Source organism: Chionomys nivalis, chromosome 7 (genome assembly GCF_950005125.1).
Source record: "Chionomys nivalis chromosome 7, mChiNiv1.1, whole genome shotgun sequence".
In the NCBI taxonomy this organism is placed as follows: Eukaryota; Metazoa; Chordata; class Mammalia; order Rodentia; family Cricetidae; genus Chionomys; species Chionomys nivalis.
The window spans coordinates 77,116,025-77,176,972 of NC_080092.1; the positions used below are offsets into that span (position 1 = coordinate 77,116,025).

Consider the following 60,948-nt stretch of genomic DNA (forward strand, 5'->3'; position numbering starts at 1 on the left):
GCCCAAGGAACGCAGGAGGAGAAGAGAAAGGGTAGCAAAGTGAGGTGCCTAGGAGTAGGAGAAGAAGAAAGCTCGGGAAGGGGGTACCCCCAACTCCAAGGAAAAGCTGACCTCATGAGTTACTGCTGCCCAGCTTCAGCATCCCAGGGGCTCCCATCTCCCTGAGCCTTGCAATCTCTACTAAGGATTCTACTGTGGTGGCTGCAGCCGGCTCTCACACAGAGCAAGAAGGCGTATGTGTGACTCTTCCCACTGTCTGATCCACTGAGCAAACAGACGAGAGTTGATGCTAAATGTTTACCAGCACACCACTGGATGGTGGGGTCGGCCTCAAACCCAGGAGTGCCATGGATGTGTTGGTGTGCACTATTTCTGATGTCCCTGTGACACTGGAGACATACGCATGTGGCACTGTGATCCGACTGGGTGACACTGAGTGTATGCACATGCACCAGAGGAAATGTGTCTTACATGGTAGGTAGGAAGGAGTGTGTGTGCGTGTGTGTGTGACTGGGTCTGTTCAGAGTACTTCCAGGTGAAGTGTGACAGATGAGTCCAGCATCTAGCTGGCCATCAAGGGGAGGAGACCCCTTTGTTTTCACCATGAGGGACAAGGACTGAGCTGACGACGTAACAGACTTTTTAAGCTCAAAGAACTTCCGGGGTGCTGCGCGCACCAGGGTCTCTGCATCCAGGAGGCAGTGAGGTACTGAGGCAGGCAGGGGTGCTCTAAGACACACCTTGCCACAAAGACCAGGACAGGGGGCGCTGTTCTCCCCCTTGCCCCTCACCCATGCTGGGGAAAGCTATCTCCTTCACACCATCTCCTCCTCCTCCCCCTCACCTCCCATCCACAGTTGCTATCTGTGGGGGAAGGAGAGATGGCTTCTGTCACACCCACGGGTCAAGGGCTCCAGGAAGGGGGAGGAGAGTGGGGTTAGAGTAAGAGCCTTGGCAAATGACCCCTACGGCTCCTCTCCTGGGCCACTGGGCTCCATCATCAGTTCCTGCCTTGAGGCATCCTTCTTGCTGCTAAGCAGCCCTGCAGAAGGCGTCTGGTGCAAGAGGTGCTTCAAGCACTCCCAGGAGCCACTGTCTCTTCCACCACACACACACACACACACCCCGCCGCACCACCCCTCCCCATTGCTTTCTGCCCCACACCTCTTAGTATGTGAAGCCGGAAGAGAAAAGGCCTGAAGACAAGAACCCAGCAAGGGAAGACTCGAGATGGCGGGAGGTCTTCTGGTCCGATGGCCTTCTAACTCAAGTCTCTTACTTGTGCTATGACTTGAGGGACGTCCCTGTTCAGATACCTGGACCCACCATCATCCCTCCTGTCTAGAGCCTTCAGACAGCCTGCTATCATGGTTCACTGTGCCCAACTCAACTCTTTCTGTCCCTCACTGTACAAGAGCCAAGTCAATCTCCCCAGCCTCAGAGGGAGGAAGGGAGCCACTGTGGACCATGCAGGGTTAGCATCCTTCTGGTTGCCGCATGCCTTTGTCTTTCCTAAAGTTCCTTCCACTGCAACCCGTGCTGAGTTAGGAGGTGGCCTTTCTTCCCACCCCAGCCAACCTTCTTCAGATGAATACATACCTTTGGGGGAGACAGATGACCAAGCTCCAAAAATGAAAACAAAAGTCTCCACACTCATCTCCAGCCACACTCTATCTACTCGCCTTTTCCTCCTTTGGCCCCAAGCTGCCACAGAAGCCTACAGGGCATTGGAGCTTTCATCCCAAAATGAGTCAGGGCCCTTGAGAGCTGAGCTGGGGTGCAAGAATTTCCCCCTTGTGCCAAGCAGTGGCTCTACATGAAGGCACCCTCCATTTAGCCCCCTGGAGGCCAAGGAGCAAGCTTAGCTTCCTCAGGCAGGCTTGTGGCTTTCTAGACACAGGCCTCCCTCAACACCCACCCAAGGCCTCTCTTTGATGCTAAGAGGGAATAGGGGTCCAGAGGGCCTATGGAAGGCTTTAGGGAGACCCGAGTGCTCTGTCCCCATCCCACAGTACCCTCTACATTTTCAACCACGGATTCAATGATCACAGAAATGTTTCCCTCTCTCAGAGGCCACAGGAACCTTCCAGGAAGGTGCTCAGAGGCCAGCTCCAGACCTCCTGGCTTGTTCCTTCCCTTCTCATTTAGGAACCAACAGACTTCTCCAGGGGAGAAAGTGGTCCTAGAAGGTGCTGAGGCCAAGGAAGATGGTGGGGAGAAGAAAAGCGGCAAGCAGCTGGCTGACCCCTGGGGAAGCTGGCAGCCTCCCCCACTGCCCCTGCACTGCATATATTCTCTCCCCTCAAAATAGCATCTCTTGGCGGCGGTGGGGGGGGGTGGTGGTGAGGGGAGTTCTCAGTCATTGTTCACCCCTTCGCACGGTGCCTTCACAGCTCTCCTGCTGTCTCTCGCGACCTGGTTTCCCTGCCCAGCCCTTCTGCTGTGCCTGCACCCTCGCCTTTTCACCATCCCGGGTCCTAGAACCTCTTGACAGGAAGAGAGCCCACTGGCCTCAGCCCACCCTACCTACTGTCCCCTGCACCCCCACCCTCTGCTGCAGCTGCCCCTTGGGAGAAGAAGTGGATTTAATGTACACAATTTGAACATCAAAGGTCTCGGTGAGGGTTTAAGCCACAATCTTCATTCAGGTCGAGAAAAGAAAAATGGCTGGCTGGAATGGCAGCTCAGTGGTAGAGTTCTTCCTACCACGTACAAGGCCAACAGGAGTGGTCCCAGTTCTTCCCTCTGCCTCATGAAGGCAAGGCTCAACATGTGGAGACTTCACTCAGTAAAGATGCTCTCCATTGGAACTGGGAGGAAGGGTTTCTCTGGGCTCTGACTTCACACTGGGCTCTGATTTATTTCCTGCCATAGACTCTAGCCGTATGCGCTGCTGATATTGGCTGGACTGTGTCCTGTGTGGAGTGTCCTCTTGCGTTGCTCATGGACAAATGGGAGAGCCAGGCTCAGGACCTGGAAAGGGCTCCATCTGATGGGGAAGACAGACCACAGCCTGGGGAACATGGACAGGGGCCCCTTCTCAGCTGGGAGGACTTTGACAATATCAAGAGGGACTTTAGAGACGGGACTCACAGGGTAGGGATGTGGAGTGCTGGAGCCCTGTGGGGTTGAGAGCAGCGAGAGGCTGGGATGGGGTGTCTGCTAGTCTAAGGCTGGATGAGCAACAGTGGGTGCACTTCCTCTCCCCCAAACCAGCTGTGAAGCTGACCTCCTGTCCCTAGCACCGTGGGAGAGTTGGAGGCAGGGAAAGAGCCCCCTCAAAGTCACCCCCCAAGGGAACCACTTTCCCCCCTTGTTATTTCTGGCTCCATTTTTTTTTTTTTTTTTTTTTTTTGGTCAAGAAGGGTGTCAGTGGCAATGCAAATGAGGAGGTGCTGGAGGTGCTGGTGACACCCATCCTGTCCTCGGCTCCTCCCTGCCTTCCCCTATGCCCACACTAACACAGCGGCCTGGAACATCTATGAAAAGTGGCTAGTAGCTCTGCCCTTGGCTACAGTGGCAGGGGGAGCAGCCAAAGCTGCAGGCTGAGGCGTAATCCTCAGAGGGCTAGGCAAGCACAGAGTGGGTCTGCGAGGGGTCCTTCGGTGCACCTGCCCCTCCTGCTCAGTCCACCAGGTCTCAGGCTCTGAACATAGAGTTGTGTCTTAGCAACTGCAGATCCTGGTGAGTGCCACGGACCAGGACCTCAAGCCAGAGCTTCCCTCCCAAGACTGTTCTGGGCAGGGCCAGCAACTTTGTAATACTGGGCTCAGAAACCCCTGTGGATGGAACTAGATCCCATGGGAACCTGTGGAGGACAGAAGTTGGCGAGGGGAGTTCTCTGGACCACTGAGACTCTCTCAAGTCACAGGAGTGGGAGTAGAGGAAGGGCAGAAAGGAGAGAACAGTGCCAGCGGGTTTCACATCTCGCTGCTCTCTGTCCTTGGCTAGTCTCCCCGTGCCACTTCTCCCGTTGAAGACCCCCCGTCCCGCCTGCCCTTAATGCTTCATTTTCTCTCATGTCTCTGTTCTCCCTGAGGTTGCCAAGGCTGCTCTGTTTATACTCTCGCTGAAGGAGAGGTGACCTGCTCCCCCACCTTATAAAGTTGGCACCCGGTGAAAACTCCACCCCCGTCTTCATCAGCCCTAATCAGCTGGGTGAGGTGTTTCTCATTAACGTGACTCACTCATCCACGCACCCCCTTTTTATTATCGATGGGCTCCTTTCAAGAGAAGCCACAGGTTTTACATAGAGCTGTCACCCCCTCAGCAGATCACCTGACATAGCCTTCCCATGGACCTGGGACCTCCAGTTGGAGAAACCCTGGGGGGCAGGGCAGAACTGGAGAGAATGCTGGACGGAGGGAGATATGCCCTGGCTGACTTGGTTCCTGCTGAGTCCTCACCCCCACCCCTACAGACACATGGTCATGGTCTTCGGGTCTGTGCTGGGGAGAGCGAGTGGAGCCCCAGGAATCTCTTCTAGCCTCTCAGGGGTCTCCCCTCTACCTCGCTCAAGTGGCGGTAGTTTGTCTTCCACCTTGTTTTCAGGAGCCTGGAAATGTTAACCTCTTGGTCCCCGAACCCTGCAATTTTCAGTCCCCGTCCCGTTGCCCTCTGGACAGAGAACAATCCATAGCAAAAGTGCTGTGCTGTGTGACGGCAGTCCTGCTGGAGGGTGGGAGGGACGAGGGTGGCAAGGTCACCAGCCCTCTCCCCTCAGTGGCAATGGAAGTCTGTGGCTGTGGAGGGGACCTAGATGGGGACAGACTGCTTTTTTCCTCCCCTGCCTTCTCTTCCAGCCCCCAGCAACATTCTGCTCTGTGCCCAAGCCTTTCCTGAGTCCCTAGAAATCAGGGAGACAAGCTGCCAGAGTCTGCTCCCTATGTCCCCATGCTCTCTTCACCCTGATGACAGGGGAAGGTCCAACAGGATACCTGGGTGTCCTCCCACCTTCAGTCACAGACTCAAGGTCGGCCTGTGCCCGTGTGCCAGCTCATTCTCATGCCCTCCTTCACCACTTTTCTCAAGGCTCAGTGTTTCCCTTGCCTTCTGTGTTCCCAGAACATCTCCAGTCTCTGTGGCACACATGCCAGCACTTCCGGAGCCATAGGGCTCATTAGGCACTCATATACCAGATGTCCTAGAATCTTCTTTGTCAGGCACATCTGCAAGATGGTCTACCTTTCCTCACACTCAGCGAGGTCTTGGCTGCAGAGAGTAGTTGAAATGGGGAGGCTGGCCCTTGCTGCATGTGGTGGGAAGGCTGCCATGTTGTAGAGCTGAACTCAGCCACGGATCGGCAAAGGCCTTCATGTCCTCTCTCTCTTTCTTTTTTTTTTTTTTATCTTTTTTTTTTTTTCTTTTTGGTTTTTCGAGACAGGGTTTCTCTGTGGTTTTGGAGCCTGTCCTGTTGACCAGGCTGGTCTCGAACTCACAGAGATCCGCCTGCCTCTGCCTCCCAAGTGCTGGGATTAAAGGTGTGCGCCACCACCGCCCAGCTTTCTCTTTCTTTTTTGAGAAAGGGTTTCTCTAATAGTCCTCACTGTCCTGGAGCTCACTTTGTAGACCAGGCTGGCCTTGAACTCAGTGATCTCTGTCTCCTGGCTGTTGGGATTAAAGGTGTGCGCTACCACACCCTGCTTCCATATTTTCTTTCCAGTACCAGGGATTCAAACCAGGGCCGTTGTGCAAGCTGGACAAGAGTCCTACCACTAAGCCACACCCCCAGTCCTTCCCTGTGCTGCTTTTAAGTGACCACGCGGCTTAAAAAGAGGTCTCGTGGGAATGAAAGAGTCAATGAATGAACAACTCAGACTTGTTTCTTTCTTTTTTTCTCAGAGAACACAGCCAAGCCTGTGGCAAAAGTCATGAGTTCATGACCCAGCTCTGGCCTCCCAATCTGAGGTCTTTGAGGAAACAGTTGCGCCTGAAGCCTAGCTCCATCTAGTCTTAGACCCACGAGGACATGGAATATAGATTTCCTTCTTTACATTGTCCCAGCCTGGTTCCTGGCATTATGAACTATCTGAGAAAGCTATCAAAAAAATAAGGGCTACCGATCAATGAAAACACCCCCAGAACTTCTGCAGGCCAGGTGTGCTGATGGAAAAATTCAAGAGCCCCTGTACCGACAGGGGTAGGTGACTGCTTCAAACCTGTTCTAAATGAAGACATAAGCCACGTGTAACCAGCAGCCAGTATCATCAACAGAACCACAGAATGTGGGCCACCCACACTGGCTACTGCCAGCTCCGCAGTGCCTACGGTTCCCAAGACATTTCTAAGACCTCCCAAGTGAGGTTCAAGGCCCCTCCCGACCCATGGAAGCACGGGCTGAGAGCAGATGGAACAGGTAAGTTTTATTTGGACTTTCAACTTGTTCAGAGAGCACAGGGCCCTCTCTCCCCTCTACAGGCCCCCTTCCCCATGTCCCCTCCCTGGGGAACACTCAGGGTACAATGATGCATCTCTGGAGTCCTTGGCCCCTTCCCTGCTGACATACCCCTCGCCCCTGCACAGAGGAAGGAGGGGTGTGGGGAGAGGGCCCGGAAGATTTGGATCAGAATGGCACAAGCGATGGACAGTGGTTTTCACTTCCACCAGCTGGCCAAGGCCCCAGGGAGGCTCAAAGTGAGGGGTGGATTCATAGTGGGCAGCAGGCTCCCTGAGGAGGCTCCCACCTCAGCCTGGGGCCCCAGCCTCCTGCTCCCCTGTCTTTCTGAGGGGACGGCTCTGAGGTAGATTTCACAGAGGGAATTTAGGGGTGGGTGGGTGGGTGTGGAAAGGGGATTAGCTCTTTTGAAGTTGATCTCCACAGCACCCTGGGCCCATTCTCGGGTTCTGGCCTGGGAGGGAGGGGCTGATGACACCCACCCAGCAACACCTGGGCTCCAGGGCATCTATGGTGTCAGGAGCTGCAGTGGGGGAGCATGGAGGCATCTGCCTTGATGATCTTCTCCTTAGTGCCAGGGACTCTGGAAGGGCCCAGGCCTGTGAGGCTGGCAGACCGGCCGTCCCCTGGACTGAGCGGGCAATGGCCCAGGAGTCCCAGCCTCAAGGCAGCCCCTTTGGGCTAGATCATCCAAGGTCTGCAGGGTCCTCCCACACCTCTGCCGCGTTCCCTGTTCCCTAGGGTGGGCTGAGGGGGAGAACAGAGCTAGCCTGCAGAGAGTAACGAGAAACAAGATGCCTCCTTCCCCAATACCACGAGTCCAAGGCTGGTCGGGCATGAAACAGAGGGCTGGCATCGGTGTGCAGGGCAGGCTCTGAGACCCTCTCAAGAGGTCCTCCCCGGGAGAACACTGCCCAGGGAAGACGGACATTTGGGAAGGGGCTCCCAGAGCTCTTGACCCTTCCTCCGCGCTTCCCCCCCAATCCCACCCCTGCCAAGCACTAGACTTCCGCTTGGCTCCAACCTTGTTGAAAACCAGAAAAGCAGAGAGAGAGAAGTGGAAGGTATGTCCTCCCTATTCCAGACCAGACCCCCACTCCCCAGAGGAAACCAGGAAGGTGGAGAGAGCCTTGGTCAACCTCCTGGAAAGAGCCAGAGCTGAGTGGTGCCTGGACCAGGGAAGACGGCACACACATTAACTCGGTAGCTAGTGGAGGTATCTGGGGACCGCAAGGGGCAGGGGCCCCCCACGAGATTCATGCAGCATTCAAAGTGAGTGTTTGGGGGGAGATAAGAGAGCAGAGAAACAGCCAGCCGGGGTAGAGGCGCCCTAGATCTTGCTGTTCTCCAGGTGGGAGTCAATGTGTTTGATGAGGGCGTCATCCGGGTACCCGACAGGGAAACCCAGCTGGCAGAGGGGGCAGCTGCGGATGTCAGAGCCCACCGTCTCCATCAGTAGCTGCAGGGGGAGAATGAAAGCACTTAGAGCCTGCCTCACACCCCAGCCTGCTCCTTCCTAGGATCCGCACTAGGGCGGGCTGCAGCATGCAGAGGGGTCCGGCTATCCTTTCTCCAGCACTATCTTCAACGTTCCGACACTCACTAACCCAACACCTCCTTCTTTGCCCAGGGCACTGGTGTATGAGAGTCACTGTTCAATTAGCTGGGGCACACCAGTAATGAGGGAATCCAGAACTTTGACATGCCTCCACAGTGACTCAGATACAGCTAACTTAAAGCACCGGACAATTGCAAACCATGTACAACCCCAAAATAATTTCCGGTCACACTCGAGACCACTGGAACATGTTATCATGCAGGACAGACAGAAAAGAGTCCAGGATCTGAGGCTTGGAGTATGGAACCTGATAGGCAGGCCTGTCCCTGTGTGGGGCCATGTTCTGCCCCTTTTAGTATCCCTGTCTTTCAGCACCAACATAATAGTACACCTGAGCCACACATCCGAGAACTGCTTTAGGATCATTGCCTCCTAAAACCCACTGAGGTAATAGTGGCATCGCCCTCATTTTGCTGATGAGGAAACCGATAGAATTTGAATGAGGTCCTTAAGACACTACACAGTGGAGTCGAAATCAAAGCTAGGATTTTGAGGACCATACTTCTAATAGTGCAGGTGGGGGTGGGAGCTTGTTCCCACCAACTGGAAACTGAGGGAGAGGAAGAGGAAGGTCTATACTAAGCTAGGGTGTGTTTGCGGGGTTGCCCCTGCCTACCATGTGTGAGAAAAAGGAACAAGGTGGGACTCCAGAGGGAGAGCAGGCTCTTTCCTGGCACCTCACGGTACCCAGGTTAAAGGAAGCAGTACACAACTCACATTGATGGATGGCCAGGACTGTGCGTGCTCAGCGTGGGCATAGGCTGTGGCTGCAGGTGACTCCGGGATGGGGAAACCCGCACAGAAGGAGGCGCAGCGGATGGTGCCCGCTTCGGGGCTGGGTGGGCTGGCCGGCATGGCCCACTCCTCTTCCTCTGATGGCTGCTTCTCAAAGCGCAGGCGAATGCCCTCGAAGGCGCGGCGAGGGCTGAGCGGCCTGCCGGGGCCGTAGAGCTCGCCGCCGTAGGCGCGGGGCTTGGGGAGCGTGGCAGCCTCGGCCTGCAGCCAGGCGGGGGAGGCACTGGCATAGGCTGCGCCCTCTGCCAGCTCCGAGTAGCTGCGGCGGCCCTGGAAGCCAGCCTTGGCGTGGTGGCTAGGCGGCTTGGCGTAGGCGCGCTCGGCCAGCGTCCTCTCCCCGGGCGGCGGCGGAGGCCGGGGCTGCGGGGCCGGACAGCTGGGTGGCACCGGCGAGCGGCGCTGCGGGCTGGGTGACTGGCACGATGGCGGCACCGGCGAGCGGCGCTGTGGGACGGGCGACGAGCAGGAGGGCGAGGCGGGCGAGCGGCGCTGCTGGGGCGAAGGGCATGGGGGCACGGGCGAGCGGCGCTGTGCGGCGGGGGACTGGCACGGGGCACAGGGCTGCTGTCGGGCAGGTGGGGAGGGCGAGGGGCACGCGGGGGCCGGGGAGTGGCGCTGCGATAGTGGCGAGTGCCTTTGGCCTGGGAAAGAGAAAGCCAGGTGGTGAGGCGTGGACATTGCTCACCCAGGGAGTGGGAGGTGGCTTCTGGGACCAGCACCCCTACTCCCCACACTGGGGGTCTGTCTGTCTCTGGTAGTCTCACCTGCATTCCGGGCCTGCTCCTGCAGCAAAGTCCTCAAGATCCTCCCCTGCAGGGAACTCAACTCCCGAAGCCGACCCAGCTCCTCCGTGAGTTCTGTGTAGGCCAGCGCCAAGTTCACCCTGAGGTCAGAGGGCAAGGGGTGGGAAAGAAAAGGGATGTGGTTCTTCTGCCCCAGCCATAGTAGAAAAGAACCCGCTCTGCCTTGCATCTTTTGCACCTACCCCAGCTGCAGGAATCCTCTCTGCCTGTAAGGTCCACCTCAACAGCCACTTCTTCTGGGGAGCCTGCCTCTGCTTCCAGAGATCATCCCCCACATTGGAGCAGAGGTTCCCCGCCTAGGGCAAGGATGTGGAATAGAGAGATTCCAAGGGGGTCCCTGAATCCCACTTGGGGGCTGATTCCTAAGAAAGCCACATACTGAGTTTACAGCGCACGTGTTCCAGGTGCGCGTACTAGCACACGGAAGCTGGCGCAGAAGCTGAAGCCTGACTGCCTGGGACACAGAACAGGTTCAGGGCGAGCCTGGTGAGGTCCCGCCTCAAGACAAAAAGCACAATGTAACTCTATGGTAGAACACTTTCCTAGCAAGCATGCAGTCCTGGGTTCAATAATGGCCACAATCCCAAAACTGTAATACCCAGGATCTAGAACTATAAACAAACGATCTGTGTGCTGGGGGAGGGGACTCATAAGAAACATCCTCAACCTTGAAAACACTGGGGACCACTTCTGCACAGGCAGTGAGGAAGGAAGCCATTCCGTAGGAAGCACTCCACTCCTGGAAGGCAGAGGTTGATTCGCTCCTCTCCAAGCTGGCCCCATTCCCAGCCCACTGTTCTTGTCCCTGCCTAAAGGCTACCTGTGTGCTCCGAGCCTCCTACCTCTCAGGACCTCTCTGAACACATCTGTCCTGCCTTTGCCATTCATTTGTGTCTAAGTAGCTGCTGGGCACCGCCCACCTGCAGGGCGTGCCACCCAGACTCAGCATTTCTCAAAGGCTGCCTTGCTGTGGACTTTTATTGAGAATTGTTCCATTGTATTTCTCTTCCCAGCTCTTTGTTCAGGGCTTGTTACTCAGTACAGGTTCAGAAATGGCTCCCATCCAGTTCTTTCCTGTTCACGTCCTGCAAATTAGGCCTCTTCAACACTCGCTCTAATGGAGCTGGGGCACACTCATGCCTAAGTTTAGCAAAGGACCCTTTTTTCCCTCTGGGTCACCCCAAACACACACAATGAAAGTTATCACTCCAGCGCTGCCCCTCTTTCTTCCCATGAGCTGCTACCCCGCCCCAGGAGCAACTGATCTCTGCCATGGCTTTCAGACCTGCCTGCATCTGCGCTTCTGGGCTCCGATAAGTCTGAGCACTCTCTGAAGGTAAGGGTTTGGCTTTCCTTGGCTCTCCCACCTCTACAGTTCCAGAAGGAACCCTGGAACTTCAGCAGTTGGGGATGTAGGGAAGTAACAGGTGCTGTTGAGGTCAGTCTCCTCCCAGGGTGAGAGAATGCACCCAGAGTGACAAGAAAGGGCACTGGCTGGGGATATGCGAGGCAGGGAGCCTATCAGGAGAGCAGAGGCATCCAGGCTGGGGCTGCAGACAACAGGTAATGACTGTGCACCCCACTCTGGTTCAGGGCCTGGCACTCTTACTGACCTAGGGTCACAGTGTAATGTTACTTTAAATCCAATTACAATAAGGCTTCTGGGAGCTAAGCCCACTTCTTAGGGAAAATCAGGCCTCACCACCCATCTTCCAAGACAGGAGTCATCCAGGGAGCCCTAACTTGGGCCATGGCCACCAACCCACCATACCTCAGGCCTTATGTCTGTGAAATCACACTCTGCTCCTCCACCCCCATCCTACAAGTCTGTGGGAAGAAATGGCATCTTCCTCTGAGCCTGTCTACATGTTCTACACCAAACTCGGGGTTCTCCGTGGAAGCTATGGCTTTCAGACTGAAAGCCATCTGAGGGCAGGAGCTGTGTGTTCCTAGTCAGGCTGAGGGCTCCTGAGGGACAGGTGCTGTCCACTCAGTGGTGGAAGCCAGGGGTAACTCTGGACAGGGCAGGGATGGAGTGTTACCTCTGTCCACAGAGCATGGTTGCTCTCCCCATCCACCTTCCTCGCTCTATCTCAGGTGACAGATACAGGTCGTCTCTTTCACACTCTGCCTGGGAGATCTCACCTGTCACATTCAGTTCCCCAGGCCCCTTTCTCCCCTGCTGGGCTCCCTGCTAGGGTGTCAGGAGTCACCCTAGTTTCCACAGCCCAGTGCCTGGCACTCTCCTTGAAGTGAAAAACATGGAGATTCAAGAAATGGAAGGAAGAAGCCCCTACCACAGTGTGCACAGCCTCTCTCCAGGCTGACACAGTCCTCCAAAAGCCTCAGGCCACCCTCACAAAGACCCTGGACAGAGTGAGGAGCTCTGACCTCCTCCTGACACCTCACAGTCCTGTGGGACATGCCTTTTCTCTGGGCATCTCTCTCCTCACACACTAGTGGCTGAATATGCTAAGCACCAGAATGACTCATTGAAAACATTGCCAATTCAGTGGAAAAAAAAATCTCAACTTGACAAACACAACCCAGAGCCTCACAGGTGCATCTAAACACATACCCTGCTTCCTGACTTCCTGGCCACACCTGAGAGATTTTTCCATCATCATGACTTGAGGAAGAACAGGTCATGTGAGCCACAGCACACACTTCCCTGGGTCTATACGAGTGCTGATCATGGGCTAGGGACTTCATTTGTCTTTACACCCTATGCCCACCTATCTACGTTACAGGTAAGAAGATGGGTCCACAGAGGTAAAGTCACTCGGCCATGTCCTAAGCCTGGGAGAAGAGCACCAACCTCCAAGATTCCAAGATACACAAACACCTCCCAAACCTCAGGGAAGTGGGAGGAAGCACAGTGGGAAAGCAGAAGAGAAAGAGGAGGAGGAAGAGGCTGGGGACCTCGGAGGCAGCCAAGGTGTTCAGAGAACCACCCCTGCCTTGGAAGAGAGATGAGAGTGACGGACTACAAGGGAGTGGAAGGTCAGCGTGGCTAAGACCTAGTAGGAGGCCATGGAGCAGCGGCGGCGGCGGCACAGAGCGGTGAGTCAAACACTTGTTCTCGGCACCTCAGCCCACTCGGTTGGCATCTTTGGAGAAGCTGGAGTACAAACGGTGGAGCTGGCAGGAGAGAGGGCTACTTTCATTCATCCTTCCCACTAGTAATCCAGGGATCTCAAAGTCCCTCCTGGAAGGAATTGTTTCCACTGTCACTAATAAAGCAACTGCAATCCAGGAAAGTCAAAGACCTGAGCATCCTCTCCAAAGCTTCTTTCTGCCTCAAAGGAGTCTGGGAGCCACACAGACCACCCCCACCCCACCAGGCCCCACAGTGTAGGGAGAAGTCAGGACTCAGGCCGGCCCTGAGGGATGGGGTGAGACTTGGAGACTGGCTTCAAGTCAGGATGAAAGCGGGGATCAGGGTCCAGCTAGATACACAGCTGGCAGTTCTTCTGTGGCCATGATTATGGACACATTTGGGGGTCAGGACTAGGGATAGTGGTAAAGCTAGGTCCTGTGCAGGGGAGGCAATAGGACGATAGCTGTCCTGTGGTCAGAGCCCTCATCTGATGCAGACCCGGAAGAAAACCAGAAACCCAGCATTCCCAGCCCTTCCATCCTTACCCTGGTTGCCCCTAGTTGCCCCAGGCACCCTACCCAGCAGGGGAATTTAGGGGCCAAACTTTCCACCCACCCACAGGCACACCCAGCATCAGTCTTCCCGCCTGCCAGACCCTCAGGGAGGGGACCACAGGCACCAGGCCGTGGAGCGGACTTGAGGTTGCGGGCTGGCGGAGGAGGAAGTTGCTTGCAACAAGCCAGTGCTCCACCACTTCCTTTCCGGAGCCTTGAGCCCTTCATGCTCCTCGACCAGCTATGACTTGTGGTCCCCAGACCTGAGCTCTTATGGCAGCCTCCTCCAGGCAGAAGCAGATAGCTATGGGTCCAGAAGCTTCCCTAGACACAGCGGGACTGAGCAGCCCACAGTTGGACAGGAACCAGGGACCCCTGTTTGCCCTGGCCTGTCCCTGCTCACACTAGTTGCATAATTAATAGTGTCCCCTTTCACTTTCAAAAGTGATGCAATTTCGTCAACAAATCACATGGTCACCTTCTTATAAAAGGCCTCCTACCTGCAGAACCACCTGAGCAGGCAACCGTGAACCTCTTCACCCTGCCTGCTAGGACCTGTCTGGACCACCCTTCCCTGGTTCCTGAACTCTTTCTTAATGCTTCATGTCTATGAGAGTGATGTGGACATGAGAAAGCCCATTTTGGGGTTTGGGCTTTTTGTTTGTTTGCTTGTTTGTTTGTTTAAAGATACTGGCTTAAGATTCGTTATGTGTGTTGGATGTGGTGGCTCATGCCTATAATTCTAGCACTTGGGAAGAAGAGCCAGGAAGGCAAACTAGGGCTATTTAGCACTCAGGAGGCAGAGGCAGGTGGACCTCTGGGAGTTCTAATCCAGCCTGGTCTACATAGTGAGTTCCAGGACAATCAGGGATACATAGTGTTACCCTGTCTTGGAAAAACAAAACAAAACAAGCAAACAAACAAACAAACAAAAAAACCAGTTGAGGTTGGGCGGTGGTGGTTTACACCTTTAATCCCAGCACTCGGGAGGTAGAGGCAGGCAGATCTCTGTGAGTCTGAGGCCAGCCTGGTCTACACAGCAAGTTCCAGGACAGACTCCAATGCTACAGAGAAACCCTGTCTTGAAAAACAAACAAACAAAACCAAAAGTTGGTAGTATGTGCTGTAACGCCTGCACATGGGAGGCAGAGGAGGAGAAAAGGGGTCATCCTCGGCTACATAGCAAGTTCACGGCAGCCTGGGCTATGCACTCTGTCTTAAAAACCAAAAACCAAACCAAAACTCAGACAAAGAATAATAAAAACCACTTGGTGATGAGAGAGGGGAGGGCGCGCTTGGCTTCTACGGGGAGAAGGACAAGAGCAGCTCTGGTTCTGGGCCCAGCTGGCAGGCACAAAGCTGGAAATGCCTTCAAAACCCAGTCCCTCTGGCCAGCAGACCCCCCTGCCCACCCTCAGGGTGCCCCACAGCTGCAAGGGCTCAGGGGTTAATTCTCTGTGTTCTGGGTATCGGCTGAAGGAGACTTAAAGCAAAGGAAGTAGGGAGGGTGAGAAGCCTGAAGGAGGAGGCCCTGGGCCTGCTGGTTCTGGGGGCAGGAGGCTAGGTTCAGGGTACACGGGGGTCTCCGACTTCCGTCCTGACCCACCCCACACTGCCCTTGACCTCTGTGCAGAGTTTCCATCCTCTCTCTTTTGAGTTCACACTTCCCCACCACTAACCACAGCCCACGCAGAGGCTTGTGGGTGGAGAGAAGGGGTGGGAGGGGTGGGCGGAAAAGGACCCAGGTTGCAACCCTGAGCCCCCCACACTAGGAAAAAAGAAAGACCTATAATTTATGGTTTCCCCCTCTTTTCGCTGGGCCCCCTCACCAATAAGACCCCATCTACCTTTCAGAGCTGCTATCTGCTTGGCGCCTTCTCTCCCTCAAGCGGTGACTGTAAGATTTCTCTGGCCCCCAGCACTGACCATACTTTCAAACAGTCCCGCCCAGGAATCCACAGGCCAGGGGAGGGGACTATAGGGTTCCTGCACAGGCCACCTTGACAAGGACCTTCCTGGGTCCTTACCTCCCCGAACATCCTCACAAGATCCCACCCATAGGTCAGACCTGGGGAATGGCAGCCTGGTCCCTGCGGCCTGGTGCCTGGCGTCAGTCCCCTGGCCGTGAAGCACTGGTGGTCAGAGTCTGTGGGCCAGGAGCTGAGAACAAGGGTCTGCAGCCTCCAAGGCCGGCTCCTAGGCACAGAGAGCACCAGGATGGGTTCAGACAGGCAAGACTGCTGTAGGGGAGATGTTTTGGTGGAGGGTTCCTGAGATCAATCTGACTGCCCCAGCGAACAAGTGAGACTGAAGGCACCTTTCAAGATGAGAGGATTAATTCCTTGAGGCAGCTGGGTTCAGGAACTGCCCTCTCCCCCAGACAATGTAGAGCCAGCATTTCATTCCCTGGGAAAGTCCATCAATAAAATTTCCACTTAACTGGGTGGTGGTGGCGCCTTTAATCCCAGCACTTGGGAGGCAGAGGTGGGTGAATCTCTGTGAGTTTAAAGTCAGCCTGATCTACAGAGCAAGTTCCAGGATAGTCAAAGCTATATAGAGAGACCCTGTCTTGGAAAAACAAACAAACAAACAAACAAACAAATAAAATTCCCACTGGATATGTAGTCAGCAGAAGTAGAGAGAAGAGGTGACTGATGATCCCGGGAGCGAAACGAGGTGACTGAGCCATCCTGAGGTGGGGGGATGGGAGGAAGCCCCAGGGAATTGCCTATTACTAAAAAGACTGAGTTTATAAGAAAATAAAACTAGCAGGGGAGTGAGGACTTCCTCTGAGAATTGATCCTGCCACACTGGGGCTGTCCAGAAGCATTTATGCTAACAGAGAGGAAAGGGCAGGTCGGGCCTGCTGGGCTGATAGAGATCCAGGAGGCCTGTGGAAGCCACAGACAGGTCTAGGAGGAGCCCGTTGCACCTTGGGAGAATTTCCTTGGCCAGTTCTCTTGGGTTGGCAGGGAAGGGGTTAGTTTGGCCAGAAGCAATATGGATGATGCAGCCTCCCAAACACCTTCTGAGATGGTTTATCTGTCACTTGGTTCTTGCGGTCCTAGCCCTGAAGGATCCACCACTCTCTTTGCCCTTCCCATCTTTACCTCACCTTCCTCTCACATCCTGCAGCAATGGCTGACTTCTGAGCTCAGGAGGAGAACCCAGTGTCCGGAGGGGCAAAGGGTAAGTCAAGAATGCAGGGCCTTTCCCCAGCCCAGGAAGAGTTCTGGGATCCAGCCCTGCCAAAATCTCCACTAAGTGCAAGAATTTTCACTGTAAGAAGGGGTTGTACTCACCGACCCCTAAGGAGACCTTTGGGACTCAGCAAGGATCTACTCTACGTATGTGTGCTTTCCAGGTTTAAATACATGGACTACCATGGTCCCAGAGCCCCAGCCACAAGCTAGGGTGGACCCTTTTCGCAAAGCTCCCTCCCATCCCCCACAGAAGTCTAGCTGAGGGAGGGGTCTCCCCCTCATCAGTCCCACAAACTAGGTTCTCACCCTTTCGGCTGTCACAGCTCCACCCAGGCCCTCACCCCAGGGTGGGGAAGGAAGCAAGGGGTATCTCTCGCTGGCCAGAAATGGGAAGGATGAGGAGAAAACCTGTTGAGAGGGAGGACCCCTGGAATCTTGGGAACTGGGTATGCCACCGAGGGAAGGTTAATTCCTGCCCCGCTTGGGCCTCAGTCTTCTCTGGTAAGGAATGGATGAAGCTTGTACCCTGTACCGTTAGCCTCATCTCACCAGAGAGCATTAAGCAAACGGAGGTTTAAGCACTGTTTCTCAGAAGTGGGAGAGGCTAAGTGCCGGGCAGCTGTGAACGATGCCAGGCTGCACTGCTGCTGCTCACCACCCTTGCTGCCCAGCATGTCCCAAGACCCCTGTCATGTACCCCCAAACTCAGCTTCTTCCCGCTTTCTAGGCCTCTCCTCTGGGACTCTACTTTCTTCCTATCTCAAGGACTCTTCCCTTTAAATAAAGAGACACGGCAGGCTGAATCCTAAACCAGGGAGGCCGTCTCCCGAGAGTGAATGTACTCTCACCCTCTAAGTTTTGTTTCTGGTATAGAAAACTCACCGGGAAACACAGAACAGGGTGGCAGAGCCACTGAGTGCATCCCCAGCCCAAGCCCTGAGAAGAGACAGGCCTGGTCCCAGAACCTGACCGCTCCAGAGCCCTCCCTGCTTCCTGAAACAGGGGCAGAGTGTAAGCAACCCAGACATCACACCCCTAGACCTAGGAAAGGAGGTCACTCAAATAATGTGGACAGATGGAAAGCAAACGGTGGAGACCTGAGGTAGTCTCCTAGCATATGGGGTTGAGAGGGCAAGGGTTACAGATGTGACTTACTGATCATCCCCAACTCTCTTTACCCAAGCCATGTCACATTCCGACTGGTTGGAGGCCAGATCCTGAGGAGAAAAGTAGAGGTCAGAGCCCAGCCTCCCCTCTGCCTTCACCCCTTCTCTGTTGATCTATGCTCTGTACATCTAAGGGCAGCTCCAAAGTCACTGTTACCTGGGCCCGGCTCTCCTGCAGCTGCTTCAGCTCTCCCTGCAGCCTCTCGCATTCTGCCTGCAGTTGCTCTTCCCGCAGCTGAGCCCCCCGAGCCTCCCCCTGCGCAGCCTCCAGGGCCTCTTCCAGCCGCCTTCGCTCCAGCTCGCTCACACTTACGCTAGCGGGGCCAGGCCAGCCTGCCGTCGGGAGACAAGACAAGGTGAGGTAGGCTCTAGCTGCCACACAAAGCCCAACGGGAACTCGGTCCCCAAACACCCAGGGAGGAGAGATACTGTTGCAAGGGAAACTAGGATGGGCTAGATGGAGATTCAATCCTGCTGTAGGCCAGGGGTGCGGGGAGGTAAGATGGCCTCTGGAAGGTGTCTCAGGCTAGAACCTGAAGTCTGGAGCATCCTCGGGGGACTCTGAGTGGGCCGCCCTCTGCTGGCATACCCAAGAATTGTATGATCTGAATAGCAGAGGTATGTCAGTGGGAGAATTTGTCAAAGGGTGGCTGAGGTGAAAGAACAGTTGGAGAGGAGAATGGAATGATTTTGAACAAATTTAAGATACTGGAAAGGAGCCAGGTGTGCTGTCACATGATCGTAATCCCAGCGCCAGGGAAAAAAGCAGAATAAGGCGTAGCATTCCAAATTCAAGGATATCGCCTGGTGTACATAGTAAATTCCAGACCAAAGAGGGCTATATAGTAAGACCCCAAATAAATAAATAAATAAAATAATGAATAAATGAAAGAAATGTATGGAGACTTTAGGCAAGTCGGAAGTGCCCAGTGGTATTGAAAAGGGAGTTATGATTGGAGATTTGGAGATCAGGAAGGCAGAGGTCACTGAAGTCTTACCATGACCCAAGGCAGGTCCCCCTCTCAAAGCCAAATAGTGCAGGTCCAGGTCAGGACAGGGTGTGGCAGGGGCAGGTGGGGGGCTCAGGCTGGGGAAGGCTGCATCCCGGAGGCCTTGCTGCTGCTGCAGCTGTTGCTCCAAGGCACAGATCTGCTGCAAGTGAGTCTCTACCAGGGCCCGCTGCAGGGAAAGGCAGAGGGCTCAGGGTCTGGACAGGGCCAGGGAGCCCCATGGACTCCCAGACCCAAGAGTCCCCAAGGTCGGGTAGTCATCACTGCCCAGACTGGAGCAGAGGTTGCTAACGTGTCCCACACCCACACTCCAAGTGGCCACAGGTGCGAGGCCTCCCCACCCCCAGCACTTGTAAAGCAGATGTCACTGGCTGCTGTGGCTGGCAAGGTCAGAATCAATCCTCTTCCCTGCCATTACCGCACAGGGGCATTTACACAAAGACTCGGCTCTGGGTCCAGCCACCCCACCCCCTCAGGAGTGTGGCTTCCACTTCTGGGCTTCGTCTGCCTCCGGGATAAGATGGGGACAGCAGTGCCACGCCTACCTCTTCTGATTGTTGTGAGAGCTAAAATGAGTAAGTGTGCGAAGAGGGCTGAGAACAGAGCCTGGCATGCAGCGAGAGCCTCACACACGTCTCTGACTATGAGAGGGAAACGGTCTTACCCAAATGTCCCTTTACCCTCACAGTCGCTCAGTGAGGTGGTTACCATGTACCCTGCTTTTCAGGAGGGATGGAAGCTAAATAACTGGAACAAGGCCACAGTGAGGATCTGACAGAGACCATGACTCCTGATCCTGCCACCTGCCCACACACTCGCACAAATGGCCACACGCTAACTCTCATCACACCCATGGCAAGAGCTATCTCTAGAGTTCTGGGTACCTCTCTTGTCACCCACACCCTCACTCGGGCACAGTGCTATGGGTACAGCTTAGATGCAGTGTGAGATATATACATATATAATTATACACATATATGGATATGTGTATATATAAAATATAATATCTATCTATACATACACAATAGGATATATATACACATATAATTATACACATATATGGATATGTGTATATATAAAATATAATATGTATCTGTCTATATATACATACACAATAGGATATATATATATATATATATACACACACACACACACACATATCCTACAGGGTCACTGCATAGCCAAGGGGACAGAGTCACCCATGACCTGGGTGACACTGTCTCCCTCACAAGGCAACACAGGCAATCACGGATAGACACACAGGGACGCAAGTGCTATGCACACAAACAGGGTGTGTGTGGCACACGGGGCTCATACAGAATCACACAGTACCAGGTACATGAATACCTCACCCCCACTCTCTGAGCCTCACCATCTCCCCCAGCTCTGTCTCCAAGTCGCTTTTCTCCACACAGAGTTTCTCGTAAGCCTGGATCATCTCCCCGAGCTGTTCTTCCTGCTCCTTATTCTTCTGCAACTGGGGAGGCCCAGAGAGGTGCGCCAGGGTCAGGGACGTCCTTGACAGGGAGCAGAGGGGCTCCAGGAACCTCCCCAATCCCATTCCCAATAGAACAGGGAGAGCTGAAGCTGGTTTAGGGAGGCAGTGGCCATGATGGGGACGAGGCAAGGCGATTGGCATCAGAAACAGATGAAAACAAGAAGCTTTAAGAGTTGGGCTAGCTGGGGAGCTAAGACCAGGGGCTTACCTCATGTTGGAACTGGTTGAGCCGCTGCTGCAGACTGACCTTCTCTACCTCCAGCAGGGAGCCGTCCTTGATTTCATACAGGGGGAAGCCGTGCTCCTCTCCAAAATCAGTGATCAGTGGGTACTGTGGGAGGGCGGTCCTCAGAGAAGTCAGGCCCCCACCCAGTGACCACTCTGCGCCCCAACCCTACTGCTTCAGAGACTTCTATTCCTGCCCTCTCCAACGGGACCTATCACTCCAAAGCTGAGCGCCACCCCCACCCCCCGGCCCCACACTTAGTTACAGGTGCAGCGAAGCTCACACACCAGAGCAGCCACTTCTTCAAGGATGAGCCTCCAGTTCTGATGACTTCTTCCATCATCATCTTGAACTCACCGGCACCCTCCCACCCTTGCTACATTCCTATCCAACTTCCCATCCCATCCAGGTTCTGACCTTGATCTCATAGACTTTGAGGCGACGACGGAGAGTGGCGTTCTCTCTCTCCAGGCCCCCTAGGCGCTCTTTGATATCTCCATAGGCCGTGATGAGAGCAAAGTGGGAGGCAGAACACATGTCGCCTCCGAGGGAGGAGTCTCCAGGACCATCCAGCCACACCTCACTGGGCCCCAAAGCTTCTTGGGTCAGGATGCTGATGTCATCTTCAAACATGGACTCCATGGTAAGAGCTTCAGCCCACACTGGGCCTCCTGAGAGAGCAAGAAAAGCAGAGTGAAGAAGACCACTTGGTGCTTGTCCCCAACTCCCCCATCCTGGTCTGAGGACCCTGTAGTAGCTGTAGAGTTTCAGTTGGGTGACCGGATCCCACAACACTCTCTCCCTCAGAAGGTTACGTCTACCCTCCGCTGTCACCGATCGTAGAGGAAGGAGATGGAACTAGATGGATCTCATGAGTGGAGTGATAAACAGGGTCAAGGAAGCCACAGTGACAGGGAAGGGCTCTTTCTAGAACCAAGAGAGACCTGTGGATGGGAGACCTACTGTCCCAGCACTGGCACAGCCCAGAACCTGCCTGGTCTCCTCCCCCAGATCTCCATTTTCCCAAATACCTCGACAGCCGCCGAGATCCCCATCCCAGGCCTCCGTCGCCCCTCCTAAGGAAAGCCAGTGCTTCTGGAGGGCCAGTCCTACCAGTCAGCCTGGCCTCTGCGGCCCCCGCCCAACTTCCTCCCGCAGGATCCCAGAGTTCAGGAAAAGGAAGCGCCTCCCTTAACTGCACCGGGGCTGTGGCAACCGTCCAGGCGCAGCCAGCCCCTGACCTGGGACCTACAGGAAGTCCTTGGCTGAGTGTCAGAGGCAGCAAACTGGGCAAGGGGGCCTACGGGGAACGAGGACCACTAAGGGAGCCTCCAGCCTGTCCCATTGTGCCTGCACTCAGGGAAAAGGGGAGTCCTGCGAGGGGGCAGGAATGACTCAGGGCTCCCAAACGAGTAGGCAGCGAGGGGGTGCGTGTGTACTTCTCCCGGCCCTGTTTATGAATGTGTGGCTGTGGCTGGCATGTGGGGGGAGTGTGTGTCTGTGAATGAGTGTAGGTGTGCCGCCGTCAATGAGCGCCTTTGCGGGGCGGAGGACGGGGGTCAGCGCGGAGTTCGGAAGCAGCCAGAGGTTGTGTGCGCGCGTGTGAGCACGCGTGCGTGAGCGTGTGGGCAGGGTGGGCACGTTCGGGCCGAGTGTCACGTGAGGCACTATGGGAATGTCCGAGGTGTGTGCTCGCGCTGGAGCGTGTGTGCGCCTCGGCCAGGGGGCTCGGCCCAAAGGCGCGAGTTCCGACCGTGCAGGCCCCAGCCCCCTCCCCCAGCCTCGGCTAAGTGCCGGAGGGACGCGTGTGACAGGTCTGAGTAAGGAGCGTGTGCGCGTGTTTGTAGGGCTGGCCCCACCTTTAACCCTCTCTTGCCCACGCCACCCCCTACCCCTACCCCACTGGCCGGCGCTCATCACACACCCCCTACGGCCCCTGCCCACGATCTCGGGCCACCCCCACTCGAGGACTCCGTGTCCGCACACACCCCTGCCGTGAGACCCGAGCTGCCTTCCTCTGCATCCTGGCGCCGCGCGCGGAGAACCCGCGCAGGCGACTGGGGAGGGGGCGCCGGTACCGGCTAGGTCCCTCCCGCGGGTCCCTTAAAGAGCCGCTCTTGAAACCCCCTCGGGATCGGCAGACAGAAATTGTCGCCCCTCCCCTCTCGGGGGCCGAGACCGCGCAGCCCCCTCCCCCACCGCGGCCGGGCCCCGGGCGGGCTACTGAGCAGCGGCGCTCGGGCTGGCCGTAGGCTGCGGGCAGCGGCGCAGGACCCTTCCCTACTCTACTCCTGGGCGAAGCGCCCGCCCACCTGCGCCCCGCAGCCCCGGCCTCCCGCGCCCCCGGTCGCCCCGCGCCCGCCGCGCCCCTCCCCCTCCCCCGGCCCGGCCCGCACTCACGGCTGCCGCGGGCTTCTGCTCGCAGTCGCAACGCACCCCTCCGCCGGCTCCCTCCCCTGACCAGCCCCGGCGCCCCCACCCCCTGGCACCGCGCGCCGCTCCGCGCCCTGCCGCCGCCGCCGGGTCTCTCCCCACCCCCTCCCCTCCCCTCCCGGCCCCCTCCCTCCCTCCCGCTCGCCCGCCCCGCTCCTCCTCCGCCGCCGCCGTCTCCTCCGCCTCCTCCTCCCCGGCTGCTCCGGGTCTCTCCAGCTGGGCCGGCGCCCGGGACCCCGAGGCTGCCACCACCACGTGGCGAGGGGCGGCGGCCCCCGCGGTGCGGCCGGGCGGAGGCTGGCAGCGCGCCTGGCGCCCACCCGCTCCCTGCCGCGCGGCCTCCCCTCCCCGCCGACCGGCGCAGTGTCTGCGGACTGTGTGCTGGAGCGCCGCGGGCTGGACTTGGGGCTGCACATTTTGCGAAGAAGTAGAGCTGTTTATTTGGGGAAAATATTTTTGTTTTTTTTATTTATTGGTCTTTGGAGAAGATCACCTGCCTGATTACGCTTTGCTCTCGGAGGAGGGGGCATCGATCTGATCTCTCCGCTTGAACACAGAGACATTAGAGTTAAATCTAACTTTGAAAGTGAGAGTGAACTAAGGAGATGAAATGTTCGTTTGGGAAGACGGACAGTCCTCCCACCCTCATTACAGACGCTCCCAGAGGCCAGAGAAGTAGAAACATCTCACCCTTTTCACAAAGATTTGAGCATCTGCCAAACTGCCATGCAGAAGATGAGTCTTTTTGCCACATTCCCACTGTGACCTTGGGCAAGTTACTTCACCTCTGACTTACACTGGAGATCATTCCCGACAGGCCATCCTAATGGGGAAAGAATAGGGATCAGCCGCCAAGGTGCCCTGAGAACGCCTGGGAGATGTTAATGAGTCATTTTCGTTCCCTGGTGGATTAAGAACCGTGGACAGAGGCAAAGCCAGCCTAACAGCTACGGGGAGATCACCAAGGGAAAGCTGAGGGCTTCTGAGCGAGGTAGATGCAAACTCTCCAAGCAGGGCAAAGGCGAGAGAAGGGGTTCTTGTAGGGGTCAATATTTAGCTGGGAAGACTCTCGGGAACCCGAGCCCAGCTTTCTGGCTTTCTAGAAGTGCTTCTGAGAAGGGAAGGATGAAAGAAAAAGGTCTTTTATTCTGCAATAGCTTTGAGAAACAAGGGCAGTTGTCATTTTCTCCACTGTAGAGAAAATGCTAGGCTAGCTAGGGTCAGTCGCTCCTCCCAGGATGGCCAGCCCCGGTCTTGGACACTCTTCAAAGATGGGATTCTCACTGGCTTGGCCTCCTCCTGCTGGCCCGCTCCCTTTTATAGTTCAGAACACAAAGGCCCCTCAGCTACTTGCTGGCCAAGCAAGCACTAACTTTCCCTGAGCCATGTAGGATGACCCAACTATCCTGTAGATATGAAGGCAAGCTGACCAGAACATGGGTTATGCCACTCACTAGACCCAAGTGCAAGGTAGGTGTCCTTTTCCTTCAGGCTCCACAATTTCTCTTGTGAAGTAGAAGCCGTTAAGATTGGAGGCCAGGTTTAGGGTTGCTGTCTCCACAATGCTCGGTGAGCTGTGAGCAGAGCTGGCCATAGCCGGCCCTCCCTTGCTGGAAAAGACAGTGGGTCGAGGTACCTATCCTCCGAGTACACTCTCCAGGGTGAGTCAGCCCTGCAGCTGCTGGCTGCTCACAGCGCAGGCCTAAGTGAGTCACCTGGTGCCCTAAAGCCAGGTGCTTCTATCCTGGGCTCTATGTGGCTGGTGGCAAAAGCCCAACAGACTTAGATGCCTGAAAACCTGCTCCTAAGTTTGGCCCTGATTTCAGTACATTCTATTTCTAGCTCAATTTCATGTTAGACAATGCTAAGGACAAGAATGCCCCTCAGCCCGTGGTCACTACATTTATTTATTAAAAATACTCAAAAATTTTTCAGGGAAGTGTTTTGAGACACAGTCTCACTCTGTGGCATCAAACTCAAAGCCCACCTGTCTCAGTCCACCTCTTCGTGGGGAGGATGGCAGGAATGAACCACATACCTGACTTTTTACAAAAATGTCTCCAACACCCATGATGCATTGGATACTGAGGATACAGTAAGAAGTCTGCCTTTTCCCCCCTCATGGAATTTACATTCTGGTAGAAGAGTCAGAAAAATAAAAGTATTACTCAGTAATTTAAAAAAATGTTGGAAGCCGTGCATAATAATGTATGCTTTTAATCCCAGCACTTGGGAAGCAGAAGCAGCCAGATTAAGTTGGGCATGGTGGCCTCCATCTGTAAATTCAACACTTGGGAGGCAGTGGGAGAACTGGGACTTGCAGACCATCATGGGCTATGTTGTGAAGTCTCAGAAATCCTCCAATCTTTCATGGCTCCTACTTCACAGGAGAAACTGTGGAGCCTGAAGGAAAAGGGCACTAGCTGGCCTATGTTCGAGTCCGCTTGCCTTCCTATCTACCCAAGAGGTGGGAGTGTTTAAGTCAGGGACAGGTCTCTTGCCATGTATCTGAAAGCAAGGTGCTGGGCTTGTTCCATCCTGGGGCTCAGAAGAGGAAGCAGTAGTAGCAGCCAGGGAAGGAAGGAAGGAAGGAAGGAAGGAAGGTGTAGCTTCAGGGATGTCTAGGAAGAGCAGCAGTTGACACAGCATTGTGATAAGTCCTGGATGATTAGAAGGCATGTTCTGAATTGTTTTTTTTTTTTTTTTTATAAATCTATAGTTTTATTAAGACAAAAACTGACAGTATGGTATGAAGTTTACATTTAAACAAAATTTTCACATATATCTAACACATGCTTTAAAAGATTTTACAATGTAGTCCTGTTAATAAAGGAATGAAAACCCATGACTTAACTTGTGTGACTGAGAAAGCTGGTCTTGGTCTAAGTTTCTTCTGAGAGCCCTGAAACCACCTAGGCTCCTATCATGGAGGGATAGAGGGAAACCCAGGGGACCCATTTCAGGAGGGAAGTGGGGAGCTAAGATAGAAGAGGGAGATGTGTTGGGCACTGGTCAGACGGTGGAACTTTCCTAACTGACCTTCCCAGGTGTGGGGAGAGAGGCCCTACTGTCCTGAGCCCTGGAAGCCGTCAGGGAGAGCCTGTCTCCCACTCCCAGGACTCTTGCTCTGCAGAGACTTTGCCTTTCCTGTTGCATTCTTGCCTGAAAGAGTAGGAGGAAGTGGCATTAGGCTGAATCAAAACCAGATGACTCAAATAGCTGGCAGGCAAAACTGATTAGATACAAGTGACAGCACAGGATCCGGCACCACCTTCGATGCTCCACTCCAGACCTCAGGAAGGTGGGGTCACTGTGGAACCATCATGGGCTGTCTGAGGCAGCTGTTGGTGGACAGAGGTGAAGGCAGTGAAGGTAAAGCCATTCCTGCACTAATTTCCCATTCTTTCAGAGCTCATGGGGCACCTCAGAGAAACCAGGACCTCCAGGAGCAGGACTTGGGGAGATGGGATATGTTAGGGCATTATTTTACAGTTCTGTTTCACTTTCTCAAAAAGGATGTTTATTTTTATCCAAAGTCAAAATTATTTATGTAGGTGGTGCTGGGACAAACCTGGGCTTTGTTCATGCTAGGCAACTGCCTGACCACGGAGCACATCCCCAGCTGCCAAACAAAATTACAAAATGATACTGACCCAGTCCCAGTGTTATGTGCTGCTAATCGCAGCTAACTGGGAGGTCAAGACTGGAGGATTATGAATTCAAGCCCAGCCTGGGCAACGTAGACATGTCACCTCAGAACAGCAAAAATTAACTCTTGGCGTATTGGCTTCTACCTATAAACCAGCACTCAGGAGGCAAGAACAGAGTTTAAAACCTGCCTGGCTTACATAGCAAGTTTCAAGAGTCTAAGCTTATTAAATAAAATAATAATAAATAATGGCAAAGATAGGGGTTGGAAGATGACTCATGCAATAAGAGCACTGGCTGGTCTTGCAGAGGACCAGGCACAATTTTCTGCACCCACATGGTGGCTTACACCCACCTCTAACTCCAGTTCAGGGAATCCAACACCCTCTTCTGGCTTCTTCCAGCACCAGCCATGTATATGGTACACATACATGAAAACACAAAATAAAAAAAAAAATAAATCTTTAAAAATAAAGTGGGGCCAGAGAAAGAGATGGATCTGTGGTTAAGAGCACTTGTTGCTCTTCCATAGGACCCAGGTTTGATTTGTATTTGCAGTGCCCACCCAGTGGCTCACAACCATCTCTAACTCCAGTTCAAGGAATCAGATGTTCCCTACCAGGAAAAGATGTGGTGCAGATACAAGAACACAGGTAAGATAAAAATAATTTTTTAGAAAGTTTTAAAGTTAGGTGGTGGTAGCTCACACCTTTTATCCCAGCACTTGGGAGGCAGAGGCAGGTATATCTGAGTTCAAGGCCAGCTTGGTTTAGAGTAAGTTCCAGAAAAGGCAAGGCTACACAAAGAAACCCTGTCTCGGGAAAGCAGGGGGAAAAGTTTTATTAGTTATTGAATACCTTGTATTCATCACCCATGAATAAGAGCCCCACAGGAAATGGGTTTGGGGTGTTTAGATCAGCTTACTGTATCTCCAGTATCTGGTAATTGCCAGTTCACTAACTGGCTATCTAATTTATGTCCAAAGCCTTGTATTATGCCTTATCTTTCACTGGGATTCATTTTACAAATGAGGAAAGTGAAGATTAAAAAGGGTTAATTGACTGTATCGCTGCAGGGTGGTACTCAGTAAAGAACAGTGACTGTCATTGCTATGGAGGACTTACCCAGAGACCGTCCATGATGGTCTCACCCTCAGGATAGTAACAGGCTACCCCCTGCATCCAGACCTCGGGCCTGCAGGGAAAGCTAAAATCATTTTCACTCTGAAGACAGCTCAGCTGCTGGGATCTTGGGGCCAAGGAGCACCTGAAGGTAACCCAGGCCTCACAGGTTTCCTGCCTGGGCTGCACTGTGCAGAATCAGCAGGTAGGGTGGGGTAGTTAAGATGTGCTGCTTACTCAGCAACCCTGGGGCCTTTCTGCCTACCAAGGCACTACAGACTATTTCAAGAAGCTTCTGGCTCAGGGGGGAAATGGAGCAGAAGTAGAGATGGTTTGGCTCACACTTCAATTAGGAAGAAAGTCGACCTTTGGTAAGACAGACAAGATACACACAAATACACACAGAGCCCCCCCCCCCCACCTAGTGAATTGAGTTTGGCAGTTAGATTGGGTATAGTAGCTCATGCCGATAATCCCACTTGGGTTGAGCATTATGAAGGCCACAAATCCCAGGCCAATATGGACCAGGCACCCCCAAAATAGTTTGGACTAGAAAGATGGCTCAGCGGCTAAGAACACTCAATGCTTTTGCAGAGGACCCAGGTTCCCAGCATCCACACCAGGTGGCTCACAACCATCTGAAACTGCACTTGCAGGGTATCTGATGTTCTCTAACCTCCAAAAGTACCTGCATACATATTTGCATATAAATTCATGCAGCCTCACATTCAAGGAATAAATCTTCTCTGATAGTCACTCTGGCTGGCCTAACTATTTGACCAGATAATAGTCTGTCTGCTTTTTGCCTTCTGGGTTCTGGGATTAAAGGTATGTACTTACCAAATGCAGCAATATAATAAATCTTTAACTCAGTTTTTAAATGTATGAGTGTTCTGTCTGTATGTCTGCACACTAATGTGTACCTGGTCCCACAGAGGGCATAGACCCTCTGAGACTTGAGTTACAAGTGCTCGTGAGCCACTATGAATTGTCAGGAATTGAACCCAGGTTCTCTGGAAAAACCAGCCAGTACTCTTCACTGCCGAGCCCTCTCTCCAGTCCCAATAAATAAATCTTTAAAAAGCATACACTTGTAACCAAAACACTCTAGAGGCCAAGATCTCAAGTTTGAGACCAACCAAGCCATAAGGGAGATCCTGTTATGACAGCATTAACACTGAAAATTTTTTATTGTATATGATGTGTTACTATGGACACACACCATGTCAGAGTGTGTGTGAAGGTAGAGAACAACTCTTCCCATTCTACCTTGTCACCAAGGAACTGAACTCAGGCTATGAGGTTTGACAGTGTCTTTATTCCTCTGAGGCATCTTGTCCTCCAGTACTCACAAAAAGCTCAGCAGGTGTCAAAGGTATACAATGAATCTTACTACAGAATTAAGACAAATGGCCTTGGGACTGAATTTCAAAAATACCAACTAATACTAAGTATCACACAGCCTCTGGGGACCACTGGGAAGCTGGCAACATTCTTAGTTCCTGTGTCCCAGTCCTTAAGCATATCCAAAGTCCCATTTTACAGATATCAAAGCACTTGGGAGAGGCAGGTGAATGGATCTCTGAGCTTGAGGCCAACCTGGTCTATAGTTTTTCAGGACAACCAGGGCTACAGAGACCCCGTCCACAAAAACAAAAACAAAAACAAACCCAAATAGATAGTCATGCATTAGCAAGCCAATGTGGCAGTGGGAAAATACATTTTGCTGGTGATTGGAAAGAAACAGCTGACATAGGTAAACCCGGGCACATCTGGCTCCATGACCTTGGTCTGGCAACCTTTCTGCTCTTCACTCCCACTGAAAAGAGTAACAGAGTAAGCCGGGAGGTGGTGGCGCATGCCTTTAATCCCAGCACTCGGGAGGCAGAGGCAGGCGGATCTCCGTGAGTTCGAGGCCAGCTTGGTCTACAAGAGCTAGTTCCAGGACAGGAACCAAAAGCTACGGAGAAACCCTGTCTCGAAAAAGAAAAAAAAAAAGATACAGTGAAACATAAACACCTGCTATTATTTCTCACTCCAGGTTGATTAAACACTCAGCAAGGGGCATTCACGAACCATCACATTGTAGTAGCTACCCGCAGTACTGAAGAGATATCAACAACTTTCTGGACAGCAGCCTGAACTGGAAACACACCTGTTCTTGGTCAATGGCTATGGCTCACCATCTAACAGTTTTGCGGCAGACAAGTCACTCTCATAGTCATCTTCACAATAAGACAGAAGACACAACAGTTTCTCCCTCATATAATCACTTCAATTGCTACTCTTGCACATACAACATATGGAGACAGCAGTACACATCGCTTAGGTACAGGCTAGGTGTCGGGCTTCCTTATGGAGTATGCAGTAAGGAGAGTGGGAGCTTCACGTGCATGTCACTGTAAGTCAGTGGTGCCACTGGGCCAGTCAACAGGAGGAAAGAAAGGACCCAGTTTAAACAAGATTCAGGGAAGAGATGTAAAGAGAAACTTCATTGTTTCAGGCAAGGTAAACAGGAACTTCGGGCGGCCCAACTCCAAGGGTCCTGTCCTGGAAGCTTGCAGGAGACAGAACAACCTCCCCACTTCCTCAGTCTTCCCAGGTCTCCTGCAGGGTACCTACCTTTGTGCCTCAAAGGGCAATTCTTAAATTCTATTTCACCTGCATGCTTCTTAGTTCATTTGTGTACACACACACACACACACACACACACGTCTCTTCCAAAACACTCACTCCACAGTGACAACATCTGAAACAAAGAACGAAGCAGCAAGATGTTGAAAATAAAAATAAAGCGGACTTTATTCAGAAGATAAAGGTGGTGGTATCAGTTTTGGTTAATAAAGTTGGGCTCAAGTGTTTTAACAGGTCTTTAATGCCATCACAGACTGGCATGTCAACGGCATTCTGAATGCCAATTACAGATTGATGCTATCAAAGCTGATGGAATTTGGACTTCTTCTAAAGTCAGACTACACACATCTTAAAATAGTAAGAGTAAGGAGACTGCTTGGTTCTGAACATTAGAACACCATACTGAGCAAGTCCCTCCACTTCTCCAGACCCTAGGGCTGCCTCTGACAGCTAAAACTTCAACATTTCAACAGAGGGAGGACTGGGAGAACTGAGAAAAACAAAAAGCAAAGTTAACCAATATAATTGGTGCAGGCAGCTGCCACTCGTGGCAAACGCAAGTCTAGTCCGAGCCCGCTTTCCTCACATTTGCACTGACATCTTCCCAAGCAGACGGTAACTACATTCTTGAAGGAATGTGCCAAGACTCAGGGTGGAGAAGACCCAGACAATGAGTGGACAGAAAGCATTTCGAGTTCATTTGCCTTAAGTGGTACCAACTGATTAAGGACAAACACCCAAACCGTAGAAAACAGTAGCTGAAAGTAACTAAAAGAGGATAAAAATGCATAACCAGTGCAGAATAGCAAGGCACCAAGACCACAGTCCAACCAGCCCATTTCCTCCTCTCCAGCATTGAATGGATCTGGGAGAAAGCATTAGTAACAGCACTTGTCAACTGCTTCCCTGGAACAAAACATGACAAAACACACGGAAGGTTTTGTTTTCATCATGGTTCTCGGTGTACTTTATTCCCCTGCTGTCGCGCTAAGCAGCCCACACAGGACAGAAATGGGTAGCACTGAGGAATGATCAGATTGTTTTTTCCTTTTCCCCGATATTTCTGCCCCCTCCCTAAGCCCTGCCCCAACCCTATCTAGTATCAGGAATGGTTAGTAAATCTGAAAAAACAACTAAGATGGAAACAAGGCATTCAGAGGCCTGGGCCTCTCTTCTCACTAAGGATCAAGTCCTAGTGATAGCTCTGCTCACAATGGAGCGTCTTTCCTTCAAATACTTTTTTGTACACCGGTTCACAGATCAGATCGGCACTTTGACTCTGAACCTGGCACCAAAAGGCACAATATCTGATACCCTGTAAAGAGCGACTACAGATGCTGCGTATGGACAGGCAAAGGGAGCCAGTCCCACTTAGGAACGGGCCTAGGCAGGGGAGATGAAAGGAGCAGAGGAGAAAACCTAAGCCAGTATCACTTACTACAATGGAAATGAAGTAGAAATGAGGGTCTTGTGTTTAAATCTTCCAACTACCAGGAAGCCAAAAAACCTCCGTTGGTTTCTATTATTATTTCTTTAAAGCAGCATATTTAAAACGCCAGCAAATCTCCTAATGTCTGCACGAGCCAAGAGGGCCAGCTCACAGAAATCATTTCTTATTGCTGAAAGACTAAAATTCAGGGTGCCTTGTTCCCTTGTAAAAGGGAAAATAATTCTGATTTATGGTAATCACAGCACATCACACTTTAAAAAAATACTAAAGCGTGTGAGCAGGGGAATGTTTGACACCACTTTATTCATCTTAACATCAGTGGAAAAATATAACCTTCTCCTAGTGCCATTTTCATCACAACAGTTGTAGTTAGTGTGTGTGTATACGTATATACACACACACACTTGTCTTATTGGTTAGTTGGTTTTGAAGTGCAGCAAGAGACCAATACCGCATTGCAGTCAATCAAAGAAAAGAACAGAAGGCCAAGCAGTTTCCAAATGGTTATTTTATCAGATCGTTCAACATTAAATTTTCGTCATTTGCAATTCAAAATAGTTACCTGAAGTTTGCGGTTTTGAGTGTGTATTTACTTTTGTTGTACATCTGTACTCTAAACTCTTTGGCACAGTTTTCTGGGGGCATTCAGACTGCCACAATGTAAGTCAGGAGACAGCTTGTTTGTTATGCCAATTTTCGAGTATTTAAATTTGGTTTGGGTTGTGGCTTTTTCTGTCTTTGAAGTCTGCATTTTATTTGTAACAACTGTACTTTTATTTTTCTATGTCCTCTAACTCCAGAGTTTTCTTTCTCCCCCCTCCCCCCCAGCTACATTCACAGCTGAACCACAGTATCAGGAAAGGCGCCTTGATGAAAAGATCAGGACAGGAGCTCTGACCATTCGTCAGTGTTTTCCCTAGAATAATTAAAAATGAAACCAAACCAAACCTAAAGAGCGTCTTTCCCCATTTGTTGTTTAAACATGTCTCTTGTGCTGCGTCAGTAGCCAGAACTTCAGTTAGTTTATGAAATGCAACATCAAACCCCTGTGTTTTCTGGGAAAAGAAACTGCAATGACTTGAAGTTGAGAATGTGGATACCGCCTCACTCACACACACTCATTCTCAGACTGTGAAATCCCCCACGCGCCTTCTATCGGGCACATGTGCAGTACCAAGTGCAACGGTACAGTGAAGGTGGGCTCAAGACCCGGGCTCCATCTTTCTCCTCAGTAGCAAAGGCCAGGCTGCCTTTTACAATACAGCCCCACAGCTGAACCCAGGTCCTCCTCTCCCAAACCTGTCATCCCATTCGGCACCGCCAAGACAGGAAAGCTAGTTCTAGCCTCCCCTGGGAAGAGACAGCTTTTTTGTTTTTAATAAGTAAGTAAATCCATTGTTTCTCTGTTCCAAGATGGCTGATGTTATGTTTGTCTACAAAGTCAGTGCTTACTTAGCTCACTAACAGCGCTGCTGTTGTTGGCTGTGGCAGGATTTTCAATGTGGTGTTTTCAAGCCTCACTCACTCATCCTCTCATTCCCAAACATTCAGCATCCGTGCACACTCCTCACTTCCGGGTTTTTTCAAAAGATTGGAGATTTCCAGTGGGGGTCTCAGGTCATCATCCCAATGGTACCAGATCTAAAAACAAATGGATGAAGAGGTCAATCCTATGATCACATACACCCCTAACTCCTACAACTAACTGCCCCTAAGTGTGAATGGGACGTGCCAACTCTCAAAGACTGATAACTTTCTTGTCTTCCTTTGTACCATCTACCTGTTGCCATAAGTAAGCATCAACCACAGCTAGTGAAAAGTGCTTCCTTGCATGTGAAGTCCTAAATTCAATTCCAGGCAACCCAAGCAATCAAATGAACACTCAAGGAGGCACAAACCTTTAATCCTACTACATGGGAGGCAGAGCCAAGATCTAGGGGCTAGCCAGGCTACATACAGAAACCCCCAGCCCCCAGGCTTGATTCCCAGTACACAGGAAGGGACACGGAGAAGGGAATAGAGAAAAAAAAAAGGAGGGGGGGATTTTATTAGGTCTCAAAATATTTTCAGTATTTTGATCTGAGTTCTGTTGTCCTTCACAAGGACTCAAATGTTCAGCTTAGAAAAGATTACCTGATTAAAGGCCTGCTCGAAAGCAGGTACAGAAAAGTATTAATAAAATAACCAATAGGCCGCTATTACCAAAAGTTCAATAAGTCCTTAAAGAAAATGTGCCCTCCTAAGATCCAGAGGAGCGAAGTCAAGATCTTACCAAGCTTGGTTCTTCAGTTTCCTCAGTTCCTTTGTTGCCCACGTAGCAAGGGTCTTTGCTTTGTTAGTCTTCGATCTCCGTCCTTCAGTTAATAGCTCATGGATCATTGGCCTAGCTTCTACTAATTTCAGTACATCCTTCCCAAATGCTGTACATAAGTCCCTGTGCAAAACAAACACCTGAGAATGACTTCCTGGCCACACCTGTACCATGGCTGATGCTGCCAAACCAGGCAGCATTTCTTAGTCGTCATTCAGCACTTCTCTTTTCTGGTTTTTCAAGATAGGGTTTCTCTGTGTAGCCCTGGCTGGCTGCAAATTCACAAAGATCTGTCTGCATCTGTCTCCCAAGTAGAGGAATTAAAGACACGTGCCGCCACCACCTAGCTCATTCACTTCTTAAAATTCTAAGAGACTTCTGGAATAAATTAAGTTGCAAGTGTTAGAAGGACTCAGCCAATGTTAATAGCTGAGTGTGGTGACACAATCCCATCAAGTCAGTAACGAGGAAGAAGCTGACAAGTTTCATCAGCATGGGCCACACATCAAGACCTTCTCAACAGAAGAAAAAGGAAGTAGAATAAGGCCTATGAGCTGTGACACTATGTCCCAACATGACTCGATCGGAAGAGGTTGGTGAGGAGGCTCAGTAGGTAAAGCTGCCTGTCAAATCCTCAAGACCCACGTGGTTTAGGAGAGAACTGAATCCCTCAAGCTTCCTCTGACCTCCATGCACATACATACATACAAGATAAGTAATACTTTCAAAGGGTTATATAGCGTGAAGCCTTGGGTTTTATCACCAGCACTGCAAAAGAGCAAAACAAAACCAATTTTCTCTGTACACACTTCTGGTTCTGTGGAAGAAGGCATGACTTACCCTATCAGTCCAGCAGCACACGCTACGACTCCATCTGTATGATCCTCGTCTCCAGCAATGTGATCAATAAAAGACAAAATAAATTCTACTCTGGGTTGTACCAGCATTACATCCGCTATAAAGGAAAGAGGAGGTCTGATTAAACTGTCCCAGGTTAGACAGGACTCAGCCTCTTTTCAATATGGCCACTGCTAGTCTACCCCAATAGCAGGGTTCCAGCTAGATAACCAGCTATACAGAGGATACCAAAAAATTATTGTTCAGGTTAGAAGGATATCCTTCAAATTCACAGAGGGGGATAAATTTTCCTTCTGTAATCACATGGAACAGAATTTCTGTGTACTGAAGAATAGAACAAGGCATTACACAGTGGGAAGTGCCCCCATACCACTGAGTTATATGCCACAAGTGGAACACAAAAGGCGCAACCTCCACTGTGGGCTTGAGCTGCCTGCACCAGTAACGAGCACCGGCACCTCTGCACTTTCCAGATAGCCTCACTAGACTCCTAAAAAAGGCAAAGCTAGGTGTGGTTCAGTGGCAGAGCTTAGCTACCATGTCATGCAGCCCTGGCTTTGATTGTCTGTACTCCACCACCCCTACCACGGGGAAAACACCAATGACTATCTATTGCCTCCCCCAAACCCTCTGTTCACTAGGGCACCACTTCTTTTTGTTCCTCCTGATGTAGCAGGTGCTTATTCACCAGTGAGCTACAAAGGTAAGATGCACCCTGGCCAATGGATTTCGGGAACTGGGCTATATACTCAACGGTGTACGTTTTCCTGATCTCCCTTCAATCCTTGGACAATTCCTGTATAAGCTTCCAAGCAGCTTTCTCTTAGTTCATTCAGATAATCCACCATGTCGAAGTCTGACTGGAAGAGACAAAGAATAAAACCTCTGTCGTAGCGGCCACCTTAAGAAGTACACCATAAGCAGTTCTCCTGCTCTGTTAGAGTTGTCTTAGAAGACCATCAAAATGGCCCACTCTTACCTTGTCCACCTGAGCTTGGGAGGCCTGCTGCAGAGTATTCAATACAACCTCTAGGTATTTTTTAAACTCTCCACCAATAGCAAGAGCAATATCACCAAACACAGACAGAATCTGTGGCTTCACAGACCTGTGGACATTTTCATTCTAACAAGAAAAAGAGAAAAGGGGAACTTATAAACATGAATCTTGTCTGATTTGAAGACCCAAGAAACTTGAAACACAAAAACTGAGTTACTCTGGATAAAGCTTACAGTGTTCTAGGAACCTACAGCTCCTCATCATAGACCTTGAGATGTAAATCTTTCCAACTGATAACTTCTTCAAAGACTGGCCAATTAACCTGAGAAATGCTCACCCCCAAGTTCTCCAGGAGCAGCTGCATGACCTCATCACAGAAAGGCAAGATGTTGGACTGTAGGGCTCGGCACAAGTCTCCCACTAAGCCAACAGCTGCCAAACACACCTGCAAAGAACCAAGGAAACGATTTCCCAAACAGAAAAGGCTTCCAGCAGAGTACAGCACTACTTTACCTAGTCAATGGTCCCTCATCACTTGAACCACAATCAGAGAACACAACCTTCCCTTGTGGAGCTTATAGAATTTTAACCAGATTCAGCAAGAGAACTAAACTAGGGCTGCCTGTGTTATCAGTAGGAAAGAGTGGAGGTGGCAGAACATGGAAAGCAGTGCAGTGGTGACATAACTTGGCAGCTGCCCTGTAATTAGGACTGTTCAGGCAGTTATCTTGTGATCTCTATCTGGCAGATCCAATATCCTGCTTTTCACAGACTACCGCCAATGCAGATGCTAAGGATACAAATAATGCAAAAGGGGAAACCACTTGACTTCAAAACCCTGATTTTGTCTGGACTACTCTACGCCACATTAGTGAGAGTATATGATTCTGAGGGCTGGGATGTATCTTGCAGTTTAAGCAACTTGCCCAGCATTAGCATACACAGGCTCCAAGTCTGATTTTCAACAATGTGAAAACAAACAAACAAAGACAGTTCTGAAAAGCAGATCCTACCTGGTACTCAGCATAATTTTTCAATCCAATACCCAAGAATGGTTTAAAGGCCTCCATGTACTTGAGGAATTCACCACCCAGCACTGTTAATGGAACAAACAATTAGCTAATCATACAACAAAGGACAAGCGAGTCAAGTAACCCAGGACATGTTCACTGTCCAGCATGTTGGGCAGAATGTGATTTACTAATCATTTTCTATCATGAAGATATTCAAGCTTTCTAACTGTTGAAAGGGCCAAATTCACACAACTTAGAATGTCAATGCTCATCAGAATGAGATTTTATTATGGCTAAAATAACAAAATAGCATGGACTTAAGGAAAGAATAACTTTTCATCGACCGAGTCAGCTATGTTGCTTTATTCCCCCTCCTCCATGGGAAGCCAGCTTCAAAATAAAGTCAGTCACAGCAAGAACTAAACAAGCCAGTCAAGAAAAGAAATAGGAAGGCAGGAGTGTAGCTCAGTGGTAGAGCACTTGGCTAAGATGGTCAAGGTCCTAGGTTCAATCCATAGCACAAAGAGAGAACGGAAAAAGGCAAGGCAGATAGAGTTGCGGACTACAGCACCTGGAATGGTTCTTACCCATCCCATTCCCATCATTCTAATGGTTAAATTTTTATTTTCTTATTCTTAAGTTTATGTGTGTGCATGGAAGCCACAAGAAGCTATAGGTGTTTGTAAGTCACATCACATGCATGCTAGGATTCAAACTCTATAGTGCTCTGCAAGAGCAACAGCGCTTTTAACTAATGAGGAACCTTTCTAGGCACTGTCTTCGTTTTCTTAAGAAAAGGTCACATTCTGTAGCTAAGGTGTCCCCAGAACTTGAAATCCCCTTGTCTCAGCTTCCCAAATGCTTGAATTACAAGTGTGTACTCAGCTTTCTCCCCGACCCTACCCTTAGCAAGATTCGTGCATCCCAGGCAGACCTGGAATTACTACGTAGCCCAGTGTGGCAGAGGGAGATATTAAGCTCCTAATCCTCCTGCCAACACTACCTGAGAGCCAGGGAAACAGGTGTGTATCCCTATACAGTTTATGCTGTTTTGGGGGCACCCCAGGGATTTCTGCTCCTTAAATACTCTGCCAACTGATCTATATCCTCAGCATATTTTTGGTCTTTCCCCAGAAGGGACTCACTATGTACAACACACTGGGACGAACTCACAATTCTTCTGCTTCTGCCTTCAGAGTGTATGACTTGACTACAGGCATGTACAATCACACCCGTTTTGAACATAGACTATTTATTCCAGAAACAGGACTGGTCCTCAGAATAGCGGACTTTAAATAATGGCCTTAGCAGTATACTTAAAGTTCACCTCTGACAAATCATTCCAGAGTTTCAATGTAGTCTTTAATTCTTTGAATACCCTTAAAAAAAAAAAAAGTCTGAAGTCTTCCCTAAAGCAATTTTGTAGTTACATATAAATCTAAAAAAGTCAATCAACTCCTAAAAATCAGGTAATAGTTTATTCCACACCACACTAAGTCCTATAATCTATTCAAGCCCAAAGCATTATAATCCAGACCCAAAAATACCAAAGGCAGAAATGAAACCAGAATCTTTCTTTTGTTTCCCCTACCATCAACAAGAGAAAACCTTAATAAAGCATGTTGGCTTTTTTCTTTTGAGACAGTGTTTTCTCTCTGTGTAGCTTTGCAGCCTGTCCTGGAACTCACTCTGTAGACCAGGCTGGCCTTGAACTCAGAGATCCATGTGCCTCTGCCTGCCAAGTGCTGGGATTAAAAGCTGCCATTGCCCAGCTACAAGTTTACTTTCAAGGGAAGAAGGAAACTGATGAACCCTTTGATGGGCACTAACTGTCCCTAAAAGGCTGCCAATCTGACGTAGATGCCAAACTAGCTGGCCTTTAAGGAGGCTGGCAAGGAAGGCAGTGATATATAATTTATACAAGTCAATTTAACCATCACCTTTCCCCCGCACTCTGAGGATACAGTCCCTGTCTTCGGCTGCTCACTAACCTTCCACCAGTGTGCTAACTGCCATCAGGGCATCTTCTTGCACTCCCCCAGACCCAGCTGTGCTTTGGAACATCCTTAAGAGGGAGGCCATGACCACATCAGAGATCTGCAAAGCATCTTGATGTTGCACTTTCCGGAGCACATTCTGTGAAATGAACAACAATTCAGGACCTGTTAATTCCAAAGCCCAAATCAGGACACTATGCCTTTTCTTTAAAAAATAAAATGTAGCCGGTTGGTGGTGGCGCATGCCTTTAATCCCAGCACTTGGGAGGCAGAGGCAGGTGAATCTCTGTGAGTTTGAGACCAGCCTAGTCTACAAGAGCTAGTTCCAGGACAGGCTCCAAAGCCACAGAGAAACCCTGTCTCGAAAAAAAAAAAAAAGTAAAACATCATTTCTTCTGCCTGTCAAACAGAAGCATCATTACCCTCTACACCCCAGTCTTACTAGAATGACACATTATTTCAGTTTACAAAAAGGGTATGTCTTGGAGGTGCTATTACACAAATCAAAAACCTACAGCTTGAATTTTGAAGAATCAGTCCCGATAAAATGACCATAACAACTCCTTCCAATCCCACATGCTGTTCTCAAACTGTTCTCACTCCTGTATGTGTTCCATCTAAAGCCACTGGATCACTGTGTTTGATGAGAAGGTTCTATCACTAACCCTTAAAATACGACACCTGAACTGAGTTCACAGGTGAGACAACCAAGTGTGCCTGAAAACCAAAATCCAGCGTCTATTTATGCTTCAGAAGTTCCAGAGCTTTCCTTTTGTCCTGATAGGAAAAAGATAAGTAGACACTGACATTTTATTTCAGTTTTCACAGCCAATCTTTGAAAAGAAAAAAGCACTATAAATGCCACATCAGGTAATGTTTCAAAGATAGCCGCTAAGTGTAAGCCATTTATTTTGCCAATACAGGGATTGAGCCTAGGGCCCTGCATATGCCAGTGACTGGCCAGAGTTAGGACTCTAGTCCCAGGGCCATACTGTTAACTAAGTGAACCACATCTGACCAAGATGGGTTTGGACAAAAACCAAGAGTAAAAGCTGTCAACACAGGACAGATGTACAGCTGGGAGGGACCATTAAGCTGAGACATTTCCCATCCTCACAAAGACAAATTAGATCTTTCAGGACAGACACAAAAGAAAAGTGAGAATTACTCTTTCAGTCACAGATCAAAGCCCTCTGATTACAACTCCCGGACAGAATTATCATGGTATTTCAGGTCTGTGTGCCCATGAATCTGTCGTAACAATAAAATGGCTGTCTCTCTGTAAGGTATTAAGTGAGGTCAGGGATTCAAAAGAAGGCTCAGTTGCCAACAGCACTGGCTGGTATTCCACAAGAACTGGTTTTCATTCCAAGCACCCACATGATAAATTTACACCATCTCCGACTCCTGTGTGAAAAGCGCCGACATCCTTTTCAGCCCTCTTAGGCACTTCACACACATGGTGAATAAACATGCATGTAGGCAAAACACCCGTTAAGAAAAGAGAATGAGTGAGAAATGGCATCATCATACCTGAAGAGTTGCACACAGTAGAGACTGAAGGTCATTGAACTGAATTCTGTCTGATGTGCTCTGGATATGGGACTGAAGAAAAGAAAAGAATCAGGTTCTCATGGAAACCTTCCACTTGCAGCAATTTCCAGGACCATCACCGAAGCCTCTGAAATGCTAACAGTGAGCAGCACTAGCAGAAGCAGGGGCAAGCAAAGCAGGCAGTAAGCTGCAAGCTTCTTGGCTACTGATGCTGGTGACTGAACCTAAGGCTATGCCAAAGGCTGCAACGTTTCTGTGTAAGTCAGAAGTACCCCCCACCTTCCCTAGGACACAACACTCCCTGGTCTCACCTCCATCTGAAGCACCTGCTGCAGTCGTTCCATAATGACCAGGGTGGTCTTCTGCACCGCAGGGTAACAATCCTTGGCACTATTTTTTACAATTTCCATTAGAGATTCATATGCAGAACTTCTCAGGTTGTTCTGGTGTCCATCAGGTCTATAAGGATACAAAATAAAAAGGCCTCACTTGAGAACAAACAGAAAAAGAGTTCATAAAGCAGACATATTTCCTCAACAACAGGAAACCAGAGGTTGGGGATGTTATTCAGAGGTAAAGACATTGCACAGACAAAGCCATGGATTCAATCTCTAGTACTGTAAAATAAGAAGTCAAATGATAGCAAACCAGTTTTGAACTTGGCAAAAAGATACCAATGAACCGTAGGTGTGATATCACACACCTAAAACCCTGGTACTCAGAGACCTTGCTTAGAATCTGAGACCACCATAGGCTAAAGAGTGCAGACCTGGTTTGTTTCTTTGTTTTATAAGTAGACAAGTGGATGCTATGTACAAACTAAAGGAGCTGACTCAGCAGATAAACACACTTATCACCAAGGCTAATGCCAGACCTCAGTCCTCATACCCCAGATGGTAAAGAAAATTGACTTGTCGATACCTCCAGTCTCCATACATGCACCATCCACACACAAAGTAGTTTTTAGCCGGACCTTGGTGGCACACACCAGCTCTCGGACATCTGAATTTAAGGTCAGCCTTGTCTACACAGTGAGTTCCAGGACAGACAGGGTTACGCTAAAAGACCCTTTTTCCTTTTTTGTTTTTGAGACAGAATTTTCCTGTGTATCTTTGGCTGTCCTGAAACTCTCTGTAGACCATGCTGGCCTCAAACTCAGAGATCCAATTGCCTCTGCCTCCCAAGTGCTGGGATTATAGGCATGTACCACCACTGCCTGGCTTTTTTTTTTTAATTAAAAAAAAAGCATTTTTTAAAAAACCAAAAGTCCTTTGAGCCAATGCTGCACTCGTGTTCTCTAGACATGGCTACAATCTATAATGAGAACTAGTGAGATCGCTCCATAACCTCAAGTGAAAAGACAGCAGCTCTCCACAAGTTGCCCCCCACCTTCAAGTACGCACCATGGCACACTGCCTACTCTCTCACACATACCTATACACTCTAACAATAACCAAAAACAGAATGGAAGGGAGTTTTTGTAAGCGATCAGGCTAAAATTGAAGAGCCAAATAATGGCCTGAGGTAGAACTGAACAAATGCCGGTTAATTCAAAAAACTGTTTGAGCAGTCACAAAGGAAACACATGAGCGACAGTGACTGACTTGAGTGTGATGTGCCTATTACTCTAGGACTTCTCTCTCATCAATTACTCTCTAAAAAATTATTTATTTTTTTGGGGGGGTTGGGGTGTTCTGAGGTAGTGTTCCCACACAGTTGGCTTTGAGATTCTCCTGCCTCCGCCTTTCCAGATGTGCCAATATCAACTGTAATCTCATCAGTTCTAAAAGGAGCAGCCTTTGTTTCTCTATCTCTTTTAAATACTTAATGTACTACAGGACACCTTAAACTTCTCGAGAAGGTATTGTGCTGTGTCATGTCCCAGTTTTTACGCTCTAGAAAACAGGCGTTAGCCGTGCTGTTGTCGGCTCCCAAGGATTACTGGTTACCTGTCTGTGGTCTCCAAGAGCTTCTGAACTATCAGCTCAAATGAAGAAGACAAACAATAGGTGGCTGGTTCTTCTTGATCATCGGCTACATCTGCAGCTTCATAAGCAGCTTCAGCCAGACTGGAAAAAGCCTGGAATGCAGAGAGACTTAAGATCAGTCCCGAGGGAACCCCACTATAGAATTTTCTCATTTCCCTCCCCATCCCGATACCTTGAATAGTGTTCTCTAACCTACAATTAATGGCTGTTAAAGATCCAACTTTTCCTGTCAAGGTCATCAAGAAAAACTCATTACTCAGCACCCACATCAGGTGATTCACACTGCTTCTAACCACCTCCAGGGGACCTGACACTCTCTTTTGGAGGGAGCACACCCACTCTCTCAACAGGAAAAACATTAAAGACTCTACAAATGAGAATTCATTAGGAACTGGTGATATAAGCACCCTTTGCTTAGGAGTATTCAAATTCCATATGGGGAGGGGCTGGAGAGATGGCTCAGTGGTTAAGTGCACTAGCTCTTCTCTAGAGGGACTGAATTCAACTCCCAGAACCCACATGGCAGATCTATAACTCCAGTTCTAGGGTATCTGACACCCAAGCGCACACTCATAATTTAAAAAAGAAAAAAATCTTAAAAGTTTAAGCAAGAAGGATCAGATGAGATGTGCTGGTGCATATCTTTAATCCCAACACTCAGGAGTCAGAGGCAGGCAGATCTCTCTCTGAGTTTGAGGTCAGCCTGGGTTGCATATCTTATCTTCAAAGTATGGGTGAGGACTGGCTGTTTTGCAGGATAAAGGTTCAACTCCCAGTACTCACAAAGTGGCTTACAACTCCAGTTTCAGGAAATCTGATGCTCTTTTTTGGACCTCTGCAGGCACCAGGCCCATAAATGCACACAGACAAAACACTCAATACAGAAAATAAAATAATAAAAAAAAAATTTTTTTAAAGAAAAAACACTGTATGTGCAGCCTAGTAATCTGCCCAATGCCCTAAGTGCAGAGTCCTTTCAGCAATCCCCTTCTGTCTGCTCACTCAGGGACCTACAATGACTCAGCAATCTGACCACCTCCTCTTGCTTCCATCCTTCTCTCTTTCCTTTCTGTAGCAAAAACTCCGTTTTAATCAGAACTTCTTGTCTAAAAGCAATGGAAGGAGAAAAGCCAAGTACAGAGAGTTTCCTGCCTCATGCTTTAAGTGCTTTGGGACCAATCAATGTCAGTCACCAGCTACACTGGCCTCTGCAGCTGCCATCTGCCTAGATCCTAACTGAAGATATTAGGAGACAAGATTGAAAACAGGTCTTCCAGTGAGGTAGGTCCCTTTCTCTTACACATCTTCTCATTGGCTCAGGACAAGCGTCTGTCTTCACCAGGAAGAAAATCTCTTACCCAGCACACATTTGAAGCCACTCTGGGTTCAGCACTGAGGCCTTCAATCAGACACTGCAGCAGGGGAGCCAAGTAGACATCATTGATGGCAGCTTCAGGGAGCAGCTCACAGATCCTGCCCACAGTCCAGGCTGTTGTATCTCGAACAACTACACTGGGGTCTTTCATTAATTCTATTAGGGTGGGCATAGCCTGTAAATGCAATAAAGCAAAACAAATTGAAATTCAAGCTGACTACTATTCAAAAGAAATACTACTGGTCCATGGGGCACATGCCTATAATTTCAGCATTTAGAAAATGAAGGCAGGAGGATACAAAATTCAAGTCATCAATGGCTATTATACGTAACAAATTTGATGCCAGACCTCATCTGAAATAAAAACACATCTTTCCCCATATAGTGACAGAAAGAATTTAATGCAATATATGACGAAGATATTCTGAAAATAGATGTTTCTAAAACAAAACAGTAACAGTAAACAAAAAAAGATTGTAAAATGCTCTCTTCCCACAGGGTGGTGGTGGCACACGCCTTTAATCCCAGCAGAGGCAGGTGGATCTCTATGAGTTTAAAGTCAGCCTGGTCTACAAGATTGAGTTCCAGGACAGTCAGGACTACACAGAGAAAATCCAAGAGAAGGAGGTGGGGAAGAGTTCTACTCCCTTCACTGACTCCAAATATAGGATTTTATCAAAGAGTCTGCAGTGGATTCTTTCAGTCAATTAGAATTATTTTATTCAGGTAGTGACCCCAAGAAGCAATCACAAAGGCACCAGCTTCTATCTGGAAAGACCCAGTTCTTTATGCAAAAATTTCAATTACAATGAGGTGTTCTATCATTTGTACCAGCAAAATAAACACATTTCCACAAGAAGACTATCATTACATAAATGTCAATTTTGCTCAAAGTCTAGAATAATAATACTATCACAAAGACTAAGGGAATGGTCCTGTATACCCCAACATTTGGGTAGCAGAGGCAGAAAGATCTGCAGCAGAGCCAGCCTCAGCCACATAATTAATTTGGGGCATACATGAGACCCTGAATAATAATTAAAAAGAAAAACCCAATAAGAAAAATCATAGGGGGGCTGGAGAGATGGCTCAGTGGTTAAGAGCATTGCCTGCTCTTCCAAAGGTCCTGAGTTCAATTCCCAGCAACCACATGGTGGCTCACAACCATCTGTAATGGGGTCTGGTGCCCTCTTCTGGCCTTCAGGCATACACACAGAATATTGTATACATAATAAATAAATATTAAAAAAAGAGAGAGAGAAAAAAAAAGAAAACTCATAGGGTAACTGGATACAGTATTCCACAATGCAATTCTCATTTACTTGGAAGGCTGAGTGAAATATGAAGATGTTAGGAGCACTGGAGTTAGAGCTAGCTGTGTCTAGAGGCTTATGCTTATAACTCCAGCACTCACAAGCCGACGCAGTAGTCACCAGTTCAAGGCTAACCCTGGGATATAGGTTGTGACTGTCCCAAAAGTCAAAAATCAACAGGAAAACTGTAAGGCAATCTTCATAGTGATAACTCCAATCTGTTGTCCAAAGAGCACAGAAAACAAAGTTGCAATGTCTTGAGGTAAGAGTGTTATTGGATAAGAACATATTAAAGTTGGCCCTTTTCTTGGTCCTCATTTTTCCAAGTTTCTGGGTCATGACTTAATTTTAAGTTAAGCATATTTTACCCTTAATAAGATAGGTAACAATAGTGAGACAGAGAGTGCCACACAGCATAGGTTGGTTTCATTACTATCTAGCTAAGGCTGGTGGCCTTGGCCTCCTGACCTATTAGTCTCTATAAGAATGTAGGTTTTAAGCCTGTACTATCTACCAATCAATTATTTGGAAATAGCCTTTGAGGGCGATTATGTACAGTTTAAATTTACATGCAAATGCACACAGATACACACTTACACCATTCCATTCTCCAGTCTTAAGCTTCCCTAAGCCTTACCTGTATAACTAATGGTTTGAGCTGATTAGGTTCTGGTCCTTCCAAGATACTGCCAAAAGCCATCACTGCTGCATCCCGGTATCTCCAGTCAGGGTTCTTGATATGTTCTTTAATGAAGGGAAGGACATGCGGCACAATGTCATCTTCACAGCAGGTAGACAGAAGCATGAGGCACACCCCAGCTGCTTTACAGGGGTTCCAGTCATCGTCGTCATCGTTTTCATCCTGGTCAAAGAATGTGACATTAGGTAAGCTTTCTTGTCCCATGAAGTCACTCAAACAGGCTCTCTACATACTCCCAAGCATCATTAGTTTAATGTTCATGGATCAAATAAAATAAAACTTTTTTTTTAAATTTTTCTCCAAGCTTCACAATATAGCTTATATCAACCTAAGAAGCAATCAGATGAAGACACTCCAGTTACATACAAGGATTAACTGGTCAGCCTGGTGGGTTACACTAACACTTGAGGGCCGAAGAAGGAAGACTGTCATGAGTTTGAGACTAACCATGTGTACAAAGATCCTGTGTCTCAAAACAACAGGAGTTGGAAATGAAGCTCAGTTGGTAGACTGCTTACAAAGACCTGGGACTGGCTGTCAATATATAAAGCAGACAAGTTAACACATGTCTGCTAACACTAACCCAACCTCTACACCTCCAGTTTCCTTCTCTTCTCTGAGGCAGAGGGGAGCAGGTCTTGCATATGCCAGGCATGCTCCTACTACTACTGAGCTACGTTTCATTATCACTATAGCACCCAGGAAAGCAGAGCGTGTGTGATTTGTTCACAACCAAAGCACAGAGGATGCTCAGGCATACTCTCTTCACAGAAAACTCTGCCTCAGTTCCTGAGTCATCTTCAACAGAACATTAGATGGTTGCCAATGTCCTTCATGGAAACCGTTCCACATGGAACCAACCCACCCTAAATAAGGTTTCTCAAACCAATCAAGAGGCTCACCTGTTTAGTTAGTGTCTGTGTAAGGATGGGAACCAGGTACTGTAGTGCTCCCTTGGCATAAAACTTGCTGGTATGCTCAGGGGGGCGTCCTTGTTCTGCTGCCTAACAAGAAACACAAAGTAAGCTGGCTGCAATGAACACTACAGGGACACAGTGAGAACTGAAACATGTAAGGCTAATGGCAACATTAACTGTGACATTTGGAGACGCTGCTTACACTTATCAACCTCAGTGAGATTTACATAGCATATCTATGCATTTATCTATGTATTATATACATGTTTATTAAAGACCAAGTCAGCCTTTAGAATTATATTCTTGAACTGGCAATGAAGCTCAGGTGCTACAGTGTTTATCTAGGATGCGCAAAGCCCCTGGCTTAATTCCGAACTGCATAAATCAGGCATCGCAGTAATAATATGAACTAGAATCCCAGCACTTAGAGATGGGGAAGAGAGGATTAGAAGTTCAGGGTCATAGCCAAGGCTATACAAAGAAACCCAGAAAGGGGTCAGGATCATTCCTTAACAGATTTAAAAAATTTAATTCACATTAATAATCTGATATCTAGGAATGGGAAGATTAACTAAGTTGGTAAAATGTTTGACTTAGGGTTAGAGAGTTCCAGCTCCAGAACCCCCATTAAAAACAAAACAAAACAAAAAACCTGGGTGTGCTGAGTCTAGTGGTGCATGCTTTAATTACAGGGCTTAGGAAGCAAAGACAAGGGGATATCTATTAGTTCCAGGACAGAAAGAGCTACTACATAGCAAGACCCTGTTCCGAAAACAAAAACAAAACAAAATAACAAAAATCCCAACAAAGTATGACTTGCAAACTTATAATCATAGCACCGCAGCGCAGAGATTAAGTAAATTCTGGTCTCACTGGTCACCAGCATTATGAGCAAGTCCCAATTCCTATGAAATAATCTACCTCAAAACCCCAAACACAAGGTGGAAAGCACCTGACATTATTCTCTGGTGACTACATACACAGCAATGCACATTAAAAAAAAAACAAGTTCCATAAAATCAGGGCGTGGGGAAAACTGCTGGGACATCCCGGCAGTACAGAAGCAGAGCTTCAGTGTCAAGATCCCAAGTCAAGGGTTGGAGAGATGGCTCAGAGGTTAAGAGCATTGCCTGCTCTTCCAAAGGTCCTGAGTTCAACTCCCAGCAACCACATGGTGGCTCACAACCATCTATAATGAGGTCGGGTGCCCTCTTCTGGCCAGCAGGCACACACAGATGGAATATTGTATACATAATAAATATATATTTAAAAAAAAAAAGATCCCAAGTCAAAGATAGCCTTTCCGCATATCGGACTCCTTCTTTGGAGTCAGTAAGTTATCAAGTACACATCTTAGGCGTGCATTAAGATTTCAAAAAGGAAAAAAACTTCGTCAGCAGCCACCTCAATAGGCTGACAACCTGCTGCCCCCTTGTGTTCACAGCAGAATTATCAGCATGAATACCTGAGCCTGGCAAAAACAAACTGTCTCAGTACTCAGGGGATCTGACTAGCAGAAAAACCATTACCCTGTCAGAATGGAAGGCTTCCAGAAGAATGATACCCACAAACGAAATGTAAGATCTCGGCAGAACAGCAGCTCTTCTCAAAGAGGATCACCCCAGGCTCACCTCTGAAGCCTCAATGGCCAAATCCATTTCCTCATCACAGACGTTGGACCAAAATTCTATTCCTTGTAGGGCCACCTCATCAATGTCACTTTTCATTGCTTCAATTGTGATCTTAAAGAAAAAAAAAATTTTAAATATACCCCAGATCACAAGTATTCAAGTTAGAAATCCTTTTAACAAGATATTCAAGACTTAAATAGATATATAAATAAAATTATGAAGTTTAGTCTGAAGTAAACAGCAACAAAAAGAAAAGACTTGTAAAATAAACTTCTTTTAACAACATTTTCTTACACCACTGGTAAATTTACCATTTATGGCAGGGCTCACAGCTGTGATCCCAGCCCTTTAAGGTTTGCTCAGTTTGTGGCCATCCTGAACTACATAGCGAATTACAGACCAACTGGAATCACAGTGTGAAACAATGTCTCACAAAAATAAACGACAAGCCCGAACACCCATACTCAAGTAATTTTCTTGACTTCATAATACTAAGTTTTAAAAAACCCACAGAATTACAAAATAGCAATTAAAAATAAGCCCTGCAACTAGTTACAAGTTCAAATCACATAAAATACTTACTGCAAAAAGGGCAGGACCCATATATGTCTCCATGTACTGGTAATACAATGACATTATCTTCACTAGATTCTGTAAAGCAGCCACTCTTACCTTTTAGGGACAGATTAAAAAGTTACTAAGTAACGAGTAGTTTGCATAAGTAGACTTAATGAACTAAGGGTACCTCAACAATGTTGTCATTTGCCCCCAATCAATCTGTTCCCGCCCTCTGCTGTTCACTACCTCTTCTCATCCTGCACCCAACATGTTTTTTACCAATGCCTGGAAAAGTCACAGCAGTGTTAACATCGATAGTGCTACCTAGACTGAAGATGCTCCTTTCACTAAAGTCAGGGGATTAGATTACAGAAAGAGCAATGCCATTACAATGTCTACAATGAAAATAGTCACAGGAACAACTCATGGTACTGTATCAGCAAAGGTGATCAAAACCTCCTTCTCACTGGGCAGTGGCGGTGCATGCATTTAATCCCAGAGTTCGAGGCCAGCCTAGTCCAGAGTGAGTTCCAGGTTAGTCATGACTGTTAAACAGAGAAACACTATCTCGAAAACCCAAAACCAAACCAAAAAATCCTCAATCTTTAAGACGGTAATAGTCTCCACTGTAGAAAAACTTTCATTACTAAGATTAGTCGAACCTTGTTTTAATTCATTGATTCCCTAAATTTCAAACTGGATGACAAAGCCAGCATTTCCTAGGAATATAGGGAAAGACAATTTTCATAAAGTGACAAACTTACCCTTGTATCTGGACACTGTGTGGCTTCACAGACCACTTGCATGATAAAGTGCCGTTCGGACTGCAGAAGGGTAAAAGCGTTAAGAATGCATTAAATGCATGCAGGAAGGCTTTAAGACTCTACAAAGAAAACCTGTCACTATGTCAAGGCCTACAACACCTCTGGTACAAGTAGCACTCTCCCCTGAAGCAGTTTTCCTCTGGTGTCTTCAGTATGATCCTTCCCTCTAAGGAGGTCTTTAATCTTTTAATTCCCAAGGTGACCTCTCCAAACACGGTATCAGAAAGGCAGACAGAAAGATGTAGGTCACAAGGTTTAAACAACAGCCAGTGGAGGGAGGGAGGGGGGAGGGGGGGGGAGAGAGAAGGAACACCCAATGTAGAAAACCACTTTCTTCATAGGTAAATTTTAAGATCAGGAGGACATAATATTAAATGCATATAGGCAGAGGCCAGGGGGATCTCTATGAGTTTGAGGTTAGCATGTTCTATAATGAGTTGTAGGTCACCTAGGCTATATAGGGAGACCCTGTTCCCCAAAAATAAAAATAAAAAAAAAAAATTTAAGAATATTCAGAACAGCCGGGCGGTGGTGGCGCACGCCTTTAATCCCAGCACTTGGGAGGCAGAGGCAGGCGGATCTCTGTGAGTTTGAGACCAGCCTGGTCTACAAGAGTTAGTTCCAGGACAGGCTCCAAAACCACAGAGAAACCCTGTCTCGAAAAACCAAAAAAAAAAAAAAAAAAAAAGAATATTCAGAACAGCGCCGGGCGTGGTGGCGCACGCCTTTAATCCCAGCACTCAGGAGGCAGAAGCAGGCGGATCTCTGTGAGTTCGAGACCAGCCTGGTCTACAGAGCTAGTTCCAGGACAGGCTCCAAAAGCCACAGAGAAACCCTGGCTCGAAAAACCAAAAAAAGAATATTCAGAACAGCTGGGCGGTGGTGGCGCACGCCTTTAATCCCAGCACTCGGGAAGCAGAGGCAGGCGGATCTCTGTGAGTTCGAGACCAGCCTGGTCTACAAGAGCTAGTTCCAGGACAGGAACCAAAAGCTACGGAGAAACCCTGTCTCGAAAAATCTGAAAAAAAAAAAAAATATTCAGAACATTTGATTTTGGAGACAAAATTTGTTTTCTGTGAATTGACAAATTCACATCAAATGTGGTAAAGGAGCCGGGCAGTGGGGGCGCACGCCTTTAATCCCAGCACTTGGGAAAACAAAAGTGTGAACTTTATTGTTATCCTTCCTAAGTCACCTGTGATCTAAAAGGAAACTCCACTTCTGAACCAATTAAAATTAGTCTGCTCTGCACACCTTTAACCCCAGCACTAGGGAGAAAGGTGGTTCTATGAGTTCCAGGACAGTCAGGCCTACACAGTGAAACCCTGTCTCAAACAAAACAAATAAGTAATAAACCACACACACAAATTAGTTTGCTGTGGCATCCCAGATCTTACTCTACTCAAAGGCTAAGAAATGGGGTGGGGGGACTGATCCAAGGTATCCACAAAAAAAATTTAAAATAGTTTCAGAACGTATGGTTCAGTAATTCCACTTTTGACTATAAGCTAAAAAGAACTGAAATCAGCTCTCAAAAACATCCACACACATGTTCACAACAGCACTGTTCACAGTAACCAAAAGGTGGAAGCAGCCAAAACGGATGGCTTAGTTAGTATGCAAAATGCAGAACATTCATACGAAAGAAGTCTTACCCAGACTTAAAAAGAAAATTGTCATGCATGATGAGTCTCAAGGATACTATGCTAAGTTTAAAAACAAATAAAGAGGGCTGGAGAGATGGCTCAATGGTTAAGAGCACTGGTTGCTCTTCCAGAGGTCCTGAGTTCAATTCCCAGCAACCACATGGTGGCTCACAACCATCTGTAATGAGATCTGGCTCCCTCCTCTGGTGTGTGGGCATACATGGAGGGAGAATATTGTATGCATAATAAGTAAATAAATCTTTAAAAAAAAAAAAAAAACAAATAAAGAGCAAACAAGCAAACAAAGAAAAACCCTAGCTACAAAAAGGCATGTCTAGGCTGGTGAGATGGGTCGGTGGAAAAGGCACTTACAGTGCAAGTCTGCTGACCAGAGTTCAACCCCCTGGAACCCATCCTTGTAAAGGTGAAAGGAGAAAAAGGATTCAGAAGTTGTCCTCTGCCTGATTCACTGTGTGCCACTCCCACATGGGCAAATGCAGTCTGCTTAATCACTAGGCAGGCAGATATACAGTTAGTTCTGCCAGATGAAACACTGTGAAGAACGCTTCTACAGCGACTGAGTAACTGACCTCACACTGAAAATTGGTCACCATGATGAATCTGGCCTCATCAAGTCGTAGATTTCATGGAGAGAAACCTCAACTAGACTGGAGATGAACGCTTCTAAGAAAGGTAGTGCTTTCTAATCTTAAAAATAAAACCCAACGTGGGGCTGGAGAGATGGCTCAGAGGTTAAGAGCAATGACTGCTCTTCCGGAGGTCCTGAGTTCAATTCCCAGCAACCACATGGTGGCTCACAACCATCTGTAATGAGATCTGGTGCCCTCTTCTGGCATGCAAGCATACATGAACACTGTGTACATAATAAATAAATCTTAGCCGGGCGGTGATGGCGCACGCCTTTAATCCCAGCACTCGGGAGGCAGAGGCAGGTGGATCTCTGTTGAGTTCGAGACCAGCCTGGTCTACAAGAGCTAGCGCCAGGACAGGCTCCAAAACCACAGAGAAATCCTGTCTCAAAAAACAAAATAAATAAATAAATAAATAAATCTTTATAAAAATAAAAAATAAAACCAATGCTCCATTCCTCACCCTCTGATAGGTTATCTATCCATGTGTCAGAGAAACATACCTCTTTGTCAAAGTTTGCTTTGGTGAACTCCAGGGAGTTCAGGAGTGCATTAGTAGCCGCTAACTTCACATTGTTACTAGGCTCCTCTTTTCTCATCCCTTGTATTATGGCAGTCAGAATCTCATTGGATTTATCTTGTAGCTGCTCTGGGTCCTAAAACAAGCAGAGAAATACAATGGTCATAACAACACGCTGGTGGCTAATCACCAATCTTTTTAACTATAAAATCTACCTAAGGGAGTTCCGTGATTTTGATCCTTTCTCACACATTTCCATCTGGGACACTTCTGCAAATTACCCACAAAATACTCCAGAATGGCACAAAACTAAACTGAAACAAATCAAACCCATCATCCCTAATTTCTTAATATGTCTCTGGACACAGGAAGCACTGGCTTTCCCCCTTTCTGTATACACAGAGACGGCAGCATCTTGTGGCTTTTCATGCCTGTGACAGTTTTAGTACATTTAAAACATCTAAAGGCCGGGCGGTGGTGGCGCACGCCTTTAATCCCAGCACTTGGGAGGCAGAGACAGGCGGATCTCTGTGAGTTCGAGACCAGCCTGGTCTACAAGAGCTAGTTCCAGGACAGGCTCCAAAACCACAGAGAAACCCTGTCTCGAAAAACCAAAAAAAAAAAAAAACATCTAAAGATGTCTAAGTTCAGGTCAAATGTTATGAACCATGTAATAAGCCAATGCTGAACAGATACCAAGAAGAGTATAAACCTCACCAGCAACAGTCCAGGGAGGGCTCCATCTAAGACTTCTGTGGATATAGTGACTGAACCAACTACAGCAAGTGAGGAAACTGGCTTCCGGGCAGTAATTAAAAAGGCAACTGCAACAGTCACAGTACCCGGAACCCCAAGCCAGCATTTGAGAAATGGAGACAACAGGGAGCTCAAGGTCAGCCTGGACTATAAGCGATGTCTCAAAACAAAGTATTTCTTATGGATTTCCACTCTCCATTTGTTCTTTTTATTTTTGTGCTGGAGATTATACGTAAGGGTCTCATGAATGCGAGGCTATAACCCAACAATCCCATTCAGAGTTCATGACCCTCAAGTTCCTTACTTCAGAGCATAACTAGTAATTTGAGAATATAGGTCCAAAGTAAGTATTCCCATAAGCACTAAGCAGGTTGGTGTTTCCATCTGATAGATTCCCAGTACCACTCCCGTAACAGGTAAAAGATTCAAAGTCTATAAATTAGAAGCAGTAGGCAAATACTTACTATGTCTTGGCAGATGTAACCAATAGCTTCCAATGTGGACTCCTTCATGTGCTCTGTGCTGTTGGGGTTTGTAACATTGGCTACCAGCTGAGGAATGAGTTCTGGCCATTGGTTTACTGGTATCTCTGCACAAGCAATACCAGCTACACATTGCGAAGCAGAACTAGGCCGGTAAGTTTCTGTGCCCAAAGTCTGTAAAACCTGGGGCAGGGGTACAACAGAATATCAATTTGTAACATTCTTTGAACATATTTTACACACCATCATGTGCCTGATTTTTGTTCACCTTGTCCCACAAAAAGACTATCAAAACCAGTCTCCAGCCAAATGAACTTCTGATCTCACACCTCACTTCAAAAACACCTGTCAGCACTGCAAAGTAAGGCGGGTGCAATGAGGGCAAAATGCATTTTCTGGGCACTTGGTGGTAAAGACAGAGTGTTTCACTGACAGGAAGGTGGAGTCATAGAATGTGTAGCTGTGGAGCACCCAGGGGAATGTAATTCCCGGTACACTAACCTAATCTCAAGACTCAAGAAAGTGATTTTCTCACCAATGACATGAACAAACCAAACCTCTTTTCTGGTCACTGACAACCCAGTACTGACTTATACAAAAAGGCTTAGGGTTGAGTGACACCATCATTTAAATGTCACCAAAATCTAAAATTCAACTATTACATAACTTGCACTCTCAGAGTTCTAAGAGTTCTGTACACCTAAAAAAACAAAATACTGTTCTTAACCATCACCAAGTAGTTGGTGATGCCAAATGGAGATCCACTTGTCACTAAACATGTCTCATTGGAAATGGCAGCCACACAGTATACAGGGTAATGGCATAGGCTCAGATTAAGAATAAAGCCACAATTTGTCCACAGTTAACCATTATTACCTGATCAGCTAATTCAGACCATGAACTCAGTAAGAACCATCAGCCCACTCAAAGGCAAACAGTTAACTGTTCCTGGCATGAACAGGACAAAGAAAAGCTGCCAGATTCAGGCCAGCTCTGCTCACTGGGTCAGGTCATTTAGTGCCCCCACTGCGTAGCTATTAGGTAGTATGAACTCTATTTCTCTTACATGGCGTATTATCTTTGTCAACCTCCACCCAATAACAAATAATTCTGATCTTAAAGTTTTGCTCTCTAGGAACAGAAGAGGTGGAATTAATGTCAATAAAAATTGTACGTCAAAGACATAAAGTGGTGGACAGTCAATTCATGCCAAGAATCTTAGCACTTAGATATTAGATAGCTGAGGCAGGAGAACGATGTGAGTACAAGGCCAGCCTGGGGTATACAAAGAGAACCTTTCTCAAAATCACAAAAACAAAATGAAACCAATAAAAATGAGGTAAACTATCAGGAAAGAATGGGAATAATTGAATCTGATTGAAGTCCCAGCCCAAAGTGCAGATGCCCAGCACTAGGGAGAGGAAGGACTACCATGTATGTGGCAGAAGCCAGTCTAGGAACACAGTGACAGTCCCAATTCCAAAAGCACACACCTTTAATCGCAGCACTTGGGAGGCAGAGGCAAGAGGATCTCTATAAGTTCGAGGCCAGCCTGGTCTACAGAGCTAGTTCCAGAACTTTTACAGAGAAACTGACTTAAAATCAAAAACTAAAAAAAGATTTTTCAATCATAAAATATTTCATTTATGGGGGCTGAAGAGATGGCTCAGTGGTTAAGAGTTATCACCTGTTCTTCCAGAGGTCCTGAGTTTAATTCCCAGCAACCACATGATGGCTCCCAACCATCTCTAGTGGGATCTGATGTTCCATCCGGCATAAAGTTAGGCATGCCAATAGAGTATTCATGCATAAAATAAATAAATCTTTAAAAAAAATATTCCATTTATGTCCAACAGCTAAGAGAAAGAGGGGATTAAAATACTATACATGGCTGGAAAGATGGCCATTAAGAGTGCACACATCACTTGCAGAGGACTCAAGCTTGGCTCCTACATTGAGCAGCTCACCAGGACCTATAATTTTAATGGGATCCAACACATTTGTCCTTCATAGGCACCTGTGGGTTTGAGGCATGCCTGGTCTACCTAGTAAGTAAGGCCTGCTAAGGCTACACAGTGAGACCCTTCCTAAATACAGCACTTTGGAAATATGTCATTTCTAAGAACAAATAATTTGGACAGAAACATCTTTATATAATCCAAGGGAGAGTCAAAATAAGTTACTTTCCTACCTTGTGGGTCAAGTAACAGGTACTACTAGAAAGCGTGACTGAAGAAGGAATAAGGGTCACTACTGGGGAAGCATCGGACTCAAAGAATATTAATTTGCCTAAAGCTGGCATCTAAATCCAGCAATTACGATGCCCATAATCTCAACCTACATTAAGTATACAAAAATTTCTCTTATATCCATCTTAAATGCCCAGAACAAATTATGGCTGCACAGCTGTTTAGCTGTTTAGCAAACAACAACAGCAAAACTCACAAAAATACCAGGATGCACAACAGCAAAAAATACTGTATTTTCATTAAAATTCAACATCTTAACCACAGTGTTGAGATCTCAAGGAAGCAGAGGGAGGTAGATTATGAGTTTAGGGTCGGCCTAGTGTACTGAGACCCAGACCCAAAATAAACAAACAAATAAGTAAATAAATAAATAAATGCATCATTAATGCCATAATCCCATTTGCAACTCTTTACATTTGAAAGACTCAAACAGCCAGGCAATGGTGGCGCACGCCTTTAATCCCAGCACTCGGGAGGCAGAGGCAGGTGGATCTCTGTGAGTTCGAGACCAGCCTGGTCTACAGAGTTAGTTCCAGGACAGGCTCCAAAGCCACAGAGAAACCCTGTCTCGAAAAACCAAAAAAAAAAAAAAAAAAAAAAAAAGACTCAAACATCATTTAATGCTCTGAACTAGCTACCAAAGCTCAACAGGAGCTGTCTGATTATACTGGAGAGATAGTAATCAATAACACTTCCTGCTCTGCCAAAGGACCTGAGAGTTCAGTTCCCAGCACCCTTGCCTGATGGCTAACAAAGGCAGCTAACTCCAGTTCCAGGGGATGAGACACCCTCTTCTACTGTCCAAAGGCACCCAAACGTAAATAAAGACACATAAATAAAATGAAGACATTTAAAAATATCTCTGAAAATCCAAGCATGGTGGCATACATCTGTACCCCAGCATTCAGGATAAAAGTAAAAAGACAGGAAGAGCAAGAATTTGATTGATGCTAGCCTGAGCAACAGGAGACTTATGGAAAGAATTCCCAACTTCATTCCAGAGATTCCAAACACATACGGTTTTCTTGTGTGCTGCTAAGGAGAGCACCTAAGGCTTTATAGATCCTAGAAACCTCTATCTCAATATTTAGAAATTTCAGTATTAGTGAAATTTCTTCGAGGGCAGTGATTTGCAGCACCAAAACCTGTGTTTCTTCAACACTAATGAGATCCCAAACTGCTGCAGGTCACTTTAGTCAGCTAACCCAACCTACTGGCAGACACCTTTGTCACAGTGAGAAGTTTTAATGAACCAAAAAGAGACAGCACTGTCAAGTTCTACGCCATGCAATGACCAAGACGTTCCTTAGGCCACACGACAGTTACTCACATAGTTCTTGACTTCCCGTCGAGCATTAGCATCAATAGCAAGCCACCTCTGCTGGTACTGTGCCTTGATATCTGGATCCTTCGACGTCAAAGAGTTCTTGATTTGTAGTCCAGCTGCAACTCTGGCAACTTGACTGTTTCCTGGATTTGCCAGCACTCTGGACAGTTCCACGAGGAACGTGGGCTGTTAAGAACAGATGAATTTGTCAGTCTCAGAAATCTCAACTTCCCTGTACAGCATTAAACTACTGAGACACACACACACAAATTTAGATCAAATCAAAATCTCTCAGGAAACTCAGAAATCTAGATTTAACACTCAAGGTTCCCAAACAAACTAAGCAATGTAAAATGACACCGCTTTAGCATAATTCCTGTAAAAACATTACTTACTATACAAAAGATGGCGTCTTCTTACCAAGATTGCACATAAATCTTCTGATAGCTCCACAGAATTAAAGCAAATTTGACAACATGATACTGGGTTATCCTAGGTACAAATTCCCCCATGTACCTGTAAGAATGCCCAGTACTGTGAATTTGCTAGATAATAGGACACGGGAGGGAGAAAATTGGTGTATACTTTAAAAAATTAAAATCTAGAGCAAAAATAATACTCAGGGCAATTTTCTCCTCCTGTACAAGTGATCTTTGTAACAGAAATATATGTAAGCCTCAAACAGATTTCAGGGCCTAGTCCTCTGCAGTCTGATTCTGACTGTTCAGAAAAATGGATAAGTAAAAGTAATAAATAATATTCAGAAACAGGAAAAAATGAAGATAAAAATGACAAGACAGGTTGCCAAAAAAACATTTTCTATTTAATAGCAACACATACCAAAAGCCCTCTCATGTTTTGTAGTAACAGTGAATCCTCCAAATACTCACTCTTTAAGATACAGACTAAAAAGCAACTCTAAAGCTTTTAAAACAAACACACACACACACACACACACACACACACACACACACACACACACTGGTGGGGGAGGGGAAGTTCTTAAAACACAGGAGGTAATATCCCAAGGTTTTATTATTTTATATTGTCACTGAAGAGTATTAGGAGCAAGATAAAGGACTTTTTGAAAAATCAGCAAAAGAATATACCACAAGGGGAATTCTCAGTCTTACACTAACAAGGAATTTGGGGGGGGGGGGGAGTAAGTTAAAAGATAAAAGGTTAATACAAAGTCCCTTACCTAAATACCAAAAAGAAAAGTGGTTTGTATAAATGGGCCTTGTCACATTAAGAATGCTACTATTTTAAGCAAACAATCACAAAGGTCCACATTTGGTAGGTGATTTTTGAATCACTAACTTTAAGAGACTTTCAATACCAGCTCCCCTTCCCTCTGCTACCCACCCACAAGGAGAGGGATACCAAAGAGCATACTTAAATCATTTCCCGTTTCCCTACAAAGGGTCAGTCTTTTTTTTTTTTTAATGTACTTCTTAAACGGAGTTACACCTCCGTGATTTCTTCAGATAAGGTCAAATCTCAGGAATTAACATTAGATTCTGGTCAGGATACAGATCCCTAAGGATGAAATCCCTAATGATCCAAGTCCAAACCATAAGATACACGCACGAGTAGCTCAGGAAAGGGATAACCGCGCGAAAGGGGAAAAATAGTGGCAGTGGGTTCGGAGGTGGTCGAGTGCCAGGCGTGGCCATGAGCACAGCCCAAGGGAGCTGGGAAAGGGTAGGGCTCTGAGAAGTAGGTGCACACGGCCACAAGAGCCACGGGACAGGAAGGAAAAGCCGGCTCCGGCCAGTAGAAGGCGGGCAGCAGGGCGCAGAGCTTCCACATGGCCCCTAGGCCCGGCTCCCCAACCCCCACCCTTGCTGAACACGCAGCGCCGTGCAACCTAACTTCCCTTCCCTCCCTCTTTCTCCCTCCCGCTGCACCGCCGCCCTCAGGCCGCGCGGCGATTCGCCAGCGGTCACCCCGGCGCGCCTCGCCATTGGCCAGACGCAGGGCCCAGGGCGGGACACACCCACCGGCTTCCCGATGGCGGGGTTAGGTTGGACGGGGGGGGGGAGGGGGGAGGGGGACGAGATGGGGCGGGGTGGGTTCCTGAGGCCTGGGCCTCCAGGAGGGCGGGAAGGCCCGCACGCAGGGATGGGGACGCGGCGGGATGGGGCGCGGCGGGGCAGTACGCACCAGGTTCTCTACGGCCGCACGCTCCAGGAACTTCTGCGCCGCTTCTAGCTCCAGCCGATCTGGGGGTGGGGAGGAATGGGGAGAGGCGGCGGGGTCAGAGGGGCCACCCCCTCCCCCACCGCAATCACCTCAGCCCGACCCCCGGCTCCGAGTCCTACCCGGAGACACGGTCTTCTCGAGAATGGTGATCAGCTCCATGGCGGAGGTGACGGCGGCGGGGACTCCTCCAAAGACGACGGCCCGGCCTCTCGGGCGGCGGCTCCAACTGGGGATGGGGGTTGGGGGTCGGGTGGGAAGGGAGGGTGGGGTGGGGGGCGGGGGTCACCACAAGCCCATTCACCGGCTGCCTCTGGGCAGGCGCTCTGTCTCCCCTTCCTCCCCACTCTTCTTCCTTCCGCCCTCCTAAGGTGCTAGGCGGCAGCAGCTGCTCCTCTGGCGGCGGGGGAGGGACCCCGGGGGCAGCTCAGAGCGCGGCTGGTGCTCAGGCGGCGGAGGGAGAAAGAAGGAAGGGCTGCAGTAAGTGAGAGGCGGATCGCTGGGAGGGAGAGAGATTGAGGGAGGGAAGCGGAGGGATATTCTTGCCGGACCTCTCCGCGGCGGCACCGCGCTGCACGACGATTGGCTGCTGCCGCGGCTGTGCGAAATCCCCAATTGGCTAGAAGGTTAGCGTTGAAGGGCCGCTGCGCGCCTATTAGCCCGCGGGCTTCAAGGCCCGGTTGGCTGGGCGGGCAGAGGAATGGGGAGCGCTCATTGGCTGAGGGGCGGGACATTGGGGTGAGGCAGGTAAGCGCCGCCTGCTGATTGGGCAGGCCTGGTAAAGGCCTTCGGGCTCACACCGACTGTGCGCGGGGAGGAGGGCGGGCGGAAGGTAAGGCCCGGAGCGCGTCCGATTGGCTGAGGTTCTGGACGTTGATAGGACGGGGCGCCCGGCGAAGTCGGGAGAGGGGTTCGGGGTCGCCGGGCGTAAAGGCGGGAGTCGTCCGGGCTCTTAAGAGTCCAGCGCGGGGCACGACGGGACGCCTCCGGGGAGGGGCGGAGCTGCGCGCGAGCGGCTCGGACTGGGCTCTGCGCAGCGCGGTCACTCGGCTGGGGTAGAAGTGAGGGTTTCGCGGTCCTCGGAGGGGGCGGGGAAGGGGACCGTTAAAGTCCTGCGCCGCGCCCACAGGAAGCTGCTGTAATGGCGAGGTCGGCTGTCTCCCAGCGCTGTGCTAAGCAGGACCGTGCGGGCCACGTGGTTTACCTTCCAACGTGCAGATTTGGAAGTTGAAGCCCGGAGGGAGCGTGGAGCGCGTCCAAGGTCACACAGCCGATGGAAGCCTCGGTCGGAGCTGGGTTCAGGCTCTTCTAAGTGCCCTTGGAGTCCCTGTCCGGACCTCTGCGGCTACAAAGTTTCGCGGAGGTGCGACCTTAGACTACGCAACATCTACGTTAAACCATTGGTGCTCAAACTTAGACCGAAAAGA

At 48.7% G+C, this 60,948-nt stretch overlaps 2 protein-coding genes across 3 annotated transcripts; both read right to left on the reverse strand.

Annotated features, from left to right (window-relative positions):
• Window positions 1-6,358: 6,358 nt before the first annotated feature.
• On the reverse strand, window positions 6,359-22,876 carry Tbkbp1 (TBK1 binding protein 1). 2 transcript variants are annotated; one of them, XM_057774545.1, is made up of 10 exons: window positions 22,768-22,876; window positions 20,785-21,038; window positions 20,350-20,472; window positions 20,016-20,120; window positions 18,632-18,812; window positions 17,791-17,966; window positions 17,623-17,684; window positions 9,572-9,690; window positions 8,730-9,448; window positions 6,359-7,853 (listed from the first exon to the last, which is right to left on the reverse strand). In XM_057774545.1, exons 2-10 carry the CDS (start codon window positions 21,007-21,009, stop codon window positions 7,725-7,727), a joined length of 1,839 nt encoding a protein of 612 aa, XP_057630528.1. In that variant the 5' UTR covers window positions 21,010-21,038; window positions 22,768-22,876; the 3' UTR covers window positions 6,359-7,724. The 2 variants fall into 2 exon arrangements, with proteins under 2 accessions (XP_057630528.1, XP_057630527.1); XM_057774544.1 differs by lacking the exon at window positions 22,768-22,876 and adding an exon at window positions 21,399-22,687.
• Window positions 22,877-30,346: 7,470 nt separating this feature from the next.
• Window positions 30,347-60,054, reverse strand: Kpnb1 (karyopherin subunit beta 1). The gene is made up of 22 exons (XM_057774308.1): window positions 59,644-60,054; window positions 59,486-59,544; window positions 57,323-57,505; window positions 53,726-53,926; window positions 52,489-52,641; window positions 49,630-49,689; window positions 48,890-48,979; window positions 48,308-48,418; window positions 46,662-46,763; window positions 45,697-45,921; window positions 43,730-43,921; window positions 42,333-42,463; window positions 40,695-40,842; window positions 40,363-40,434; window positions 38,824-38,968; window positions 36,833-36,915; window positions 36,157-36,264; window positions 35,802-35,945; window positions 35,577-35,682; window positions 34,805-34,919; window positions 33,926-34,087; window positions 30,347-33,294 (listed from the first exon to the last, which is right to left on the reverse strand). Coding segments are annotated over exons 1-22 (2,631 nt in total). The 5' UTR covers window positions 59,684-60,054; the 3' UTR covers window positions 30,347-33,293.
• Window positions 60,055-60,948: the final 894 nt, after the last annotated feature.

What these genes read in the sequence shown, in the direction of transcription:
- Kpnb1 (XM_057774308.1), bottom strand. Translation starts at nt 59,683, where the DNA reads ATGGAGCTGATCACCATTCTCGAGAAGACCGTGTCTCCGG. An exon ending in TGGCTTCAAATGTGTGCTGG is followed by an intron (nt 42,464 to 43,729) that starts GTAAGAGATTTT and finishes TCTGCATTCCAG; the next exon opens with GCTTTTTCCAGTCTGGCTGA. An exon ending in CTCTTGGAGACCACAGACAG is followed by an intron (nt 40,843 to 42,332) that starts GTAACCAGTAAT and finishes GTATCCTTATAG; the next exon opens with ACCTGATGGACACCAGAACA.
- Tbkbp1 (XM_057774545.1), bottom strand. Translation starts at nt 21,009, where the DNA reads ATGGAGTCCATGTTTGAAGATGACATCAGCATCCTGACCCAAGAAGCT. An exon ending in TGCAGGAGAGCCGGGCCCAG is followed by an intron (nt 17,685 to 17,790) that starts GTAACAGTGACT and finishes TTTTCTCCTCAG; the next exon opens with GATCTGGCCTCCAACCAGTC. An exon ending in AAGAGAGTTGGGGATGATCA is followed by an intron (nt 9,691 to 17,622) that starts GTAAGTCACATC and finishes CTCTGACCTCAG; the next exon opens with GGTGAACTTGGCGCTGGCCT.